We start from the raw sequence: 60,943 nt of genomic DNA on the forward strand, positions 1-60,943 counted from the left end.
GCAAATAGCATGCCCTCAGTGACTGTTGTTAATGCTTAATGTGCCATGCTGAATGACATCACCGGTGGCTGCTCCATGACATCACCAGGGGTCACCCCAAGACGTTGCTTTGGTGGTGGTGGTGGTGGGACAACCACATTGAGGTGTTTTTTTTTTAATTCTACAATCAAGTGGTTGATACATTTTATGAAATAAATATAATGACTGGGGTCAGCCCTCCATCTCAAGTCTGACCCCTGAAATCTCAGGCTCTGGGGTACGCCTTTCCTGGGAATCTTACACACAGGCAGTGGGTGGGTGGGCATAGTGGGCCAAATGTGGCCCTCCGTGCCTACCTGGCCATCAAGACCATCCCAGGACATGTCCGTTGCTACCCCTGCTCTGTGCCCCCCGCACCGTGATTTTACATGGCTGCCTCAATGGGAAGCAAACAAAACCTGATTGCAGGCATCGCTCTCCCCACTTACGGCTCCCAGCAACAGGCATTCAGAGGCATACTGCCTTCAACACTGGAGGCAGAGCATAGCCATTATGGCTAGCAGCAACCGATAGCTTTATTCTCCATGAATTTGTCTAATCCTGGTACACTGATGTGGCACATTTTCCTCCAAGCAGCAAATGGCAGTTGCTGGGGGGGGGGGGTTGTTTTAATAAGGAAAGTAGCATGAAAGGGAAAGGGTAGACATCCCCACTCATACTGCTTTGATTATAATCTAGCTTGTGGTTACTTTTGGGACCACTATTCTTTCCCCCCCTGAAAGAGTCTTAATCACAACCATCCCACATCACATTTACTTTCACCATCACGTGTAACATTCAAATACATCTCATACTATTAATAGACTCACTCACTTAAGGCGCAGGCTCTCCATCTCCTCTAATGAATTATTTTTATGTGTGTGAAGGTCATGGGGGAAGAAGTGAATGACCAGCACTTCAAGTATACTGCCTACTTTCTTCTCCACTGAACCCCTTCCCACTAATATTGTATGGCCCCATCTTCCCTTGGGCCTCATTTGCTGATGACATTTTTTTTTCATTTCTCAACAGTTGAGATTTCATTTAACATTTTGTAACACCTCAGCGACTCAGCCAGGTAGATAGTGCTGGGAAAGAACTCTGCTTTAAACCTTGGAAAGCTGATGCCAGTCAGAGTAGACAACACTGGACTAGATGGAGAGAAAAGTGTGACATGATGCTAGGCAGCTTCATGAGAGACTGCTCTTAAAAATTGTATTTTACCTCTGTCTGTTTCCTCATATGTCATAATTTGGTGGGTTAACAAAAATAAATATTTTCCTGCACACTGTATATGTGTCCTGCGCTTTAATCCAGTCCTTTATCCACCTGTGGCTTGTGCTAACACTGGAAGCAGTGTCCCCGTTTGACAAGTGTAACAAGTCTGTCCTGTTAACACTCCCTGTCACTTGTAATCCCATTACAAATGTGTCCCAGGTCAAGTTTCTTACACTGAGGAGTGTCACTTAAAGGTTAGAGCACAGCACAGGGGGAAATAACCTTTTGTGGCCTGGGGCCACACTCCCTTCTGAGCAACCTCCCTGGGGCCACATGACAGTGGTGGGTGGGGCCAGATGCAAGAGTAGGTGGAACAACAAATGTAAATTTAAACTTTGCAGAGATTAGTTTCCACACACATCCACCTACCTATCCCTAGTCTCCATCCAGGCAAGCAAAACAGAAACTCGCTTCCACAGGAAGCAGCGATGGCTGCTAACTTAAAGGTAAAGATGAAGGGACCCCTGATCATTAGGTCCAGTTGCGGACGACTCTGGGGTTGCGGCGCTCATCTCGTGTTACTGGCCGAGGAAGCCGGCATACAGCTTCCGGGTCATTCCGAACCAGAGCAGCACACGGAAACACTGTTTACCTTCCCACCAGAGCGATACCTGCCGGTATTTATCTACTTACACTTTGACATGCTTTCGAACTGGTAGGTTGGCAGGAGCAGGGACTGAGCAACAGGAGCTCACACTGACCTTCTGATCAGCAAGCCCTAGGCTCTGTGGTTTAACCTACAGTGCCACCCGCGTCCCTCTTAGACTGATGCTAGCTAGGTTGGGCTGCTAACTTAGATGGCTTTAAAAGATTAGACAAATTCATGGAGCAAAGGGCTATTGATGGCTACTGGCCAAGGTGGCTCTTCTCTCCTTCCACAGTTGGAGGCAGCAATGGTTCTGAATATTGGTTGCTGGAGACCACATGAAGAGAGAGTGTTCTTGTGTTCGGGTCCTGCTTGTGGGTTTGCCATGGGCATCTAGTTGGCCACTGTGGGAACAGGATGCTGGCTGTTGATCTGATCCAGCAAGCTCTTCTTATGAACAGCTGTGCCTGCCCAGCTATTCAAAAGGAGAGCATGGGGCGTAGGTCAATTGCTGAATCAATTGTTGGACAACATCATGGTGATGGTGACAGGTAAGGCTGTTTGTCACTGAGCTCTGTAGTCTGTTCTAGTTTTACTTTGTTTTTATTTTGAATACCAGTAGTTTTAAAGTTTTAAAGACAGTTGGCTCAGTAGTTAATTGCTACATACAGGCAATGAGCATATCTGCCTATATCACAGAGCTGTGCCATGCCTTATAAATTGAAACTTGTATGCCTATGCTGGGGTGCTGTGCTGATTTCTTAAAGGAAACCTTTAAACCTACCAGTTGTTGAAATATTCTAGAAGAAAATGGTCTTGAACATGTTGCCAGGCAATTACACACACACACACACACACACACACACACACGAGACCAGTGTAAAGTTTTGTAAATAATAAAGACTCTGAGAAACAGAACCAAATGGTGTTTATTCCTGCAATGGGAATTTCACTAAGATATAGCTGGAATGCTGCTGTTGCTGCTGCTGCTGTAAAGAAGTAAAAGATGCAGGAAAACTTTTCTGTAAAAGGAACTCTGCTGCAGAAAGAAATGAAAACCCAAGAGTAGATACACACACACCAACAGTTATGAGTTAGAATGGGAGAGCTATGACAAGGATTCTCCCAAAGACACACACCCTCAACCAGGCCCAGCTTTGCACTCTCATTCAGTGTTTCTGCCTGTCTGGAATATCTGTTTGAACTCTGATGCTTCTAGCTTACCTGTATGGAGAAGAGAGAGGGTTGTGTGAGCATGTGTGGAAGCAAGCCTACTGTACAAGGGTAACTTTGGCAACAATTGCTGGGCAGATTTGAAACAGGGTCCACCAGTTGCTGACCTCTCCTTTTGGGCATTAACTATTTTCTCTCAGCCAAATTCTTATTTGTCTGTAAAAAGCAGGTGAAATCCTCAGAAGCCATTTGGCTGGGTCACAGGGGAAGGGGAAGGAGTAGGGTATTTTATCTTCCTTCTCCTTGCCTGGTGCATGAATGTGAAGCTGGGGGTGGTTGGTGGGAATTGGGATGAAATAAATTTGGGCCACACTTTCAGAAATAATGGCTAGCAACCAGTAAAGTAACAAACTCTAGTTCTTCTTTCTCTAGGGAAGAGAAGGCAGAGCCAGTGTGGTATAGTGATTAGAGTGTTGAACTGTGATCTGGGAGACCTGGGTTCAAATCCCACACCCAACCATGAAGCTCACTGGATCACCTTGGGCCAGTAACTGCATCTCAGCCTAACCTACCTCACAAGGTGATTGTGAGGATGGAATGGGGAGGGGGAGAAATGTGTACACCATATTGAGCTCCTTGGAGGAAATAAGGCACAAATACAGGATGGGTGACACCTGGCTTGAGAGCAGTACATGTCAAAAGGATCTAGGAGTCTTGGTAGACCACAAACTTGACATGAGTCAACAGTGTGATGCAGCAGCTAAAAAAGCCAATGCAATTCTGGGCTGCAGCAATAGGAGTATAGATCAAGGGAAGTAATAGTACCACTATATTCTGCTCTGGTCAGACCTCACCTGGAATACTGTGTCCAGTTCAAGAAGGATACTGACAAGCTGGAACGTGTCCAGAAGAGGGCAACCAAAATGGTCCAAGGCCTGGAAACGATGCCTTATGAGGAACGGCTTAGGGAGCTGGGTATGTTTAGCCTGGAGAAGAGAAGGTTAAGGGGTGATATGATAGCCATGTTCAAATATATAAAAGGATGTCATCTAGAGGAGGGAGAAAGGTTGTTTTCTGCTGCTCCAGAGAAGCGGACATGGGGCAATGGATTCAAACTACAAGAAAGAAGATTCTACCTAAACATTAGGAAGAACTTCCTGACAGTGAGAGCTGTTCGGCAGTGGAATTTGCTGCCAAGGAGTGTGGTGGAGTCTCCTTCTTTGGAGGTCTTTAAGCAGAGGCTTGACAGCCATCTGTCAGGAATGCTTTGATGGTGTTTCCTGCTTGGCAGGGGGTTGGACTGGATGGCCCTTGTGGTCTCTTCCAACTCTAGGATTCTAGGATTCTACTATTACTATTACTACTACTACTACTACTAATAATAATAATAATACATCTGGAATGTTGTCTTCATTTGCAAACAGTTTGCTGCTTGGCTCAAAACCTCTGCCACAATATCCTTGTGAGAAGCTGGTGATGAGGGATCCCTGTAGCTTGTGAGCTGTGGTGCTGGAGTGTGGTGTAATCAACACTGGTTGCTCCAGTTGAGAAATACTGACGGCTTTCCCTCCACCTCTTATGACGTCACATCAGGAAGCTGTTGTCGGAGCTGTTGCCATGGGGACACTAGCAATGCTCCTGTGCTTGCTGGCATCTGTCATGCACCTCTCCGTCTTTTGTGTGACTCAGGGAATGCATGCTGCTAGACAGCCCCCCCCCACCCTCCCTTGCCCCGTAACACACATCACTGGGGAGCTTGGCAGAAGGACACCAGTGATTCAGAAGGACACTTGGATCATGCAATTCCAAAGCTTGCACAGGAGAGGCCCAGGGAAAGAATGTAATACATGGGGTAGGGAGGGCATTCAGTAGAACATAGATGAACCTTGCTGGGTCAAACCAAAGTGCCAGCACCCTGTTCTCACAGTAACAACCAGGTGTGCCAATGGGAAGCCCGCAAGCAAGATCTGAGTGCAACAGATCTAAGGCCCCTCTAAAGCTCTGTTAATCTATAATTCTGCAGAGCCACCAGTGTGCAACATCATGTACAGGATGCACCCCTGACCAATGACCTTGAACAAAGCAGAGTACACCAGACATTCAGGATGACATTCAGGACAAAACACATTTCATACTGTCTTGAGTGCAATGATGTGGCAAGTTCTTAGCACCTGGATAGCAGACAGAGCAAGCTCACAGGTCACCTGGGTGCAGATTTTCTCACCATGTGTATTTCTCACTCAGAGCTATTACTTCTGAATTTGCATCTGCACATATAAATTAGCAAATGCAAATTGGTGTCCTCTTTTGGGGTATTGCATTTTTTCTTTTCTTTTGTTTTTTGGCAATGCATAAGTGGCCATTGAGCTGCAAGTTGGCTAGGGCGGGGGAGACTCAGTGTGCAGTAAGTATGGTCTCATGAAATGTGAGCTACAAATTTCACACACCTGTAGATTTAGGAACCTTCCAGACTGCTGTTTTTTTTGTTTCCTTTTTAAACAGGTGTATTCCGCAGCATGATATGGATGGTGCATTAATGGTGGAATTACACTGAACTGTCTGTACATCATACTGTTTTATTAGCTGTCCTGTAATGCACTCCCAATGTTACTGCATTACTGTACTGTTGTCTGGACCTTTATGCTAAAGCACAACAAAAGCACCCCTGCCCCAACACATTTATGATATAAACAGTTACATGATTTCAGCAGGAGGTTACAGTGTGTAGAGCGACCAGAAATGAAGCTGTATGTCAGCGCCAAAACGTTTGCAGGCACAAGCAGTATTGAAAGCTGCCCAATTACCATCTTAAGTATATATTGTCGTGAATGCACCATAAAAAGCACATCTCGAGGGGCCCTTTAAAAAAAAATCAAATTCCCCCCTTATTTGTTTGCTTTGCATAGAGAGGTGGAATCAAAAGCTAAAATCTACAAATGTTTATTTTAATTGCAGCTTAAATTGTGCAATGGCTCCCCCCCCCCTTTCCTCTCAAGGGACTGTTCACCATACCTAGAGTAAACCCACTGAAATTAATGGACACGACTAACCACAAGACCTGTTGAATTCAAAGGGACTTGCTTCCAGGTAAGTAAGGTTGGGAATGCAGCCTAACATAGGTCCATTAAACTCAGTGGGTCTTGTCCAGTGCTTTTTTTCTGGGGGGACGCAGGGGTATGCACACCCCTAAACATTTTGTGAATCTAAGTTTGGCCTCATTGAGGGGCAGTATTTTAATATGAGTAGGAAAATGAGAGTACTGGTCCAACTCATAGTCTGGTCCAACTCATAGCCGAGGACATGCCTTAGACCTGGTATTCACCTCTATGGATGTTGGTGATCTGACATTAAAAAAAAGTGAAACTAAAGAAGTGCCATGGTCAGATCACTTCCTGGTACAACTGGACTTCTCCGCAACCCTTCCCCTCTGCAGGGAGGTGGGACCAATTCGGATGGTCCGCCCCCGCCACTTAATGGATCCAAATGGTTTCCAGAGAGTGGTAGGGGATACTTTATCCCATGTTGATGGCCTTTCAGCCGATTCCCTGGTGGCCCGCTGGAATGTGGAGCTAACCAGGGCTATTGACTGTTTGGCTCCGAAGCACCCTCTCCGGTTGCATGGAGCCCGGACAGCCCCGTGGTTTTCCCCGGAGCTGAGGGCGATGAAACAATCGTTGAGACGGCTAGAGCGCCGGTGGCAGAAAACCCATTCTGAATCCGACCGAACACAGGTTAGAGCTCAACGTCGAGCCTACCAAGTGGCGATAGCGATGAAGACTTTCTTCACCGCCTCTATTGCATCTGCGGAAAATAGCAGCAGGAGACTCTTTCAGGTGGTTCGGAATCTATCGGAGCCACCTTCGTCATCGGGGCCTGGTAGGGACCCCAAGATCTCCTGCAATGCGTTTGCAAAGTTTTTTGCAGATAAAATCGCTCAGATTCGGAAAGAGATAGACTCCACCGTGGGAGCAGGGCCAGGGCGGGAGAGTGCCAGAGTCCTGTCTAGTCCAGTTGTGTGGGATCAATTTCAGTCTGTTACCTCCGAGGATGTGGACAGGCTGCTTGGACGAGTGAAACCAACCACCTGTCTCCTTGATCCTTGCCCATCCTGGCTTATAAAAGCTAGCCGGGAGGGGCTGGGCGATGGGCTGCGCGGGGTGGTGAATGCTTCCCTCTGTGAGGGAGCCTTCCCAGCCCCGCTGAAAGAGGCGGTCATTAAACCGCTTCTTAAAAAAACATCTTTAGACCCGGCCAATATGGCCAACTATCGCCCAGTCTCAAATCTACCATTCTTGGGCAAGGTGATTGAGAGGGTGGTTGCTGAACAACTCCAGGCACGCCTGGAAGAAGCGGACCATTTGGATCCCTTCCAATCGGGATTCAGGCCTCACCATGGGACTGAAACCGCCTTGGTCGCGCTGGTCGATGATCTCCGGCGGGCTAGGGACAAAGGTGAGAGCTGTTTCCTAGTTCTGCTGGATCTCTCAGCGGCCTTTGACACCATCGACCATAACATCCTTCTAGACCGGCTAGAGGGGTTGGGAGCTGGAGGCACTGTTATACAGTGGTTCCGCTCCTTCCTCCTGGGCCGTGTTCAGAAAGTGGTGGTGGGGGATGAGTGTTCAGACCCCTGGGCTCTCACTTGTGGGGTGCCTCAGGGTTCTGTCCTCTCCCCCATGCTTTTTAATATCTATATGAAGCCGCTGGGAGAGATCATCAGGGGGTTTGGGCTGGGTGTTCATCAGTATGCGGATGATACCCAGCTCTACCTCTCTTTCAAATCAGAACCAGTGAAGGCCGTGAAGGTCCTGTGTGAGTGCCTGGAGGCGGTTGGAGGATGGATGGCGGCTAACAGATTGAGGTTGAATCCTGACAAGACAGAAGTACTGTTCTTGGGGGACAGGAGGAGGGCAGGTGTGGAGGATTCCCTGGTCCTGAATGGGGTAACTGTGCCCCTGAAGGACCAGGTGCGCAGCCTGGGAGTCATTTTGGACTCACAGCTGTCCATGGAAGCGCAGGTTAATTCTGTATCCAGGGCAGCTGTCTACCAGCTCCACCTGGTACGCAGGCTGAGACCCTACCTGCCCGCGGACTGTCTCACCAAAGTGGTGCATGCTCTGGTTATCTCCCGCTTGGACTACTGCAATGCGCTCTATGTGGGGCTGCCTTTGAAGGTGACCCGGAAACTGCAATTAATCCAAAATGCGGCAGCTAGACTGGTGACTGGGAGTGGCCGCCGAGACCACATAACACCGGTCCTGAGAGATCTGCATTGGCTCCCAGTACGTTTCCGAGCACAATTCAAAGTGTTGGTGCTGACCTTTAAAGCCCTAAACGGCCTCGGTCCTGTATACCTGAAGGAGCGTCTCCACCCCCATCATTCAGCCCGGACACTGAGATCCAGCGCCGAGGGCCTTCTGTCTGTTCCCTCACTGCGAGAAGCAAAACTACAGGGAATCAGGCAGAGGGCCTTCTCGGTAGTGGCGCCCGCCCTGTGGAACGCCCTCCCATCACAGGTCAGGGAAATAAACAACTACCTGACATTCAGAAAAAACCTGAAGGCAGCCCTTTTTAGGGAAGTTTTTAATGTTTGATATTGTTGTATTTGGTTTCTGTTGGAAGCCGCCCAGAGTGGCTGGGGAAATCCAGCCAGATGGGCGGGGTACAAATAATAAATATTATTATTATTATTACCTCTTAACATTTTTTTAATTAGAAAAAAGCACTGGTCTTTCTTGTCTGAGTAGAACTTAGTTGGGTACAGTTACAGGTAGGTAGCTGTGTTGGTCTGCTGTAGTTGAAACAAAATAAAAAAATTCCTTCCAGTAGCACCTTAAAGACCAACTAAGTTTGTTATTGGTATGAGCTTTTGTGTGCATGCACACGAAAGCTCAAACCGATAACAAACTTAGTTGGTCTCTTAAGTTGCTACTGGAAGGAATTTATTTTGTTTAGTTGGGTATAGTTCATGTTTTCTTATTCTCTCTTTGCCAAATTTAAATAAAATACTGTGTGGGTGGAACCATGACATATATATGATATACAAAGGAAATTTTTTAATTCAGTTGTTACCTTGGTAACATATTTTTAACATATGGATGTGTGTGCATGTATACACTCCGCTCCCCCACAAATATAATGGTTGTGCCCGGTTCATTTTGCAATCTGCCCTTCAGGAAGAAAGATCACATTAACATCCCAAGGAATACAACAGTCATTATAACTCAATTATCAGACGGAACCAGGAATGGCTCTGGCAATATAACACAGTTATCCATAATTGCTTCATTCATAGAGACTGCCTCCTTCCATATGCCCTATTATGATACCTGAGAATGCCTTCATTTTGATACAATTTATGCATACAACCCTCATATCTTTAAAAGAAAAACCAATGGCTATTTTCATTTTTAAAATGAAAATACAAAAATGCATACAATTGCAATTACAATAATTATTTTTACTTGCAAGGAGGGATTGCAGTTGAAAGAAATTTAACTGCGCAATCCTATACCTGTCTCCTCAGAAGTAAGTCCACTGAAATTCAGTAGAGACTGCCCTGCTCCTAAGTAAGGGGGTTTAGGTCTGCAGCCTGAATATTTAGTCTTGCCTTACATATTTCTTTGCATGTTTTAATTTCATTTCAGTATAACATGAAAGAGTCCCAATTATTCGTAGGCTTGGAATATCTATTGTCCTAACAGTCTTAGAGAGGGAGTAATTTTCATCATTCTCTAAGTATGTCAAGCGTTTTGAAACCAGTCATCCATTGCAGGGTTTCTCCTAATGCTCTGCAATGAATATCCGAGCCACAATAAGCATGTTGTTCATCAAACACTGACACTATTTTTAAATATGCTCTTCTCAGCTAGAAAACTTCACTAGGAGACCATTTCTGTTGTTCTCTCTTGAAAATTCTAACAAAAATCTTGCTGAAACATACTGCAGGGTGCTTGCCTACTCTTTGAGAATGGGTTCAAAGGCTTTGCCCTGGAAGCCAGCATATTTGTGATATGAACTAGGGCCTTTATGCTGGTGGCATCCTAGGCATGGGCATAACCAGGATTCTTGATGGGGGGGGAGAACATCAGATTTTTATTGATTTTTATTGATTGTGGAGGCAGCGGCCCCCCCCCTACACCCATCCATGATCCTGGGCGCATGGTTTGCGGCATTCAACGGAGGGCCTCCTCTCAATGCTGCAAAGCTACCCAAGACTGTTTGCGTGCACGCATGTGCTCTCAGGCTCTCCAGCTGAGGTATGCAACACCAGCAGCCTGCATGGGCGTCCTGACTTCGCTTGAGCCTGAGCTTCTTTGGCTGTGTTTTCTGCTCAGTCTTTACCACACAGGCTTCTGACACCCTTGACCTCAGTGACAGCTCTGGATAGTTGCATGCTACAGTCCACTATCCCCCTCATCATCATCAGCCTACCTTGCAGCTCGCAACCCAACCCAGGAGGCGGGTGACCCTGATTTATTAGCTTTCTCCTCCTCCTCCTCCTCCTCCTGACTACAGGTAAGCTAACCCTTAGTTGCAGAGCACCCCAACCCTCTCTCTGCCAGCTAATCAACCCTTAGCTGTAGAGACAACCCCCCCCCCATCCCGAGCGCGTACACCGACTCACTCTCACTCTCCCCCCACCCTCCCCTTCCGGGCGCGCGCGCGCGCATTAAAGATACCCAAGCGCGGCTCGCGGATAAAACGTAGCGGGAGTCAGGAGTGGCGGCGGGGAGAGAAAGGAGCTCCGCGGCACACACACACACGCACGCACGCGCACTCCCTCCCTCCCTCCCTCCTTCTCCTCTCTCTCTCTCTCACACACTCACCCCACACCTACTTCACCTGGCGAGCGGGCGCATGCGCCTCCTTCATTCTTCTCCTCCGTTTTTATCGAGGCGCGCGAGCTTCGCGGGTGCGCGTCTCCTCCACCGCCCCCCCCTCAACTCCTCCGGTCTCGTCCCCCCCCCCCCGCCTCCAGTCTCCCCCGCCCCCCTCAGCCGAGCCAGGCTGAGCTGAGGCGACAGAGGCAGCCCTCCCGCTCGCCCTCCCGCCTGCCCACCAGACCAGCCCTGCCTTGCCCTGCCCAGCGGGGGTAGGTGGGTGCGGGGGTTACCCCTTGCCGCCGCCGCCACCGCCGCCGGGCGAGGCCTTGGGCCCTGGGTGCGGCCGACGTGGTGGTGGTGGTGGGGGCTCCCGACGACGCGGGAGTGGTGAGGAGGAGGCGGCGGCGGCGGTTGGGGAGGTCGGTCCGGCGTTGGCGGCGTCGTTGGCATGAGGTAGCTGCGGCTCGGAAGGAGAAAAAAAGGTGAGGGGGGGCGCACGGCAGCTGATGGCGGGGAGCCGCGGGGGGGGGGCGGCGGCATGATTTGGGTCTGTCAGAACTGAGAGGGACGAGGAGGAGGAGGAGGAGGGAGCGCAGTGGCGGCGGCTTGTATGAGGGACACACGGCGTGTGGGCGGGGGGAGTGGAGAGCTGACATCTTGGACTGAAGGGCTCTCTGCGGGGAGGTGGGCCTGGCTGTTTTTGAGCGGGGTGTGTTATTCTGTTATAACCTGTGTTATCATCGTGAGTGAGCGACTGAGGATGAGCAGGGATTGGGGCGTGTTAAGTGTGTGGGGTGGGCGGGCCAGGATTTTTAAAAAATATATTTTTGGGGGGTTAGTGTGGGGGTTGGGCGGGAGGAGGAGGAGGGGAGAAATCTGCGTTACGTTGCTTGTGGTTATTAAGAATTGTTGTGGGGTACCTGGCTGGGAGCGGGCGGCAGAGGAGCTTGTGGGTAAAGTCTGGGCCTGGGGGTTTGCCCGGATGTTGTGCGCATGGGGGAAGAGCCATGGGTCTTATTGCCGTGTTGTGACGGGTGGGAGTTTGGGGGAGAGGAGCTGGGGTGGTGTGGTGGGGTCTGGTTATTTGTGCGTGGAAGTAACAGCTCATGGGGGAAATCGTAGAAACGTATAGGTTGGGGGAATCAGGATTGGGTGTCTGTGTGGCTGTTTTATCAATAATAATAATAACAAATCTACAGTATGATAAGAGTAGGAGGCGTTTAGGGGCAGTGGCTTGGACAGCAGGAGGCTGTTTGAGGGAATTGGTGGGCCAATGGGGGGTTGATTATTGTGTGTGGGTGTGGTAGACTAATAGGAGCTACAGGGGGAGAGGCAGTGTGGGAAGTTTGGGCAAGGACTGGGTGTGTTGAGGGGCAGAAACTGGAGGATCAGGAGAGATGTGCTGTGAAGAGGATAAGGAAAAGGTTGGGGCCAGTATTGCAGTACATGGTGGAAGGCAGTAATCTTAATGTAGGAAAGGATAGTATATTAAACAGTAGTGTTGCTGTCTTAATCACCATTAATGTCATATTGTGCTGTGTTTATTGTCCATGCTATTTATTACAAAAATGAATTGACTGATGGGTGTCAGGTTCATGGATTTGGGCAAGACAGTGTCTGCTGTGAAAAGAGACTGGGCTGTTAAGGATCTTTGTGTGTCTTTTGTGGGGGGAGGTGAAAGTGACATCATGGGGTGAGAACTGGAGCAGAAGTAGGGGGAACAGAAGTTTATGGGCTACTAAGGGAGATGTGGAAATGCATTGGGGAGAGGTTAATGCAATCTGCAGGTGTGTATAGGCAGCACTGGCTTTAATACTCCTACACACACATATAGTTACTGGGTAGAGTGGGATAAGAACTGAAGGCAACTGAAAAAAGCTAGGGAGATATTTGGAAAAGGGAGAGGCGGGTGAGACAGCAAAAAGGATGTGACAGATGAGGAAGAAGGTGCTGAAGGGATGTCCTTTGTTGTCTTTGTTGGGGAGCAGCACTCTGTCTGGAAAAGGTAGGCTGAGGCACCTTTTGTTTGCTACCTTGGCCCTGGCATGTGCCAGACTGTGCTGGTGAAGAAGGGTAAGGAAGATGTTAGTGGAAGGGCTTCTCTCTTCTGCCCTCTCCCTTTATCCTCTTGCCTCCAGGGTGTCTGGTGCTTCTGTTCATATCAGCTAACCGATCATCCTTCTTAGGAGTGGGATGAAGAAAAGAGATGAGGGTATGACAAGAATGGGAAACCCTAGGCCTTCTGCCTTCTGTTGCCTTCATTCCCTGCTGTGCGTCCTTCACCTCCTTTCAATTGTTAGAGAAATCATATGAGAATAGGTTTTTCTTCCAGCAATTTGCCTGGTACCTGTCTGTATTGTTAGGCTGTTAACACTCTGGAGAGGTGTCTGGAGCAAGACTATGACTACAAGTGTGATTTGTATGTTCCCTTTCATATTGTAGGGCTGAAATAGTAGCTTTAGCATGTTCTCTCTCATATATATATAAAATGGAGCATCAAATGAATATTAGAAGGGGAAAAGAATTCAGACTGAGATTTACTGTAATTGCAGAGCAAACCATAGCAATAAAAAAACCTCCAGTGCTTCTGGGACTACAGAATTTGTACTTGCTACTGAACATATGAGCCTATTATGTGTATGAGTGCTAGACTGGGTTTCTTTTATTTTTGTTTCAGATGGCGGATGTTGATGCTTGTGCTGGTGGGGATAGTACCAGAAGAAAAATGGATGCTCTAGCAGATAGTGCAGCTGAGATCGTTCCGTTGGAGCTCTATGATTCAGCTCGAGCAAAAATAGCTGCTAATCTACAGTGGATCTGTGCTAAAGCCTATGGAATAGGTAAAAATCCCCATTGAGTGATTATTCTTTTATCTCTCTCCCCTTTTGCTTTCCCCCTGTCTTGCTCTCTCAGCTGTTAAATGGATTTGGAATGATCTGTGTTTTACATATCAATCATGTGCCAAACCGATTTGCCTGCTTGTCCTATTCCCATGTTTTTAGATACCAGGATATTAATAAGTGCTTGCTAGGAACCTTGTCAATGTGCATCCCTTTTCCTCATTGTGAATGGTTTGTAGAAGTGCATATAACTGTGCTTTTGTTTTTGTTTCATGAAATAGTGCTCTCTCACACAGAACCTAGACCTACAAAGGCTGACCTCTTGAAGGCCCTTAAATCCTTATTATTGTGTGATTCATTCTGGCAATCCTGTAGATCCTTGCTGCTACCATTTTATGCAGCATAGCTGATAGAGAATAAGAATCTTGTGGCTTCTGTATCATACAGTATTGTAGATACTGTATTTCACTCATCTATTTTTTAACCAAGGCTCCTGTATTCTAGAACATAGCAGTGAGGCAGCATTCATTTTTTTGCATAACATTATGGGTAATGAATATGAATAGATGAGATAGAAATCTTGTTTGAAACTTTAGTTTTATTTCTATGGTCTTCTGAAGCACCATTGCCATCCAGTGTGTTGTATTAAAGTAGACTCTGCTTCATTTACTTAGAGTTCTTGGTTTTTGTCTTTTGTTCCAAGATTTTGGCTGCATATCAGTATTATACTTTTAACTGAAACAAAATGTAACATGTAGAAAATTAGATAGCCCTGTTAATCTGACTAATTTGCCAAACTCTAATATGCTTAATGGATTAACATTAGCTTGTGTTGTGTTAGTGCTAAGTAATAAACTGTATTCCTGCAATCACATGGCTTTGGTTTGTTTTCAGCTTTTAGAATGGGGATGATTGTTCATGTGGCACAGCAAAATTAGGAGCTTTGAGCAAGTTTTTTGGTTCACTTCTTCTCTTGATGAAAGTATACTATAATTTCAATAAGCAGCAAAGTCAAATACTGTAATATTTTATCATAACACAAGCTGTGACTGCAGTTTAAAAATTATAACTGGACACTAATGTAAATATCTACAATTTCATTTTTGTGGGTTTTTGAAATAGCTTGTTTTGTTAAAAAAAATCATATAAAATACTGTAATAACTTAGTATAATGTGCAGCCACTAACTGGTCTACTTTGTGCAGAGTAAATTTGTTGCCTGGTCTGTGTTTGTTTAAAACCTCCATGGAAACTAGACTTGGGCAGTCATGTGTGATGGCAAGTTCTAGACATATCCATACTTGGCTTCAATATTAATGTCAAGTTTACTAATTCTGTAAACAGGTATAGAGGTTAGGCTAATTTTCCTGTGTTTTGCATATGAAACCAGCCATAAGCAGGTTAATATCTTCAAATTTCAGTGTTATCCTCTAATACAAATGAGAAGCCTTCCAGTCCTTCTAGTCCTTAAATGACTTTGATTGCTTCTCAGAATAAGGTAAAGGTAAAGGGACCCCTGACCATTAGGTCTAGTCGCGGACGACTGGGGTTGTGGCGCTCATCTCGCTTTATTGGCCGAGGGAGCTGGCGTATGGCTTCCGGGTCATGTGGCCAGCATGACTAAGCTGCTTCTGGTGAACCAGAGCAGCGCACGGAAACACCGTTTACCTTCCCACCAGAGCGGTACCTAATTATCTACTTGCACTTTGACATGCTTTCGAACTGCTAGGTTGGCAGGAGCAAGGACCAAGCAACAGGAGCTCACCCCGTCGCGGGGATTCGAACCACCGACCTTCTGGTTGGCAAGCCCTAGGCTCTGTGGTTTAGACCACAGTGCCATCCGCATCCCTGCTTCTCAGAATACCTGGTAGTAATACGGTATTGCCTCAAAATGAGCATACCTGTCAAAAATGTAAATTGTATACAAGGCATATTCATCTGATTTCATATAAGCTTGCCTGTCAAGAATGTCAATTGTATACAAGGCATATTCATCTAATTTCTTATATGCTTCATCTCATCTAACCTATTTGTAAGGCATGGGTTCTGTTTATGCTGGAGAGCACAGTTGTTCAGTGTCGCAAAGGGCATCAGCACTTGGTGGGGGTGAAAGGAAGGAGATGGAAATATGTAAAACTTGACCAGTGCTAAAGGTCTTGGTAAGTGCCTCATTCTGTACAAACTTCATTTGTATGTAATGTCATCTTCAGGTGAGGCCTTACTTCAGTTTCCTTAAGTATTTGAAGCCAGATTTATCATTTCCCTTGAAGCTGAACCTTCTCTTTGGTGGTGCCTTTCCTGTGGAGCACCTCAAGAGAGGCCCATTCTGCTGAAGCTTTTAGTAAATCTGACAAAATGAAAACATTTCTTCTGTCTTTTGGGAGATAAAATTGACCTGTGTCTTTATAATGGTGGTGTTTCTATTTTAATACAGTGTTACCTCTGGTTACGTACTTAATTCGTTCCGGAGGTCCGTTCTTAACCTGAAACTGTTCTTAACCTGAAGCACCACTTTAGCTAATGGGACCTCCCGCTGCCACTGCACCGCTAGAGCACGATTTCTGTCCTTATCCTGAAGCAAAGTTCTTAACCTGAAGCGTTATTTCTGGGTTAATGGAGTATGTAACTGTAACCTGAAGCGTATGTAACCCGAGGTACCACTGTAGTTACTTTTATGGAGTTTGAAGTTGCTTTGAGTGGTTCTCCCTTATTGTAGCTTAAACTGCTTTGCATTACTAATATTTAAATTTGTAAGGCATTTTAGAAGAACCTTTTCACTGCAATAGGTGGTATATAACAGCCCCACCCCCCAAAATCAGTACAGTGGTACCTCGGTTTTTGAATGTAATCCATTCTGGAAAACTGTTCAAGTTCTGAAATGTTCGAAAACCGAAAACTCAGTAGCCAACAGCTAGGCCTCAGGATCTTGCACTCAGCAGAAGCCACATGGCATGTTCAACTTCTGAGGCGTGTTCAAAAACTGAAGCATTTACTTCTGGGTTTATGGCATTTGAAAACTGAAATGTTTGTCAACGGAGAATCACTGTACTATATTGTACTCTTTGAAAGCACCTGAAACACTTTAGTTCTAAATCTCAACTAAAATGTGAGGCTTTAGTTTAGTTTAGTTTAGGATGATCTCTTCTAATAAATTATAGCATTGTAGAGTTGGAAGAGACCCCAAAGTTCAGCCCCTTACAATGCAGAAATCTCAACTAAAGCACCCATGATAGATGATCATCCAACCTCTGCTTAAAAACCTCCAAAGAAGGAGAGTTCACCACCTCCCAAGGGTGTTTGTTTCACTGATAAACAGCTCTTGCAGTCAGAATGTTCTTCCTGATGTTTAGTCAGAATCTTTTTTCTTGTGACTTGAAGCCCTTGATTTGGGTCCTGTCCTCTAGAGCAGAAGAATAATTATGAAATTAATTAGTTAATTAATTAGTTTAATAAGTTAACTTTATGTTTGGACAACTTTTCTGCTGTACTTTATTGGAAGGAGAAAAATAATCATTTCCTTAACAACAGTTTAAACAATTTATTTTACTAAAACAATAACACTATAGCATATGTATCCATGTTTGTTAACTGATGTGGTTAAACAATTTTTTTAAAAAAATTATTTTAGCACACATGAAAAACTGAAAACAAATCCTTATTTCTTGATGAATAGCCTTTGGACTATAATGTAACTTACAGAAAACTATCTTTAGAAATATTTTTCCTCCAAAAGCATTTTATTTTAAAAATCCAATTAATTTTTTTAAAAAAACCTTTTAAAAACCCATTGATTTTTATCCACCCTGAGTTTGCTCCATGTTGCGTATGACAGCCCTTGAGATATTTGAAGATGGCTATCATATCTCCTCTCAGTCCCTTCTTCTCCAGGCTGAATATAGTCAATTCCAACAACCATTCCTCATAAGCCCTGTTTAGGGAAGTTTTTAATTTGTGACTCTGTATTGTATTTTGGTATTTGTTGGAGGCCGCCCAGAGTGGCTGGGGAGACCCGGCCAGATGGGCGGGTTATAAATAATAAATTATTATTATTATTATTTCCAGACCTTTGATCATCTTGCTTGGCCACCTCTGCATACGATCCAGCTTGTCAACATACTTCTTAAATTGTTGTGCCCAGAATTGGACACAGTACTCCATGTGTGGTCTTACCAAGGCAGAATAGTGGTACTATTACTCCCCTTGATCTGGACTTCTGTTGATGTAGCCTAGAATAGCATTAATTTATTTTTGCTGCTGCATCACACTGTTGAACTATGTGACGAAGGCAGAAATGATGCTTGGCCTTTGGCTGCTTTTATGAGAACTACTTACTTGATCTGAATGACGTCATGCTGGCCAGTATTTTTTAAAAAATTATGATGCGCTTGCATGTTTAGGAATGTTATACTGTGCTTTCTAGTGCAGGAAATGTAGATTTCCTGCAGAAGGAAAGCAAAGCCGGGGAAAAGACAGAAAGTTGGAGAAGCAAACCAGGGATCCCCTGAAATTGTTGTTGTTATTTATTAAGTTTGTATACCACCCTATACTCACAGGTGTCAGGGCGGTTCACAGGATAAAATCATAATATAAAACCACAAAATACATAATCAAAATAAAAACAAGAACAACCCAATAAACCTCCCCACCCTCAATTGCAACAGCGAACTATGCTGTAGTGTCTCTTGTGCAAATGCAGTGAGAACAATTTCACTTCGAAATAGAGCTGTTGGATAAGGTACAAATTTTAAAATGCATAATAGAATGAGGCTAATACCACATGTTGCAGTGTATCCTTGTAGTGTATAACCTGAGGTTGCAAAAAATAATAAATGCAAAATCTATGTTTATCCAACTTAAAGTACTTCATTTATTGCTCTTAAGTGCTATGTTGCTTCCTCTTTCTTACTACATTTTTGCTTAAAGCCTCATGGCAAAACCCTAATAATTGTTACAATCTAAGTATCTTTTAGTGCAGTAAGTACAGGCAACTCCCATTTTTGTGGGGGTTATGTTCCAAGACACCGTGCATTTAAGTGAAATTATGTATATTTGAAACACCTTGTAAACACCCCACTCTGCCACTGTCCTGTTCTGCCCCTTTTTGTGACTTTCTCACCTCAATTCCGGTTTTGGTGCAATGCACATGTTTATGGTCGCACACATATCAGACATGTCTAAAACGGTTGCTGCCTATATCTCTCTGTGCCAACATGTTAACTATCTAGATCAGCCTTTCTCAGCCTTTGGTCCCCAGGTATTATTGAACTACAACTCCCATCATCCACTACCACTGGCCATGCTAGCTAGGAGTTGTAGTCTGACAACATCTAGGGACCCAAGGGTGAGAAAGGCTGCTCTAGATGTTAATAGACTCCAGGTCCCACTAGCTGCCGTCTGATGTGATTTTTTTAGTCCCAACAGCTTCTGGAAAGCCTCACACTGGCTGCATCTTATTTCAGCTAGTGATATTGCTCGCATGATCACAAGTATTTATTTTTAAACAAGCTATGCATGTTTGCTTAGAGCATTATTGAGGAAATAGACTTAACTCACATATAAGTGTATAGGCTTGCAGTTTTTGGCTCCGTTATCCTGGTTGGCTACTTCAGAAAATGAGAGTAGAAGTGTTTGTGGAAATCTGAGTTAGTGAATTAAAAGCTTCAGGTTGGGACTTTATTTAAACCATATCTTCTGAGTCTCAGCTCTTTGGTTTTCACACGGTCTAGTTTAAAGTGTGCATGGGGTATATGGGATGTTAGGGGAAGGGATATCTATGGTGGGAGACATGTCATGTTCTTTCTGGGGTAGTTTGTTCGCCTTTGGTCCCCACCCTGTACTCAGCTCTCACCTGTGGCTCCTAGAAGCTGTCAGCATTGACAGCGGACATACTCCGGGAATCACTTCAACTGGCTAGCTAAACCAGGTGAGAGTAGCCAATGAGTGAATCCAAAGGCTCCAGTGGATTGAGCAGATGAGAGCAATAGAGCAGAAACCTTAACAAGGCTGTTTCTGCATGTGCTGTAGAGGGAAGTGAGGGGCAGATGGGGCTCTTCAACCTGGGAAGATAGCCCATCTAGGAGAAGGAAAACTCAGATCCTAAACCTCTGCTGTCTTGCGGGAAATCTTCAAGAGAAGAAATGGTAAGAAGTAAAACCTACACAAATCTGAAGTGCAGTCCATAAGAAGGTTGGATCGCACCTTGTATGCCTCCTTCCAGCAACTCCTGAAGCTAGGCTGGTGCCAAAGGTACTGTTCTCTCTTTTGTTTTGGATCACATCAGTGAAGCTGAGGGCTGGGCAGCTCAGGACTTCCATAGACAATGTCCAGGTTTGTGCACCCTGGAGAGGTCACTTAGGTGCTGCTAACACAGAGGTTTGGGTGCACTCCATTGTTTCAACACAGATGTGTGCAAACAACAAGAAGTTTAAAGTAAGAATTAGATTTTAGGGCACATGGACTACAGTGCTTATTGGAAGGCTTTTCTAATCACAGATGTACTCTTTGCAACACTTGTCTGCACAATCTATTGTTTTGGATTCTTGGTGGGAGATGACGTTTTGTTTTATGAAAAAAATGGAAATATAAAAAAGAGCTGCCCCCATGTGGTAGCTACTCTGTAGACTGCTTTTCTTCTACTTATTAATATATTATATCTAGGTTCTGACTTCATTAGGACTTTGATAATATAAAAAAGGCTAACAGTATATAGAAGGCTAGAAAAGGAGGCTTGCAGTATGGTGAATGCTGCCATATAAACAAAGATACAATAAATATATGTTTTGGTAGAGCAGGAGGAGTGTTTGTTTTCAGAAACTGTGATATGTAGGCCTTTTGATCCTTATTTTATACCAGTTGGATTATCATTCTACTTAAAAGGGGAAAGAGAATTTAATCCTGGATACAAATGAAGTTCCTTTGTTGTCTTTCTAAACGAGGAAGATGCAGTTTGCTTTACTTGGTTCTGCTCAAACAATGAATTGGATCTGATAACATTTCACTCTTCAAATGTTTATTAGGCTTTTAACATTGTCAGTAGCAATAAAGAATTAGCATGAAGACAAAATGTGCTCTACAGATGTCTGAAAACTGTAGAATATATACTTGGCTGAAAATTGATTGGTTTTAAAAGGCGATCTTGTGGGCTTCATCTACTGTCTTTTAGTTATGGGTCCTGTATCATGATTTAGCAAAGCTGTCTGACTTGGGACTGATGCAGATGCATACCATCGTATAACCCAGCATTTTACATGCATTTGATTTATTGAGCTTTGATTGGGGTGGGATTGTGAAGATTTTCTTTGTGCTCAAAGTGCTTTATGTACACAACTCTGTAATTTTACTGTGATAGTCTGAGGTAAGCCAGCATTATTCTTAGTATAAAAGGTGATAGCTGAGATTTGCCTAAGATTTGCCTAAGAGGTAACATTGGAACTTGAGACTGGTAGCTTAAAATAAAATAAAATCAAGTAACTTACTGAGGCTCATTTCCTTTACTAATGTGGTAAAATGAGGTAGTATCCTGACCACGTGAATAATGCATAATATGGACAATATGGACTAGATAAATTAATCTGCTATATCAGGGCTTCATAAAGCTCAAGTGACTTTCTATACCACTGCTTAACTTTATATTTCCAATCACTCGCTGCCCCCCTCAAGCCCTGTGTAGAGTTGTGCTTCGTTCATTATCACATGGCTTCTTTTCAATTCTGTGTGAAACCTAATCTAAACTATTAGTACATTTGGATTGTTACATCTGTTGTATGGAGAACTGTTTTTAAAGCTGCAATCCTAACTCCACTTATCTAGGAGAAAGCCCCGGTGAATAACTTCTGAGTAGATAAGGTTACAACTACACAGTTAGCGCTTATTTAAAACATTTATGTGCCATCATTCTACCTGATAGCAAACATTCTAGGCAAAACACAATGAAACATAGCATTATATTATATCACAATTTAAAACATACAATTGCAACACAACGTGTTATTACCAATCTGACAATATATTAAAATAATAGCTATTGAGCTGAGTGGTAGGTAATAATAGGAAGTATTGTAGGTTGCTGATTTTGCACAGACATAGGAAAACTTGTGGTAATATTGATTAGGTACTTCCCATCTCTTTCAAGCTATACACTATCATTTTATTTTCCTTGTTTATAACACAACTGAATAGATTTGAAAACTTTACAAATCTTTGTTAATGCTGAAAACTGCTTTTGAAATCTGTTGGTAGGAGTAACAAAAAATATATATAACTTGAAATAAAGTTTTAGTACCATAACTAGAATTCCTAAAACTCAAAACTGCAACTTCCTTGGGATTTTGGAATAGTATGGATATTGTCCTGCATAGTTGTTGTGGTACTTTCATGAGAATTGGGTGAAACTAAGAAGCTAATAGTTTTATGTACACAGCAGTTTCTGAAAACAAATGTAACTCACTGGTGGTTTTGCATTGTACTTATTCCTGGGAAGCTTATAGCAATTGAACACTAATAAAAATAATCTGAGAAGGATGAAAAAATGTATAAAAGGTCCTCAAGCAGCAGCTTCCTATTCTTGAATGAGCCCTGCATTGGTAGACTTGGAGTGGTGAGTCTCTCATAAAGAAATTTTCAGCAATACAGCTTGTGGATTATGCCAGCAGCATAAGAAGATCCTGCTGGATCAGGCCAGTGACCCATTTAGTTCAGTATCCTGCTCTCACAATGACTGAACAGATGCCTGAGGGAAACCAGCAAGCAGGATTTGAGCACAAAAACACACTCCCCTCCTGTGGTTTCCATAACAGGTATCAATCTTGTTAGAGCTGACTGACATTTCAATCAGCAGTAGTCATTCCCTCCATGATTTTCCCTCCATCTAGAAGGACTTGTAGTCTTTGCCTGCATTCTCTCCTACTTTGGACTTTATGGAAGCATATAGTAATTATTTCCTGCTCCACTACAGCTCTCTAGGGCATAATCTGTCTCTTTGGTAATGGTGCGTCATTTCCCTTCAGGGTAATGATAATATATATTATGTCTGTATATGTAAAATACAGTGTCCTGGGGAAAACCCTAGGATATTCAGCTGGGCTTGTGACCCTCAAGGGGTCATTGGGTGTGCATGCATGTACCTTCAGAAGGTCATGAATGAGTGTTGGGATTCTTGGAATGTCAATGGCTATTGAAAGACATGAAACATGTTCTGGAATGTATGCTCTGAAACTGCAAATAGTAGCTCTAGAATAAGTAATAACAGAAAGCTGCTGAATTCTGATCAAAACCCAGATCAGTCAGATGGGCTTTATCATTTTCTGGACCAGTGGAATGATAAACTACTTTATGCAATAAAGTGCTGTGCTCAGTGGGTGAAAGCATGATTGGACTAGAGGTATCTTTGGCAAGAGGAAGATGAGCAGTTCTCCTGAAATCTCTGCTTTATTCTGAAGATCGAGCTTTTACAGCCTGATAATTTGGACAGGACACTTGGTAGGGGTTAGGCTTACCACATGTCATTTGGCTCTTTTTATCATGGTTTGTAAGAGCTAATTAAGAGGGATTGACTGGGTGCTCATTGTGGGAGGGAGCAATGCCTACCATTTTGAAAGAGGTAGTGCTGTGGTCCCTTCTTAAGAGGCTTAACCTGAGGTGGGTTTAAAAAAAGATTAAAAAAAGATTAGAAACTATTTTATTAGCTCATTTGACACACACTCCCTAGCTCTTAATAAAAGTTTAGATCTGCTGATTGATGAAGCAGAGCTCCTCCTCCTCTGCAAAAGAAAAGGCCCCCAAGAAGTTTCAGTCCTAGCCTAGGAAAGGGCAGGATCTTTGAAGCTGCATCGTCCTCATCAGATAGCATGGTGGTCTCTGCTGGCAAAAGGAGGGGTGTGTGTGTGTGTGTGAAAAACCACACACAGGCTCACTGGTGCCTTTGGTTTGATCCAGGCCTCAGGGATGGGCAGTTTGGGCATCCTCTGCCTTAATAAGCACAATCAGGTCTTGGCTGATGAGGAAGACAAAGTGCAAGCTAGCAATCTTCACCATGAAGTTATTTCTGAGTTTCCATTTGCTGCCACAAAACGCAGGGTGTCCATCCACATAAATGGGTAGCTGGTCTTCATTTGCCAAGAAAAAGTCACCATTGTTTTTCAGCTTGATGACGCCTTGCTTGTGGGATATTTTTCAGGCTGGCCCCTGCAGTGCTAGATCCACAGCAATTTGATTGTCTTTGGTGGCTCTGCCAACAGTGATCTCCCAGGAGTGCCTAAGACAACGCACCATCCTTTCACACAACACAGCCCATGTCTGGTTATCAAAATCAGGGGAACTCATTCTTGTTATACTGTCCACCAGCACCTGCCACTTACATAGCTCTTGCTCCAGCTGCTGGATTTCATGCTTCTGTCTCCAGTCTGCCTCCGTCAGCTCATGCTCCAACACCTCATCTCAGATATCATTTAGTTTGCTGTCATCTGTCATGTATTTGGCATCAGAAAGTTGAGCACCTGGTCCCCTTTGGGCAGTGGCTGCACTGTTCCCAAGAGCTAGTACTGCTTCATGAGTTGCCAGTGTGTCAGTAGGACCTTGGCAGTGCAGGAGGGGTAGAAAACCTCTGGGTATCCATGGTGGGTTGCGTCCACTGCTTTGCTGAAGAGCACTTTACTCTGCATAGAGACTATGGCTTCTGGATGCAGCTGCTGCATGGCCTGTCAAGACAGCTTTGAAATCACAGGGTCATAGAGCAGAGCATACACCTCTTCTGGATCTCCTGCAGATTAAAACAGCTGTTGAACTCCCATGTGCAAAGAGGTCAAGTCATGGTCTGAAACACAATGTTGATCAACAGCAAAACATCAATGGGTTTCCAGTGGCCCAAATCCTTGGTGACCTTCAAAGGCTGCTTGCACTTCTTCATCATCTGCTTGGTAATGCTGGAGTTTGGAGATGGGCTTGGAGTGACTTGTGCAGATTTGGACACCTTCTTCTTGTCACTGGAAGAAGGCTCATTGCCAGAGTAGTGCCCTGGCTCCACCCCACTGGAGTTCTTGGCCTGGCTGGATGATTTGGCAAGGCTGCACTCTACAAGTTCATCATCAAACTTCATCATCATGGCACGCAACACCTGTGAGGAGCTCATTTTTTTGCCCTGCCAGAGACTCGTCTTCAGAGTGACTCGTTGTGCCTGACACCATCAGTCTGGAATCCAGCATGTCATTCCCAAGTGTTATAGGAATGACGTGCTGGATTCTCCTGCCTCTTTCTGACCTCCATCTCGGAGACGTGAACCTGAGGTGTTTTGAGAAGTACTGCCCAGTTGTGAATATCCCTTTTGAGGCGCAAGGTAATTGAGATGGTGGTGGCTGGTTAATTGCAGGTGTTCATGGATGAAATAGATTACCTGAAACAATTTTAGTCTGGGCCTGGTTATGGCCTCAGCAAAGCCTTGGTCGCGCTGATGGATTACCAGTGGAGAGTGGGGGAATGCTAGAATAAGAGCTGCAGTTAGTGCAGAACATGGCTACAAGGTTGCTGAGCAGTGTAGCTAAGTGGAATCGTATAGCACCAATCCTTAGAATAATGTGCTAGTTGCTGTGGCTGTTTTGTGTTGCTTTTACATTTTTTTTTATGTACACTGCCTTGATATTTTGCAAGAGCGTAGTATATAAAAACTCTTCCTGAGGCCTCGAATGATCATATTCTATTGGTCTGATCTAGTGAGGCAGAAATATATAGCATAGTGATAGTCTAATAAACATGCAAAAAATGCAAATGGTGTGTTGCTCTTGGTGGCTTGAAGATTAGTGTATGATAGAAATAAAACATTTTGAAGACATTGTAAAGTGGTTGAGGTCTGCTAGTTCACATCAAGCCTTTACTTAGAAATAAGTTCTGCTGAGTTCAATGGGACCTGCTTCCAGTTAAGTGTGTTTAGAGAGCTTCCTGGTGCGTATTTATTATTTGGATTGGTGCTCCTCATGGATGCAGGTTTCTTCTAACTTCCCCATCAAAATACCAGTACACACTCTCATCACACCTCCATTAATCCGGATTTACCCTTTCCAGGGGAAATCCAGTAAGTGGAAAAACCATTGTTGCCAATGTCTGAAAGCATTCTCTGTTACATCAAATTAAAAAGGTTGCGTGCATGTCAAAGCTATTGATAAGCTACTGCAAACTTTAAGTGAGTGTATCTGGTGTCATTAGCAGTATGTAATTTAAAAGGTGTTAGTGTTTTAGGACTTCCGGCGGCGACGCCATCGCGGAGCGGTCGTGGGTTGCCTCGGCTGCGAGGCGACCCAGTCCGTCCCAGGGGTTGGAGCCCCGCTACCGCAAAGCGGGGCTCCGGTGGGGTGCGGGAAGTGCGTCCCGCACCCCGGGCTCCCCGGCTGTGCCCACTATGGCTCTGAACCCTTCCCTCGCTCCCCCTGTAAAGGGGGAGTGGGGGTGAAGGGGCAACGGAGCCGGGCTATAGGGGACATGCCCCAACCGGGACGCGGAGCGGCGGTCACCCCCGCGACGAGCGTCAATGTTCTACCTGTCAAGTTTGGAATTAAAGAAACCCGGTGGCCTTGAGTAGTGGATTGGACTCACTTTTGTACTTTTTTAACGACCCGGGTGACATTTGGAAAGGAAGCCTGCCTCCCTCCCTTCGGGGGATAGAAAGTAACCAGTTTAAGAGACTGCTGTTACAGTGATGGCTACAAAGTATTTGAATTTTGACAAGTGAGACTTCTTTGATCTCCCTCTGGGGAACAAGTCTGTGGATAATATCTCTTTTTAAAACCTGTGGTTCTTGCACCCTGGATACAGGGAAAATGGCTGCGAAAGATTGTGATTGAGTGGAAAGTTACTGGCATTAAGATGGAGAAGTTTGAAAATCGAAACTGTAATTTGACACCTATGCCCGCTTCTGCCATGCTGGGTTTTGTTTTCGATCTGGTGATGAACTGTGAGATGAGTGATGAACAAAGGATTATTATACTGAGACTGGAACTGCTCAACCGAAAATTGGAGATTTTGAACCGGGACATGTCAGAAAAGATATATCCCACAGAGGAGACTTTACAAGAAATGGCTGCATTGGAAGGGAGCCTTGGCATGGAACTGAAGGGGATGATTGAAGAACAGGATGGAATGGTCTGGCGACTCTGGAAAAATGAAACGTCCTTCGGGGGTGGCAGACCCAGGACGAGGAGAATTGTTATATCTAACTCTCGAGGTGAGAGCCCGGGAGCGTCGGTGAAAAAATTGTGTCTACAAATAAAAGAGGAATGGTATGGTGAACCGGAGAAGCTGGAAGAAGAGGATTTGCGTACCCTGAAGCTCTATGCAAGGACTGTTTTGGTTTTTGTCTGGATCTGTGGACTTGTAAGGAAAAATGACACTTCGAGGAGCGGCTCTGGAGTAAGACGATTAAAGAAAATGGACAGAAGGGGGATAGGGTGAACTGTATTAACGGTAAAAAGAAAAAATGATAAACTATGGTAACCTGAAACCGGTGTGTCAAGATTTTAAGTTTTTGGACTAAGAAAAGAGATATTTAAATTTTTGTTATTAACAGCAGTTATAGAGAAAGAGGATATTTGTTGTGATTTATATTGAGAATAATGTGTTAAGAATTAGAATTTTGTGTGGAATTAATATGAAGTCATAATATGATTAAATTTTTGTTAAGTTAGTTTTGTTAAATTTTTGCATGTTATAAAACAAGATTAGGTGTTAATTCTTTATATGATGTTATTAAAGTAATATTTGGTATTAGAAACGAAGGTGAAAGGCAGGGGAAGTCTGTGCCAAGATTCGATCAAGATCTTTTTTTGATGATATAAGAAGAAGAATTATTGGTGTATATGTATTTGTCTATTTTCAGTTAGGTGTTGGGTTAATGTGGGTGTTTTATTTGTTTATTGTAAAAATCAATAAATTCTTATAAAAATAAAATAAAAGGTGTTAGTGTTTTAAATGTACATTTTAGATATCAAGTTATCATAGTGCAATAAAGTTTATTATTTGAATTTGTCAAACTGTAAAGCATTTAAACTGTTTTAAAAAGAACAAAATCAATATACTATTGGCTACGGTTTCAGGTTAGGTTGCTTCTAGATACACAAATGGTCCAGGCACACAAAGTGCTGCCCAGCACTGCTGCCATGTTGTGTGTGTGTTTAGATGGCCGAAAGCAACCTAAAAGCTTAGCACAGACTATTAGTCCTATCATAAGTCTGTTTGGGTTGCCCTTTCTCCTTTTCCAACCTCTTTCAGGCAACCATTGTGGTCTCACAAGGTACCTTAGCAAATGCACCTACTCTTTCTTGATGAGGTGTTCTGTGGTTATGAGAGGTTCAAGATGACCAGAAATAATCTGATGTATGTTCTGTTAACCATTATAGATTATTATTTATATAGTGCTGGCTACACACATAGTGCTTTACAAAGAACAGTTGCAACAAGGCATTGCCTCAGTGGGCTTACAATCTGAAATTGACACAGGGAAAGCAGAGGAAGGGGAGAAATGGAGGCAATAATATGTGATTACTTCAATTTCATGTACTTTTGCTTGGTTACAAAAAGGACTTCCTAGAAAAAGAAAAGACTTTTGTGGAGGAAGTTAAAGGAAATGGGGAGGTGGTCACATTGAGGTATTGGATGACTGAGGGTAGTAGAGCTGGTTCACCCAAGGTCACAGAAAGGGACGTGTTGGGAAAGAATTTTTTTTTTTGCAGCTACTAAAGTAAGTTGCTCATCTATGTTCTCTATTATACTTAAATGCCAGAAAGTAGTTTGTTTCTGACTGTGTGTGTGTGTGTTTTGCCTCTGTCCTCAATGAGCTTTTGTATTGCTTATAATGAATCCCCTTGTTAGACCTCATTCTTCTTTTCTTTCAGATAACATTCCAGATGAACTGAAGGACCCTTTTTATATAGATCAGTATGAGGAAGAACATATTAAACCACCTGTCATCAAGCTGTTGCTGTCCAGCGAGCTCTACTGCCGTGTCTGTAGCCTCATTCTGAAAGGGGATCAGGTGGCTGCTCTGCAGGGACACCAGTCGGTCATCCAGGCTCTGTCTCGGAAAGGGATTTACGTCATGGAGAGCGATGATACACCTGTGTCTGAATTGGATCTCAGCTGTGCGCCAATCAAAATGGTTAGCTTAAGAAAAGAAAGCTTAACTTTTCTTTGCCGCAGTACCCATTCTGTCCTTCAGAGTTTTTCATCTTAGCTTCCTCAATTGTAGCCTGTTTTAATTAGCCAACTAAAAATAAATAAATAAATATCCCCTGCTTTCTTCAAAGATATTTTAATGAAACATGTTCTTATTTGTTCCTTAGAGTCCTCACATGGCAATGATTGATGCCCTCATGATGGCCTACACTGTTGAAATGATCAGCATTGAGAAAGTGGTTGAAAGTGTCAAATGTTTTTCTACATTTAGTGCCTCAAAGGAATTGCCCTATGATCTGGAGGATGCAATGATATTCTGGATTAATAAGGTAAAAACCAATGGTGTAAAACAGCATCTTTAGATGTGAGGAGATTTGAACTCTATTGAAAACATTTCCTGTAGGGAAATGGTATTCAGTAGTCATTGCACTATTAATAAAAGTTATCCCCCCTCATCAAACAATGAGTAATCAACATCAACATATTTTATATTAAATAGTCTATATTAATAAAACAGTGCTTTTTCTTCATTTGACCATAATGACATAAGAGCAGCCCTACTGGATAAGACCAAAGGTATCCTTAGTTAGTCCAGTTTCTTGTTTCCCACAATGGCCAACCAGAGGTCACCAAGAAACCTACACGGAGGGCATGAAGACAATAGTCTTCTCCCACTGTTGTTCCCTTACAACTGATTTACAGGATATCTTGGTGGTAGCACATAGCCACCATGACTAGTAGTCCATGATAAACAAATTCATGGAGGAAAAGGCTTCTCTTGTTTGAAAGCTTTCTAAATTGGTGTCTGTCGTCACATCTTGTGGCAGAAAATTCAGCAGCTTAGATATGTACTGAGTGAAATATTTCCTTCTGTTGTTCTTGACTTTCCCATGTTCTAGTATTATGAGAGAGGGGGAAAGCACCTCTACCCACTCATATCCACTCAATCTTTATTGTTTAGTATAGTGAAAAGATTCTGCTTGCTACCAAACATGATTTTGGGGAACTTTAATAAAATTATCCAATGTAGGAGGCTTTATTTATAAGGACTCCAATAAAAGTTACTCATTGTTCAGATATGGGTTAGCTCACACAGCTACTCTGCTTTATTGTGACAACCACCCAGTATGAAAATCCACTTCTCAAAATTAATTTTAAAACTAAATAAAAAAATTCCTTCCAGTAGCACCTTACAGACCAACTAAGTTTGTTATTGGTATGAGCTTTCGTGTGCATGCACATTTCTTTAGATATTCTTCAGTAATTTTAAAACTGTTATTATTGAAAATGATTATATATGAAACCACAGATCAGCCTTAATTTTTAAAATAGGGTAGACGTCATCCATGTGAAGTAAATCAATTGGGGTCTTTATTTAAGCCTAAACATAGCATTTGTGTAGAGGACTTTTTTCACACTAAATGTGCCTCACTTCAGCTGGATTGTGCCCATTTTGCACTGATAGTGTAGAAATCAAGATGTGGAGGATGTGTGCATTGAGGTTGAGAACTTTAAAAGAATATTAACCTTATCCTTCATGATAGCCATATGCTACCTCCAGTGTCAGGCAGTATGCTTCTGCATGCCAGTTGCTGGGAATTGCTGTTGTGCTCAGGTCCTTGCAGCTGCCAGTAGGCATCTTCTTGGCCCCTGTGAGAACTGGAATAGATGGACCTTTGATCTAAACTAGTGCAGGGTTCTTAAATTCTTAGACTGTTGGGTGTGAGTCATTTGCAGTGCCGTGTCTTTGGAGAATAGTTGGTTGGGAGAGGGGAGAGTAGGAAAAAGATAGGAAGACATTGGAAAATGAAACAAGCACAGTGTGGGAGAGAACTGACTGGACAAATCCCTGAAGCTGGAATTCCTGATAACTGCCTTAACTTGGGTGTCTGTAATATGTACTAGAAAGCAGAAATGTTTTCTACTGTTTGTTAGCACCTAGAGCCTTAAGATAATGTGAGGAAAAACTGAGTGCAGTACCACTTTGATCATCAGCATGTGAAATGCTTTATGGGTGGCTTCTGTTGCACCTCTGGTTTGAGTTCAGAAGCATAGAAGACTGATAAAGCAAATGGCAGTTGAACTGAAGCAGTACAAATATTTTTTGGGAAAGGTATGTAATTGTCATTATCTTTCCCCCTATTTTTAGGTGAACCTGAAAATGAGAGAGATAACAGAAAAAGAGGTCAAACTAAAACAGCATTTACTGGAAAGCCCAGGTCACCAAAAGGTAAAAGACACTTTAGATGAATCATGGATTTTTGTTTATTCACATGTATATTACTTGGAAGTAGATTGCATTACTTTTCAGCTGAGTTTGCTGCCAAGTAAGCGGTTGTAGGATCACAATGCTGTATTGCACTTCATTTACATAGAATTTTGTACTGTGTGTAATGCTTCTGGTTTCCTTTCCCTGCATTCTTTGTAATAACTGCAGGTCAATGTGTGCATTGAGCTTCCAAATGCTTGTGCTTTTCCCATGTGCGCCCAGATGTTCCTTGATTTCAAAGTCAATGAGGAAGCCTGTGCATTTGGAGGCTGCTCTGGTATTTTGGATTAGAGTAGTAGTCTGTACCCTGCATTTTACTCCTCTCTTAAAATGTCAATGCTATATTTTGATAATATTTATAATGTAATATATTTCAGCATTTATTGTGAAGTTATTCAGGATCATATTTGCTGTACACATTGATTTGAAGAAATTCAGGAACCCTTTCAAGTACTAATAAAGCATGTGCTAAATATTCAAAAGAATTATCAGTGTTACATGTGCAACTCTTCCCCTCTTTTCTCCCTTTAATTATTTCAATGCACTAAAAATTGTTAATAAATGCTACACTTTCATTACTGGGGAATGGAAGTTTTTCCTCAAATATAAATGACTTCAGAGTTGGTCTGATTTGTTGTGAATGTTTTGGCCAAACTGCACTGAGCTAAGTAGCACTAAATACTGCTGTAATTATGTTAACTGGTGCGGAGCAAAAAAACTCTTTCAGTATCCTTTATTGCAGAAGGAAGCATTTAAATAACTGCCTATGAGACTTCTTAATTCGATGCTAGCATTTCCTTCTGAGGATACTGTTGGCTCAAGTATTTGCCTACTACTATTTCAAGAACCTACCATGATATGAAAGTGTCTGTAGATTGGGTGCATTTAAGTATTGCTTATAACTTGCTCTGCTGATGTTCCTCTCCTGTTCCCACATTCCGTTCCCTGCTTCCTGAGCAGTCTCCTTCCAAATGGTATTGGAAATTAGTACCTGTAAGTGAATTAATTATATGTGACAGTTGTCATCTGCAAAACCATGGCTTTTAGTAATTCTTTTATTGGTGTTCGCTTCCATTTAAAATGCTGCTTTCACAACTTACAATATACTTTCTGCTTAAGGATTTTTTTTATATTAAAAAATGTAGATTCCATTACATGAGTCCACATACTGTATGTACAGCATACTCATCACTATACAGCATTTAAGAATTTTGGGGATTCAAAATCTTAATTTGGAGAAGCAAGGAAATCAGTCAAACATTAGGAACAATCTATTGATTGTGTGTTACTATTCTCCTGTTCAGAAAACTCCTTTTATGCAGTGCTAAGGTGAAGCTGGTCAGTTTAAAGTAATTTGGTGCTTGTATGTCTTAGAAAATGGGTTGTGAGCAGTGCTTTTTTTCTAAAAAAATGTTTAGGGGTACTCTCATTTTCCTACTCATACTGAATAATAATAATAATAACAACAACAATAATAACAATAACAATAATAATAATAATAATATATTTATACCCCAGCCACTCTAGGTGGCTTCCAACAGAACATTAAATGCAATAATTATTAAACATTAAAAGCCTCCCTAAACAGGGCTGCCTTCAGATGTCTTCTAAAAGTCTGGTAGTTGTTTTTCTCTTTGACATCTGGTGGGAGGGCATTCAACAGGGTGGGTGCCACTACCAAGAAGGCTTCTCGTAGTGAGGGAATCGCCAGAAGGCCCTCGGTACTGGACCTCAGTGTCCAAGCAGAACGATGGGGGTGGAGATGCTCCTTCAGGTACTGAAATACTGCCCCTCAATGAGGCCAAACTTAGATTCACAAAATGTTTAGGGGTATGCGTCCCCCCCCCCCCCGAAAAAGGCACTGGTTGTGAGGATTGACTTCCACATTTAAGCTTTAGGCAGGGTGCTGTTAAAATGTTTCCTATACAATGCAAATTTTATTTCTTGTGCTCATGCACATCATAGCCACTTGATTCCATTACTGTTAATATTTTGTCTCAAAGGTATAGATGCTTAATACTTTAACAAAACAAAAATCTTCGGTATTTTCTGTTCTGCATTCCTGTGGATATGATGGATTCTTATTTTGGTTCTAGAGGCATGAAACTTGATTCATTTGTTCTGATGATGTAATTAATCAGCTAAGGGAAGGCTCTGGATTTACACCTGCAGCTGGCTTTAAATGCTCAGGAGAGTCTGGTTGTGGGCAATTGTTGGTGATGGAATATTAAGCTATATCAAGTAATTGCTTTGTCCATTTCTGACAGTGATTATTGAAATAGTAATTAAGAAAAAATAGCTGTTAAATGGGTCTTACATTCTGTAAATTCTTTTTGTGAACCACATTGAGGGTTTTTTTGTTTTAAGCTGTGTAATTTTTTTAATGAAATAAATGAATAACTATTGCTACAGTCCTGAAACCATATGGGTATTATTGATTTTATGCTAACCAGTTCAAACCTGGCTGCCAAATGCCCTTGATCGTATTCAAGTTGCACTGGCATGCTCTTGCAATACTAGCATAACATTCCTCGCTGTCATCATTGTGCCAGAGCTCCTGGTGCATGGACAGCAGATGCCATCCTAAGCATTTATTGGATGCCACAGAAAGTCTTTAAGCGAGAGCAAATGTCTATAGCTTGTAATAGTTTCTAAAATTGCGTAGGATATAGCTTCCAGAATGAAGGCAATGCTAGATATCTCTCAAAACCAAGGTTTTCATTTTAGTAACTTTTAGTTTGCTTTGAAGTCATCCTTCTTCTTGTGTTGCTTAGGCAGTGGGGAGGTGAAGGTGGGGAGTATGCTTTAAACTAACCAGATCACCTTACTATGTAAAATAATCTGCTTGATTTGAATAATCATATTCACTACTTAATGGGTGTCAACTTGCTTGAATTTATTATATGATTCTGATTACCATCTTGTATCTTGCTATTTTTTGCGTAAGCCTGATCTGATGCATGCCCTATCGCACTGCATGCTGGAACCAGTGGAATATGCTCGTGTGGTACAGTATGATTCACATTGCATTACATATTTATGGAGAGCTTCAGGCTGGGGAAAAAGCAACTTGCATCTTGTATTTATAAATCTCTTTTAATTCAACACATCTTATATGGCCCTTGTTCATTTAGTATGATATACCTTTCTTTCTTTTGTATCTTTTTTGTATAATAATATTAATATTGATATTTGACAAAGCTTTGATTATCCTGCTGGGAAAACTTTAAATTAATCTGAACTGAATAATTCAAAACTAATTTTGTTGCATTGCTTTTTCCCTGTCTTTGGAACTTGTAACCAAGTAATACTTGTTTGCAGAAATAATTTCTCAGCCTATGCTTTCCTCAAATATATACACGTTTCATACATAAATATGGCCTTAAGTAGCTAGCAAGCAATATTGTGTATTGTGTAATATAGTTTAGATAAAAATGAAATATTTTACTATACTGTAGTGGTATAGAACTGATAGGTATTTAGTCAAATACTATTTATTGTGTGATTTATTAGCTTAACACAGTCTCCATGCAATCTATTGAATATTAGGATTATAGCACAATAAGTGAAAATGCTTTCTGTTAAACTGGTAACAACTTCAGTTGCATCTGTTTTATGCTATATTATGTTGTAGCCTTAGGCTTTTGTTAATATATTGAAATCCCTCCTACTGAAGTGGGAACTTACTGAGGTGCTGCTTTGCTTATTAAACTTGCAAGTAATTTTACTCGCTAGCAGAGTACTCTTGATACACTGTCAAAGACTATTGTGTGCTAAAGCAATTATTGATATGGAGCACAGAAGAACCAAAGAACAGATGATATCTGTTTATGCCAACAACTCATTACATAAAATTAGTGCATGCCGGTAGTGGAAGGGAGACTGACAAGAAGAGCCTTGTAATACAAGTACCAATTGTTTTTCAGGTTGCCTGTTGGATTTATTTGTAATTCAGCTTACAAAATTTTGGGTCTACCAGACTTAATATTTGCTTCATTGTTTCTCTAGGATTGGTGGGTTGGTATCACTATTTCAAATGAGGTATATTCTAATGATTTGAAGGTACAGTTTAACCAACTGAAAATGCCTCAAGGAATTGAGTTTGTAGTTTTGTAGACTATTTATTATGGTCAGCCGACCAATGCAATAGAATATCAGATCACAAGATCAGTGATGAGTTATGAGAAGTATCAAGCTGAGGAATGGCAGTCGTAACACCACTGCTTCATACTGTAATTTTGACAAGACAAGTAGCTTTGCTACAGTGACAAATTCTGCCTTCCTCTATCAGGTACGTTATCGCCGAGATCACCTTTCAAATAGGCAGTTACCATTTTTCCCATTGCTTGAAGATTTGATGAAGGACTGCAGTGATGGGGCTGCTTTATTGGCTGTGATACATTATTATTGTCCTGAACATATGAAGCTAGATGGTATGTGGATAAGAAATTCTAAGTGACCTAGTTTTAAATAATGTCTGAGTAGAATGTTACGGATTTACCAAAATAGCTTTACACAAATCTAATTGCGGCATTCGTTATAATCTAATTTAAATGATCCAGTAACTTTTAGTCCTACTGTGTGCAGTGGAATATACTTAAGCACATTTTGAAAAACATATCTGAAACTAACTGGACAAAGGTCCTTCACTTTGGTTGGCTCAAACCCCTGGTCAACTGTCCTTTTTGCTTATTATGTGTATCTATGATGGCAAGTAAACAAGGGTGGCAGTGTTGCTGCTGCTTCTCAAACAAGGTTGTTGCTTCCAAGTTACCACCTTTGGGGAGTTGTGATTGTGTATTCTAGGCTTGTTCTCCATGCAATACTGATCCATATCAACCCAAGAGATTGATGCAAAGGGATTAGAGTAGAGGCATTCACTAGGAAGCGTCCAGGTTGAATATATACAGTCATACCTCTTCTTGCGAACGCTTCATGTTTCATTTTTTTCGGGTTAAGAACGCAGCAAACCCAGAAGTGTTTACTTCTGGGTTTCGCTGCACACGCAGAAGCATTCTGCGCAGTTCACACATGGGCAGAAGCGCTCTATCGCGCTTCGCACATGCACAGAAGCGCCGCTCTGGTTACGGACTTTTTGGGTTGCAAACGGCACCCCAGAACAGACCGTGTCTGCAACCAGAGGTACCACTGTATAGTGAATCACATTTCTTACATCTAAGTATGGGCACATTGTATCCAGAAACTACCACCCTTATACATGTTCTAACTTATCACTCTCCCCTCTCTCATGCCCATGATACTCATTTTATCTTTCCTGTCTGAGAATATCTCCACTGCTGATACAAATTGGCTTCAGTATCCCTAGTGCAGCCTTTGCTAACCCAGTGTCCTCCATGCTGGCTAGGGCTTATGGAAGTTTTAGTCCAGAACATCTGCAGGGCACCAGGTTGGCAAAGGCTGCCCCTAGTGTGCTGTTGGGACTTTGAGCTGCACAGTTCCTTTGTTGTCTTTGAATACCACTCCTGTAGTTTGACTTACAGGCTGCAGCAAAGCACTGTTGGGAAAAGTGTTGACTGTTTTTTCCTACATGGTAACTGCATGAGCTGAGGGTTAATCCTTTGGGCTTCCTTGTGACACTGATCCTTGATGCTTTTATCATTGGTTAGAGATCTGCCTAAAAGAGGTAACATCGATTGCTGACAGCATCTATAACATCCAGCTGCTTCGGGAATTCTCAAATGAATATCTTAGCAAATGTTTTTACCTCACACTGGAGGACATGCTTTATGCACCTTTGGTCCTAAAGGTAAGGCATGGAGGGATTCACCCAAATTTTAAAAGACATGTAGATAGCTTATTAATGTTAAAATCCTTTTTCTAGCCCAACATGATGGTCTTCATTGCTGAATTATTCTGGTGGTTTGAGAATGTTAAGCCAGATTTCGTGCAGCCCAGGGACCTCCAAGAAGTAAAAGATGGTGAGATATTTTGAACTTCTGTAGCATTAATAATAATAATAATAATAATAATAATAATAATAATAATAATAATATTTGTATCCCACCCTCCCTGGCCAAAGCCGGGCTCAGAGCGGCTAACAACAGGTAAAAATAGAACTGTGTACATAAAATCGCACAGTCAATTAATTAAAATACATTCTAGAATCAATTCAGAATCAAATTAATGGCAACCATCGGGTTAGAGTTCTATGAAGATTACAGAAGGCAATTTCACTGATGTGGCTAGAACGTTTTATATCAAAGCACATTTTTGTTAGCCTGTGTGGCATTCCAATGCGTCTCCAGGCTTGATTATCAGAAGCTTAGGTCTGCCAGTGGATGCACAGACAGTTGCTAGATTGAGTGTCTTTCTTATCCCTCCAAAATACCAGCTTACCCTACCTAGTATGCAGCAAGTCCAGCTTGTTAAGTGTCCCCCCCCAATTTGGTCCAGTACTTGGTGGCAGTGGGTGTCTGGAAACACTTGGCACCTGGTTAAAATATATTGAGGTTTGATGCAGGAAATCGAAGTGGCATTGTCCTGCCCATAGGGCACCATTCATTAAGAGACAGCCCTATGCAGGTCCTGCTGAAATGGATGGAAATTGCACAAGAACATTTTATTTCGTTATGACTGGCATTGTGCTCCATGGGCTGGATGTGTGTCACTTTCTGCACTCCTTAATCGTTCTATTCTGTAGTCTTCAATAGCACCCAAAATTGGCTCCTTATCCTTGTCTCATGGAAGCACTCTATTTTTATGGTCCTTTCCCATCCTTCATTTGTTATACCGTATATACGCGAGTATAAGCCGACGCAAATATAAGCCGAGGCACCTAATTTGACCACAAAAAACTGGGAAAACTTATTGACTTGAGCATAAGCCGAGGGTGGGAAATGCAGCAACTACTGGTAAATTTCAAAAATAAAAATAAATAAAATTACATTAATTGAGACATCAGTAGATTAAATGTTTTTGAATATTTATTTCAAAGAAAAACAGGGGCAAGGAGTTCCATAGGCTTGACTCTGCACCACAGGAATAAGCGCTTTCTTTTATTTGCCCCCTCCCCTCTTCCAACAGTTAGGCTTTCCTTTTTATTTCTTTGGTGTATTTTATGTCCAATATTTCCATCCCCCTACAACCTCTATCAATAAATGGGACTGATTCCTGTGTCTGGGGGGGTTTATTTTCAGGCCCTTTTCTTCCCTCCCCAAAGACCCCCTCCCTTCCCAAACAGCCAAGCTGTGAATGGATCCAAAGGAAGATAAGAGTTGCAGAGCTCCTGTGACCTTGCCTCCTCCTGGGCTTTGCAGAGAGGAGGGGGGCAAGAGGCTCTGTTCCTTGACTTGGGGGTCCTCCCTGCACCCTCCCCTTCATCCCAGGGACCCCCTCTTCTCCCCAATGGACCCTTTGCAAGATGAGCAGAGACTCACTGGATTCAGGAGGTGCCAGGGATGCAGCACATGCAGAAGAGAGAGACAAAGGCCCCCTCCTCCTTTTGTAGGTGGGCTTGGTATTTCCTGACCTCTCTAGGAATCCCACTCAATCCTTTTTAATCCTTGGCAAGCCAGTGCCCCCAGCTTCTCTGATCCTGTCCTGTGCCTTTTGCAGGAAAGAGCTTCTCTCCACTTCTCTCCCCCCCCCCCCAACTGACAGAGGGGGAAGCATTGTGCAGTGCTTCTCCGATCCTCCATTCTGTGCCTTTCTGCTGGTGAGTGGAGGCAGAGGCGTCTTTACCCTTCCAGCTTGTGTCTGGAGGCGCTAGGACCTCGCAGACAGCTGCAAACGCACGGGATGGGATCGTGCGGGGATCGGAGAAGACGGAGAAGAGCGTCTCAGATCTCCATCCTGCGCATTTCCTGGTGGGGTGGGGGGGGGAGGGAAGCGGAGAGAAACTCTTTCTCTCCGCTTTTCCTACCCAACCACCTCGCAGACGCGTCTCAGATCTCCATCCTGCGCATTTCCTGGTGGGGTGGGGTGGGGAAGCGGAGAGAAACTCTTTCTCTCCGCTTTTCCTTCCCAACCACCTCGCAGACAGCTGCAAACGCACAGGACGGGATCGGAGAAGATGCCCCCGTCCTGCACATTTCCCGGTGGGGTGGGGGGAGGGATAGGAAAGCGGAGAGAAGCTCTTTCTCTCTGCTTTTCCTTCCCCACCGCCCGCCTCACTTGCGCATAAGCCGAGGGCGACTTTTTCAGCCCAAAAAATGGGCTGAAAAAGTCGGCTTATGCGCAAGTATATACGGTATCCCTCACTCATCTCCTGTCCTTTTGCAATCACTTCTGGACTGCCACTATGCTTTGGGAATGTTAAAACAGTTGACTATAAAAAAGTGCAGGTAAATTTGTTAAAAAGTTTCAGAATCATTATTAATGGACAGTCTGCCAATTTGCTCTTCAAAACATATCTGATTACTGTGAATTATATACATGCTTATCTGAGTTTATGTGATTATGATGCTGATGATTTGCAATGGCAAGAAATTTCATAAAATCTTACTTTGAGAATGCCTGTTAGGGCTCTTGATTGGTGGTAACTCATTTTTAAGGCAACACTAACACTGTAAATGAATGTGCAGCAAAAACAATGTTGCAGCAGAAGAGTAGCCGGCTGCCTCTTCCTATTTCCAACGCAACGAAACGCAGTTTCATGGTGAATCCAGCTGCTTCCAGTTCAGCTGATGTACAGCTCCCAGTTCAGCTCCCTTTGGAGTCTTGCAACAGGTATTCCCTGCATCCTGAAGAATTTGAGTATCTGTAAGTCTGTCTTTCTATCTCTACATTCAGTCTTGCTTTTCTTACCAGTTTGGGAGCTACAGCCTGTTACTAGTGTTACCTTTAATTGTGTCCAGCAGACTAATTCCCTCCTTCTTCCAACAATTCAAATTAGGCAGCTGTGTGGACTTTGCTCCACAGGTTATATTATTTGGTTTGGGCGAGGTACACAGGCTTACTGAAGGATCCTTACATTTTGGAAATGAAAACATACTATGAGGCCTCCATTGTCTTTCAGTTTGGTCTGTAGACTTGTGGGATACTGAAGGCAGCAACATTTTCTGTGTTCTGCATTAGGTTCCTCCCACTTGAGTGAATAAACTTGGTGACATAGTGCTTGAAAGCCACTGATACATGATACATTGCTTGTGATGGAAAATGTAACTCAGTTCTGGTTGGATGGCCGAATCTTGATTGTGCTGCTTATATACCCAAGTCTCTTCTGTGGCTGAGAGTCTCATGGCTCTTTTAGTCCCCTGCTGTGAGAAGCTATGGTGGTCAGAGTCAATCTCTTTCCCTCTCCTGTGCATTGGTGCTTCAGCCCCCTTCTCTCCTTCCCCTCCAAAGCTCTATATAAGATTAAAGAGGGGCAACTGTTGCAACCTCCCAGTGCAGCATCTTTAATTTGGTTCTTAAGAGCAAGTGTGTCTGAAGAAGCAACTCTAGTTGAGTTTTAGGCAGAATCTTAAGACATACACATTTGGTAAAAAAAGAAAGAAAGGAATGTATTCAAGAGTAAGAAATGTAAGAAATAAGGAAGTACAATTCTCAATCTGTTCAGGCACTGGTTGTGGTGGGAACCTTTTGCAAAAATCTGTAAACTAATCCCACATCCAGTATGAAAAAGATACCATTTTCTGTGACTGAGTCTGTTCTGTAATTTATAGGCTTTCTAGCTTTCATGGGGTCCTTTTAACCATCCATGTAAACTGAAAGCTTCTTAATGTAAATTTCAAATGTCTCCTACATTAACTATTAGTTATTCAGTAAAACATTGTGTACAGTTAAGACAGCTTTAAAGTTTCAGTAACTTGAATCTTCCTAGTCGGGATGTAATTACATTCTATAAAAGGCTCTTGAGACTTAAGTCTCATTATTCACCCGTTTCTTTACTCCTTCCTTCCTTCTTTCCTTCTGGTTTTTCCCCCTTTTAAATAGGGTTTCCTTTTAAGAATGTAGTTCATTGGCTTAAGCATAGCCTCTTAATTTCAGATAGCTGGTACAATTTTGTGTTGTGAGTCACTCTTGTTGACTGGCTTAATTTTTTTGCTTTGTTTTGGCATTTGTGGGTGGGGGGATGATGGGTGTTGTGTAGTAATGTGTGTTTTCCTATTGTTTTGTTTTTTCTCTTGCAAAAAAACCTCATTAATTGTGTGTGTGTGTGTGTGTATGTGTTTTAACAATAGCGGAAAAGGAAACCCTGCCTTCAGCCCATCCCATCCATTGCTGCCTTTGAGACAAAAACAACAGAAGTCCCTGCAGGGGGAGGACAGTTCAGGTAGGCACCTATTTCTCTTGTGAACATAGGAGCCAACTCCTAGGGGCTGAGGGGGCTTTGCCCCCCCAAAGTTGATGGGCATTTCTATTCAAATGGTGTACTTGCACCACATCATGTGATCAATTATGAAGGGTGGGGCTTACCTGGACCCCCCCCCATAATTTATTCAAGTTGGCATCCCTGCTTGTAAACAACTTGATGCAAAAGTAATAGCCACAGCACAGAACACAGTTTTGGGTGTTTGGTTCCTCTGAAGTCGACAATAGAAAGCTCCTATTACTGAAAGATCAGGGTTAGGATTAAGAACTGAGTTTGCCCCACTCTGAGTCTCTGGAACTGTAGCTGGGTCAAGCAACAATATGGCTAGTTTAATCTCATTTGTAAGAAAGGAAAGAGATGGGGATAGTATTGGGTCCTGGCTTACGTTTCCTTCCCTTCCCCTCCCACCCGTGTGATTCAGTCATTGAGAACTCTATCCCTTCTCCCAAGCCAGACAGGGTACCTTGTGATTACAACAAACTTTTGAAGCTGTTGCTCTAGATTGTTGGATGTTGCTGTGAGTATTTTGGTAGGGGAAGGATGAGCGGTTTTGGTTAATCTGAGCACCATTTGCAGAGAGAATAACTTTGATAGTGAATGCCTTTTTGTGGTGTTGCTTGGGCTGATGTGGAATAATCTTCTGACCTTCACAGTTCTACTCATACTATGCATATGTATAAGGTAGAGAAACTCTGGCTGCAGCTGTACTTGGCTATTTTATATCAAGAATTCCCCCTACCAACTACTACTGAGGCTTCAGTCCTAAGCATGGTTATTTGGAATTGAGTTCCACTTAGATTAATGAGTTTTCAGTGCCAATTAGCAACTCACGATACCTAGGCTTAAAAACATGTGTACTTGTCATTATAGCGCAGCAATTTTGAGCTATGCTATTTATGACAGCAGTTTTATACTGCCCTCTAATGGTGAAATCTTGTTAAGGGGACATTTTGTAATAATAGTGTAAAAGAGTAAAAGAATTAAAATCAAGAGTGTTTGAAAAGTTGTCCAACATCCTTTATATATATATCTATATATATATTTGTAGATCAACGGCATCGTTCTAATTCATTGACAAGAGTAGATGGGCAGCCACGGGAGTCAATCCTTGCATGGCCAGAGAAGAAGCAAAGGTAATATATACTGGATGATATTGTATGGGAAAGGCACCTTAATATCTTTGCATGCTGTTGACATGTGGTATGATTTTATTGGTAAAAATGTTGATAATGGTGTTCATGCAGATAGCGTAGTAGTTTTATGGACTGATAAAAATGCAGCAAGCTACCGTTGATCCAGTGGTGAAGTGTTGAACCTGGTCATGAAAGAGTTTTGTGCCTTGTTTTCTGTGATGGGGAAGTGCATAGCATCCTCTTTCCAGTCTGTAAAATGGAAATAATAATGTCCTGTCTCAAATAATGGTTGGATTCTATCCGTGGAGTGAAAGTGATAGCGTCCTATCTCAAATAATTTTTGAATACCAATGTGTAAATAAGTTCTTGGGACATTAGCATATTATGATAATTAATGTCTTTAGAATTAGTCAGCTCTGATTCTTTTCCTTGAATTTCTGCTTCCTATGAAGGCCAAAATTCAATGAATTACACAAATTCATGTGAATTCCATAGATAGATGGGCAATTTCTGCTAATGCACCCGTATCAGTTCTAATGGACATTTTGTTACTTCTAGACCTGTTTCTCAGCCAGCACCATTTGCGCTTCATTATGCTGCAAGCAGTGATGCAGACCCTAGTTCTGGTGACAGCATTAGCTTGGCTCGGTCAATCAGCAAGGACAGCCTAGCATCAAACATTGTCAACATCACTCCAAAACAGCAGCCTCAGTTTGTACCAGTGAAAAGCGATGGGAAAAGTTTGCTGAACAATGTAGAAATAGAGGATGAGGATGAGGATGAGGATGAGGAATTGATTGCAGTAATCTGCCCAGATGCTACACTGAACCATGGCAACCTGGAACTTCAGAGTGTGCCAGCGAGATCACCTAGTCAAGTTGCAACCGCATGGGCTCAGAAATCACAAAGCGAAGCCTCCAAAAGCAAGACAGATAGCTTTTTCCTTGAGCCTTTAATGCCTGCAGTTCTACGACCAGCAAAGGAAAAACAATCAATCAATAAGGAGGATGAATGTGGGGAAGGAAAGAAGAGAGGCTTTGTATCAAAGAGAGTGAGTGAAGGGCCCATGGCTTTAATCCGTAAGAAAGCCAATAATAATCATGCAGATCACACCCTTGGCAGAACTTCTAGTTCAGAATTATCAGCAGTTGCTGGTTCCAGCATGGCAGATCCGTCAGTGCACTCAGAAGTCAGAGGAGAGCCCTTCCATCCCCAGGCAATTAGTAGCTTAGATACTTCATCTCTAGAACATTCCTCCACCAAAGCACACGAGGATTTGGCTTGCAGTACAAATGTTGGCTACATGAAAAGTCCAAATTCTCGCATTTCAGACACCTCATGGACAATGATCAGGCAAGATTCTGATTCAGACATTCTGGATATGGAGGAAGTCGAACAAGATTTAGTGTCAGACGACCATCCAATAATTGCCAAGTATATAGGAGAAGAGGAATCAGCAAAGCTGCAAGAAGACATGAAGGTTAAGGAACATGAAGATAAAGATGATGCCAGTGGACGTTCAAGTCCATGCCTAAGTACTATTTCTCAGATAAGCAGCTCGTCTGTGACCAGTGGGAGTGCCAGAATGACTAACTTTGCTGAACGGAAGCTTCAGAGATTGAACAACTATGAAACAAAATCCAGCACAAGCAGCTCACAGAAGACTACACCAGATGGATCAGAGTGTTGTCCTGCCCTGTTAACCACATGGAAGCAGAAGAGGGAGCAAAGCCCCAACAGGCAGAGCAAAGATAATGTTAACCTGCTGGCTTCTGAACTGGTGCAGCTTCATATGCAGCTGGAGGAGAAGCGGAGAGTAATAGAGGCTCAGAAGAAGAAGAAGGAGGTGTTGTCGGCCAGGCAACGGTTAAAACTTGGCAAGGCAGCATTCTTGGGTGTGGTGAAGAAAGGGAAAGGGACTGAAGTTGCTCAGCCACTTAAGCCAGAGCACTTCACAAAGGAGTATTCAAGACACAATGGGGAAGGCTTGGATGCTACTTTGAACTCTGAATCTGAGGAATGGGATGAAGACACCCTTGATGCTCTTGAAGTGCCCAAAGTAAAGGCCCAAGAAACTGTTGCTTTTGTTGAGCAAAACAATCCAAAAGAACCCACTATAGAGAAAAGCAAAATGATTTCTGCTGCACTTCTAGAAGAGAACATCGAATCTGCTGAATGTGATCTCCCCATTGAGAAACTAAATGAAGTGATCATTGCCCTCCGGCAAGATGTCCTGAAGATTTCTCGGCAACAAGAGCGTCTCATGAAACAGCCAATGGCATCATCACTGAGAGGCGTCTCTCAGGACCAAAAGATAAAAGCACCAGTTCATTTTGTCGAATCTCTGTCTCCTACTGACATGAGTAGTCTCCCTAAGCCACCATGTCTCGGTCAAGGACGGAGTCCTCACTCAGGGAGACCATCTGAACTGAAAGAGGGTAAGGAGCGTCAGCAAGCCTTGATGCGCATCAAAACCCTGACTCCTAGCACTGACACCTTGCCACACTTAAGGCAGTTTCCATCAAACAATTCATCCAAGACCCTGACTGAAGCTACTGTTGAAAATAATTTTGACCTGGACTGCACTAGAGAGAAACAGCGAGCAGGATTTACCCTGTCCACTTCCAAAGACACAAATATCCTCTCTGAGGCTCTCAAAGATGTGAATAGCAACATAGAAGACATTAGCTGTGCTTCTTGTGATAGCTCAGGGAAAGAGAACATCCCAACAGAGGAGTCCACGAGAAGCAAAGGTAGTCTTATTGAAGTAGACCTGTCTAATTTAAAAGCCCCAGATGAAGGAGGAGAAGCTGAAAGCCAAGGAGACTCCACATACCTGACTGGTGAAATTGATCAGAAGTCAGGAGTTAGTTTTTTCTTTAAGGTAAGAACAAAACAAGATAGTGTTGTTGAATACCTGATTATTTGGCACAACAGTAATCTCACCTTAACACCTACTTTTAACTGGGGTGGGCTGAATAGTTCATTTTGTACATCCCTATCCTACATGTGCTGGGTTTGGTGATGTGAGTGAGTGGGAGCATCATGCATAGTTAGATTTATTTATTATTTAAAAATAGCATGCTAATTTAATGCTTAGTGTGTTGGCATCCCTTAATATCTCTCTCCCTCTGTGTGTAGATGTTCTGGCAAATGTGATTGAAGCAAAGGTGCAACAGTCTATTTGGCAGCTCAGAAATACAGTGGTGCCCCGTTAGACGAATGCCTCGCTAGACGAAAAACTCGCTAGACGAACGGCATTCGTCTAGCGGAAGCTGCTCCGCAAGACGAAAAAGTCTATGGGGCTGCTTCACAAGACGAAAAATTTTCGTCTTTTTTTGTTTTGTTTAGCGGAGCGCAGCTGTCATTGCTGCTTCGCTAGACGAAAAACCGCTAGACGAAAAAATTCGTAGAACGAATTATTTTCGTCTAGCGGGGCACCACTGTAAGTTGCCACAAGGGTGGTCAGCTGTACCCTGTGTTGTCAATGGGATACTTATGTGCATGAGAGGAAAGACCATTATATATCGCTTTTTGCTAACAGGCACTATCTGATGACATATTATCATTATCGTCATTTATATACCAATCTTTATCTGAAGATCTCAGGTGGTTTATAGTGACAGGTATTGCTGAACAATCCTACATGGGTTCAGAGGGGAATGCAGCAGTGGATTCATCACCCATCCCAACTCCTGCTGGGCTGTGCTCGCCATGGCATTAGGCAGTTGCGTGATTTTTCCTTTTCATTGTACCAGCTCCAACTGACTGGCAACAGTTTTGCAACCTCATTCTCCCTGTGGTGGTATTTTCTGCATAGTTGTGGCGTCTGTATGCTATATCCTGCCTTATGATGGTTTGTAATTCCCTTAGTGTTCTTTCATTACATATGTTTGATAATGAAAAGGTCACTCAGTGCAGTATATGCAAACACCTGTCTCATTTAAGATTACATAGAACTTCTATTATAGGGTGAGCTCCCATTGCTCGGTCCCTGCTCCTGCCAACCTAGCAGTTTGAAAGCACATCAAGTGCAAGTAGATAAATTGGTACCACTCTGGTGGGAAGGTAAACGGCGTTTCTGTGTACTGCTCTGGTTCTCCAGAAGCGGCTTAGTCATGCTAGCCACATGACCCGGAAAAACTGTCTGCGGACAAATGTCGGCTCCCTCAGCCAATAAAGCAAGATGAGCACCGCAACCCCAGAGTCGTTCGCGACTGGACTTAACTGTCAGGGCTCCTTTTTTTAAGAACTTCTATTCTCAATAATGATAGAACTCACAGGTGGAGAATACTTTTATTTTTATATATGTTTGTGTGAGTTAATACTTAATACTTTATTATCCCTTTGGCACTGCATCTTTGTACTTTTTTTTTTGTCCTTCCAGTCTGTGACTCTTTATAGTTTACATTTTTTATTCTTTGTTTTCTTGCTTTTTGTTAGCACTTTTCTTATTTTTGTAACAAATCAATTAAAAACATTTAACAAAAATGCAATGCAATGAAAAGACAGTAGAGAGTACCTGGATGTTTGCTTCACAATGTCTATGAGATTCAGTGGGATTATTTTATTTTCTGTGTTTTCAGGGCCCATCTATTCCCATGATTGTAATCTGTTTTAGCTGTTTTAAATTATCAGTTATTATAACCTGCTCAGGAACTTGCTGTTGAAGGGCAGATGATGATGATGATGATGATATGTGTGTGTATCTCATTCCTTAATGGGACTCCAAATGGAGGGTTCCAAGCTGCTTTCTTACCCAAGCACTGACCAGATTCCAGACCGGCTTAGCTACGGAGAGGTTGCTGAAATCACCACCTTCAATTAACTGTCCTGGGGTCATACACTGCAGAGTTTGTGAGCTTAGCAAGAGGGCTGACATTTGTTGCAAATAGGGAAAATGGCAGCTCCATAGTTAAAGCAGCCAAAAAAATATTTTTCTCGGCTCAAAGAGATGGAAGTCATGAGATTTTCTTCATAGCCTCATACAGCATTTGATATTTCTACACCCCACAATGCAAAAACACTACTTCTCACTTGAATTTTAATTTGACAGGATGGGCAGAAAGCAGAAGACGAGCTTGCAAAGAAACGTGCTGCTTTCCTCTTAAAGCAGCAGCGCAAAGCTGAAGAGACACGCCTTAGAAAACTGCAGTTTGAGGCAGAGGCTGAACAAAAGAGAGATGAAGCCCGGTAAATTAAATTTCTTGCCACACAGTATACAGATGAGTACTTCATGCTTTTATGTTCTCACTTGAGAAATTGGTAATGATGGGATTTGAAAGCTGCCCTTTGCCTTTTCAGTCGTAAAGCTGAAGAAGACCGCATACGGAAGGAAGAAGAGAAAGCCCGGAGAGAGCTCATCAAGCAAGAACACCTGAGAAGAAAGCACCAGCAAAACTTGGAAGAACAAGGCCGTGGGAAGCCCAAACCCAAGCCCAAGCAGCCAAGGCCAATATCTGTTCATCAGGAAGAATCCTATAGCAACTTGGAAAGAAAGTGTTCTTCTATCCGTAAGTAGCAGCACTCATTTTGGTTCCTATAACAGTATAATAAAGTAACTTTTTTCATTGTGTAACACCCTTTTTCTTTTGCCAGCTGATAATCTAAGTAGTGCTCAGTCGGGTTCTAGCCTGTCTTTGGCATCTGCAACGACAACTGAACCTGAAAGTGTTAATTCTGGTGGCGCACCTTCCAAACGGTAAGAGAAAGCATAAAGATTTAGGGATTCTGATGTTGAAACATACTTTGGGGTGGGGAACTTTGCCCAGATGCCCCATCCAGCCTGCAGTAGTAGCCATGAGCTCTCTGCAAAATAGAGATAATTGCAACTTCTAGGTAACAATAGTGTAGTAGCGACTGTCAAGAAATTGTAATGGTGCACTACTTTTAAAGTCCTCTCTATTAGTGAATGTGAAATAGTCATTGGGGCAATATAAATAAATTGTCAGTGTCATGAGTACTGTAAACAAGATTAACAAGCAATTTATTCATGAGCTCTCCCCATAAAAATGTGACACACACATAAGCACTCCCTTGTTTTTTTGTGGGTGTGTAGGTGCTCCATTCTGTATATGTGTGTGTGTCTGTCTTTGTCTTTCTACACACACACACACACACACACACACACACACACACACACCAATTTAAGAGACTATTTCATGCTTCTGACAAAGCATGCTCTAGCCCACAAGAAATATTCTAAAATAATTTGTTAGTTGCAAATACTATGGATTTTTTTTAAAAAAATAAAGCAACTTAGCATGTCTACCCCTCTGAAGCACATCTCTTTTCTGAGATAGAGGGAGAGAGAGAGAGAGCAAAATGTGGGGAGATGGAAAGTTGGACACACTTGCTTTCCCCCCAAATAATATGGTAGCTATGAACACACTGCTCATGTTCTTCTGATTCTTCTGACAGAGTGAAATCAATGGAAACCTTGCCCATATTGAGCAGGAACCCAAGTCGAAACATGGAGAGAGACTGGGAAAACACCTCAGCAGCCTCTTCAGTTGCATCAGTAGCAGAATATACTGGTAAACCTAATACATTTTATCTGTACCTGTGTAATTAATGATCAGGATTATATAAATCTGGTTGCCAGTATGTTTAACAGTACAGTGCAGTCTTCATTCTGTGGTCTCATGCTGAGGCCCTATGAACAAAAAGTAAGAAGCTGCTTTGAAACAGTCAGGCCATTGGTCCATCTAGTTCTTCTCAGAGTAGACTCATTGTAATTAATGAACCTTATTGATGTCCATCAATTTTAATGGGTCTACTCTTGAGTAGGACTAACACTGGATACAACCCTGTTTAATGGGACTTTTATCATGGGATTTAGAAGCTTTGCAAACTTGCAAATTTGCCTATTTAAATATTCCTAGTGAAATAAGGAAGAAATTTAAGTGTGTGTGTGTTTTTTAAAAAAATCTGCCTTTTCATAGTTGCGCAATGTAGTTTGTAACACTGATAAAGGCACATGAGGCTTTCATTTTAGCTGAGTTATCAAGTCACTTGTTTAAAATTTATCTGTTATTAGGTCCAAAGATGTTTAAAGAGCCCTGTGGCAAGTCAAACAAATCAATTATCCACAATGCTATTTCCCACTGCTGTCTTGCTGGAAAAGTGAATGAGCCTCACAAGAATTCTATACTGGAGGCAAGTATTTCTGAAAACAAGAGTTTTGGAATTGGTCAGTTGATTTCCATGCCCATTGTTTGATGTCTTCCAAGCATATCAGTACACACTAATAATATATTACATATAATTTTAAGTATAAATGCAACTCTTTGTAACATGCACAGTTAGCATTGGTTTTAAAAATTTTGCTTGTTTTTTACTTTGTTACTGTCCCCATATTGAATAACCCTGATCCCTGGGACACAGTGCATTTGCAGTGTGGATACTTCATATGGAAAGCTCTTGAGTGGCCAGCTTGCTGGTGTGTAATGCAGGTCAAGCTTAAATCATAATCGACTGGTTTATGCATAATGCTAAACTGTGGTTTATTAAACTGTGGCTTATATGGTTTCTTAAATAATGGCTTAGTGTTTTATGTGTAAGGTTTGACCAGCAACTTATAGATTATTTACTGCAAGGATGGGGAATCTGTGGCCTTCCAAATAGATGCTTCTCAAACTGAAAACTCAAACTCATCAGTGGCAGATCTTGGTATCTCAAATTTAAGTGATGCCAAAATCTGGCACGCATCCCCGCCACCTCTTGCTTTCCATTGGATGTCTTAGTTGTGGTGCCTACTGCAACACCCCAGAAGCTCCATGCCCAGTGTGACCAAACCAGTCATGCCCTCTTAGATCTGCCTTTGCTCTCTTCAGTCCCAACTTGCATGACCAATGATCAGAGAAGATGGGAAGTTCCCCACTGCTGGCTTACTACCAACAACCCACTGAAGTCATGTTTGTTGTTGGTTTTCGGACTTTAATTTAACTATGGCTTGGTGTTACATTGAATCCAGTACTCGGTTTGTTTGGCCACTCCACTCCAGAAACTCATCAAACTACAAAAGCATGAGGAAAGAAAATACAACAGACTTGGGAGGAAAAAGCCAGTGTTTGTTTTATCAATTGTGGCACAACTTGTGGTTAACTCATGGCTTGTTTAAAAGAATCATTGCTTAGTGTTATGCAAACCAGGTCATTGTGGCACTGCAATTTAGAAGTACCATATGTATTTCCTGACCTTCATCTTGGGTATGTTAGACATTGCCAGCAGTGTGCTGGGCTCATTTAGCAGTCTGATTTCCTGTGGTCATTGCTCTCAGAATTTTTCTCTTTTACCTCTAGGAGCTCAAGAAGTGTGATGCCAAGCACTACATTATTTTGTTCCGTGATGCTGGCTGCCAGTTCAGAGCACTTTATTGTTTCTATCCTGAAACAGAAGAAATTCACAAACTGACAGGAACAGGGCCAAAGAGCATCACTAAGAAAATGATTGACAAGCTATATAAATATAGCTCGGACAGGAAGCAATTTAATATCATTCCAGCCAAAACCATGTCTGCCTGTGTTGATGCTCTGACGATTCACAACCATCTGTGGCAGCCCAAACAACCTGTAGTGCCAAAGAAGACTCAAACTCACAAATGACATTACAATTCAGTGGGAGACTATTGTAGATTTCATCGTTGGGGAGAAATGAGTTTCCTCACCCTCTCTCTGGTTTGGGTATGAAATGAGCAGAACCATAATCCCTTTTTTTAAAAAAAGAAAAGAAAGAGGCTTATTAAACATAGATGCAAGGAAAGAATGAAGGAGCAGCTTCAGTGTTCTTTTTGGTTTTTTTGATATGAATGATAAAATGGCTGTTACACCCATTGATAACCAGAGAGGCTTTTCACATGAGGGAAGGTGCATGTAGCAAGAGTGGATTTCTTTTACAGTACTTGAAGTTCTTCATTGGTACAAATTGGGGCATTTTTCTTGTTCCTCCCCTTCCCGCAATCACTCTTGGAGTTAGCATTTGCTGCCCCTCAGGAGAACAAGAAACTGGGCACTGTGGCAGGCTTTCAAGGAATATCTTTTAGACTCTGGAGACTTGAAAACATACAAACAATTGGTACTTGTCACTACTGCCAACACTAAACCAAGCTCTGACTTGTGAAAGGAAAAGGAAAATACTCCAACCCCAGCCCCTTGCTGCTCAGAACCAAGTTTACCTAAAGCAGTGTTTTTCAACCTTTTTTGGGCAAAGGCACACTTGTTTCATGAAAAAAATCATGAGGCACACCACCATTAGAAAATGTTACAAAATTTAACTCTGTGCCTATATTGACTATATATAAAGTAATTCTCTTGAATTTTTCAATTTTTCCCACGGCACACCAGGCAACATCTCGCGGCACACTAGTGTGCCGCGGAACAGTGGTTGAAAAACACTGACCTAAAGTATCAAATCATTTTTAACAGAGGAAGAAGAGAAGAAGAGTGTAAAATTCACCTTTTTTAAAAAATAAAGAAAGAAAATGGAGGACTTATGCAAATTATCATGGCTGAACATTTCTGCAACACAATCATGAAGAGGCAAACAGGTGCTACTTGTTGGAATATTCCCAATTTGAAACTTGAGGCAAGCTGAACGGAGTACAGTCAACATTGCTTTTCTGTTTCGAGTAGTATCCTAACAGGATTTTTTTTTGTCTTTTTAATAAAGACAGATTATTGAAATAGTAGAACATCTTCACTCAGAGCATGTTACTCCTGTATAATGGTGCACTTAATGATCACAAGTTTCAATGCTTTTAAATTATGTCCTGAAATGTAACTTTAATTTGTTTAACCTTTTCTTTTTGCTTTGAATGAGTACCATGCTCTAAAATGGAGTGTGTTTTTTGTTGTTGTTTTTTGTTGTTTCAACTTTTTTCTTTTGTGGCAAGAGTACCGGTATATACTAATAAAGGAGAAAATAAACCAGTTTCAATATACTAACAATTTTCAAACAAACCTGCATTTTGTTTTTTTGAAGGCTCAGTCTGATGGTTTCAGTTTTCCTTTTCCATCTTGAAATATTAAATCTTGAGAATAATAATAATAATAATAATAATAATAATAATAATAATAATAATTTATACCCAGCCCATCTGACTGGATTTCCCCAGCCGCTGTGGGTGGCTTCCAACAAAATATTAAAATACAGTAGTCCATCAAACATTAAAAGCTTCCCTAAACTGCCTTCAGTTGTCTTCTAAAAGTCTGGTAGTTCTCTTTGACATCTGGTGGGAGGGTGTTCCACAGGGTGGGTGCCACTACTGAGAAGGCCCTGTGCCTGGTTCCTTGCAACCTCGCTTCTCGCAGTGAGGGAACCACCAATAGGCCCTCGGTGCTGGACCTCAGTGTCTGGGCAGAACGATGGGGGTGGAGACACTCCTTCAGGTATACAGGGCCAAAGCCATTTAGGGCTTTAAAGGTCAGCACCAACACTTTGAATTGTGCTCAGAAACATACTGGGAGCCAATGTAGGTCTTTCAGGACCAGTGTTATATTGTCTCAGCGGTCACTCCCAGTCACTGCATTCTTGATTAATTATAGCAGGCATGTCCAACAGGTAGATCATGGTCTACCAGTAGATCACTGGACGTCTGCAGTAGATCACTGGTAGATCATTGGCTCCTCCCAAAGAAACTGAACAACTGTTGCTCTCCTTAAAAAAAGCTCAACATTTTACCTCCCTGAAAAAAACTCAACAACTTTGACCTGAACCCCCAAAAAGGGGGTAGATCACTGCCAGTTTTTAACTCTGTGAGTAGATCACAGTCTCTTGGGAGCTGGCCACCCCTGAATTATAGTTTCCGCGTCACCTTCAAAGGTAGCCCCACATAGAGCGCATTGCAGTAGTCCAAGCGGGGGATAACCAGAGCATGCACCACTCTGGTGAGATAGTCTGTGGGCAGATAGGGTCTCAGCCTGCGTACCAGATGGAGCTGGTAAACAGCTGCCCTGGACACAGAATTGACTGTGCCTCCATGGACAGCTGCAAGTCCAAAATGACTCCCAGGTTGCGCACCTGGTCTTCAGGGGCACAGTTACCCCATTCAGGACCAGGGAGTCCTCCACACCTGCCTGCCTCCTGTCACCCCAAAACAGTAGAGAGTCTTGTCAGGATTCAACCTCAATCTCTTGGCCGCCATTCATCCTCCAACCGCCTCCAGACACTCACACAGGACCTTCACCACCTTCACTGGTTCTGATTTGAAAGAGAGGTAGAGCTGGGTATCATCCACATATTGATGAACACCCAGCCCACACCCCTGGATGATCTCTCCCAGCGGCTGCATGTAGATGTTGAAAAGCACGGGGGAGAGGACAGAACCCTGAGGCACCCCACAAGTCAGAGCCCAGGGGTCTGAACACTCATCCCCCACCAACACTTTCAGAACACGGCCCAGAAGGAAGGAGCGGAACCACTGTATAACAGTGCCCCCTGCTCCCAACCCCTCTAGATGGTCCAGAAGGATGTTATGGTCGATGGTGTCAAAAGCCGCTGTGAGATCCGACAGAACTAGGAAACAGCTCTCACCTTTGTCCCTAGCCTGCTAGAGATCATCGACCAGTGCGACCAAGGCAGTTTCAGTCCCATGATGAGGCCTGAATCCCGACTGGAAGGGATCCAAATGGTCCACTTCTTCCAGGCGTGCCTGGAGTTGTTCAGCAACCACTCAATCACCTTGCCCAAGAATGGAAGATTTGAGACTGGGCAATAGTTGGCCATATTGGCCGCGACTAAAGATGGTTTTTTAAGAAGCGGTTTGATAACCGCCTCTTTCAGTGCATCTGGGAAGGCTCCCTCACAGAAGCATTCACTACCCAGCGAAGCCCAACGCCCAGCCTTTCCCAGCTAGCTTTTATAAGCCAGGATGGGCAAGGCTCAAGGAGAAAGGTGGTTGGTTTCACTTGTCCAAGCAGCCTGTCCACATCCTCGGAGGTAACAGATTGGAATTGATCCCACACAACTTAACTAGACAGGACTCTAGCTCTCTACCACCCTGGCCCTGCTCCCACGGTGGAGTCTACCTGTTCCTGAATCTGAGCGGCTTTATCTGCATTTTTTTTTTTTTTTTTTGCAAAATCATTGCAGGAGATCACTTATGACCTTACGGCTGTTTGTTTTCCTCACTACAAAAAAATAACCTGTTTGTGTCTATGTCTAATGAGGGCCGTTTTGATTACTGATAATTATAAAACATGTCTGTTCGCTCCCCATGCCCAAGCACTTCTGACTCAGCTGCCCAGGAATTTATTTTTAGGTTATCACTTTGGTTTGCACATATTTTACTTCTACTTGAAGTGTTACTTGAATATGTTTAGTGTACGGCATCCCAGCCTGATGGGCTTGGTATAAGTAATTAATTAATTAATAATTATTATTCTTAGTGCAAAGGATACTATGCCAACATTAGAGATTGCAGCAATATCAAAAGCAACACAATGGCCAGAAACAAATACAATATGAAAAACTTTATGGAATGATTCAAAACATCAAAACTTACTTATAATCAGCAAATGTCCAATTCAACAGTTTATAATTTCTACTCTATTTGAAGTTGTTGTTATGCATGCGCAGGTCATCGTTTGAAAATTTTATTTTCAGTTAACGAAGAAATTACGTATCTTTATACTAATGAGTGTTGAACTACCGGTAATTCGCTGAGGAAGAATTAAACGAAACAGTAGTTGTTATCCGGAAACACTGTTCAGAGTTGGACATTTGCTGATTATACAAAGCTTCACAGCTTGTTCTCCGCCGGGTAAAGTCTGGCACTGTGATTCATTTAAGGACTTTCAGAGACTTCAGTTTGTTAGTTCTGGTGTTTTGAATCATTCCATAAAGTTTTTCATAATTGTATTTGTTTCTGGTCATCGTGTTGCTTTTGATATTGCTGACTCACATTTTGCAACACAGGTTTGTTTAAACATTAGAGATTGAACAGTTGAAACTCCAAAACACAATCCAGTGTAATTTTATAATGAATCTAGACATAATAATAATTGGAATTAAAGTGAGTTTTGTACAGAAGTGGTGTGAGAGAGAGGGTAGTGAATACCAACTAGAGAAATAAGAATGAAGGTCTTCTATTGCAGTCTTATTGGTTCCATCCCCTTGCATTACATTTAGGTCAGCTGTACATTTTATTTAATAGTTGGCTACCCTGTAAGAAAGGAGATGCTTTTTTATTTCTAAAAGTATTCAGCACTGTCATGAGTGTAACTTTTTTCTGTTACATACTTTATTTCTGACTGTTTGATATTATACAACATATTTATTTTATGGAAGCACTGAATCTTAATAAAAACCATCACCTAATTTTTGTTATTCCATGCATCATCTTTTTTGTTTCTGTTGGACGCCTCCCTTATGCTGAGACACCTTTATTGATGTGCTTTGCATTTTGTTCGAAGTGTTTCTTAAACCACGGATTGGGAACCTGAGGCCCTCCAGATGCTATTGGACTCCAACTCCCACCCACCCCAGCCAGCATGGGTAGCAGTCAGAGTCAGGGATGATGAGAGTTGTAACTGAGCAATATCTGAAGGACCACAAAGTTCCCAACCCTGTATTAAAGTTGTCATGACCTATGGGGAGCAAGTAGCATGGTATTCATCCCAGCTGGTGGAGCTTAAATAATGAGCTGAAAACCAAGGCTGACACTTTGTTTTCTGTCCTTCATCTGGAAGGACCCTGATGGGTTCCTGTAAAGGAGGTTTCCTGAGTCTGCAAGCAAATAATCTAGAAGGAACTCCAGAGTTTGCTCCCTGAGTAAAAGCTTTGTTTGTTAGAACTTGTGCCTTTGGGAGATGTCCAGTATGCATGCCTCATAGTGTTCCCCTTATCATGAAACAAGTCTTTGTGACATGTCCACGATTTTTACATACCATTGTAGCTTAAACTCTGGATTCACCTATCAGCTTTATTCCTGAGCTATAATGGGCAGCTGCCCCACTTTCCCCCCCTTTTGGTGTTTGAATTATTGGGGAAAAGTCACAAGGCATGAGTATATATTTGCAACCTTCATATTGCTTTCACATCCAAGTAAGGATTAACAGCTTATTTACAAAAAATAAACCTTTTTCGTATTTGCCTTTACAGTTCAGGTGGAATTATTGCATGCAAAACAAAGATGGAGCTCATTTTGTGTAGTTGTTAGGCATTGTTAGATTCTAACAATGTGAAATTATTGGGTGGTCTTCGATAAATAGTCATCTTTTAGCCTCAGTCCTTCTACCATCTGCACCAGGGGTCAGCAGACTTTCAGTGGGGGGGTGTAGTGGTCCACTGCCCCTTAGACCCTGTGGGGGGGGCCAGACTACCGTATTTTTCGCTCCATAGGACGCACCGGACCATAGGGCGCACCTCATTTTTAGAGGAAGAAACAAGAAAAAAAATATTTTTCTGGTTTTCTTCCTCTAAAAGCCCTGGTTTTGATGTTGTTGTTTTTTTGAGGATCAGCTAAAAGTTTTGCAGCTGTTTTTGCAAAGGCAAAAGGCCTTTTTTTAAAGGATCAACTAAAGGTTTTGCAGCTTTTTTGCCAAGGGGAAAGCCCTGGGTTTTTTTTTTAGGATCAGCTAAAGGTTTTGCAGCTGTTTTTGCAAAGGCAAAAGGCCTTTTTTTAAGGATCAGCTAAAGGTTTTGCAGCTTTTTTGCAAAAGGGAAAGCCCTGTTTTGTTTTGTTTTTGGTTTTTTTTGAGGATCAGCTAAAGGTTTTGCAGCTTTTTTTGCAAAGGGAAAAGCCCTGGGGGTTTTTTTAGGATCAGATAAAGGTTTTGCAGCTTTTTTGCAAAAGGGAAAGCCCTGTTTTGTTTTGTTTTTGGTTTTTTTTTTTAGGATCAGCTAAAGGTTTTGCAGCTTTTTTTGCAAAGGGAAAAGCCCTGGGTGTTTTTTTTTAGGATCAGCTAAAGGTTTTGCAGCTTTTTTTGCAAAGGGGGGAAAGCAAAGCTCCTTTTGCAAAGGGGGAAAAGCAAAGAGGAAAAGCCCCATTTTTATGGGGTTTAACTCACATTTCTGAAAAAATCTTAAGGAAAGGGAGCCATTTCTGTTTGTAGACAGATAATCTAATCAGCCAGTCACACGTCCTGGGGAAACAAACAACCTCCCTCTGCAGCACATTCAACAAAGGAGGGCGGGGCTGAAAGGGAGCCGGGACTCTTATCTCTCTCCCGATCTCTTGCTGATCAGCTGCTGAGCGGGGTCCTTTCAACACTCCCTTTTCTCTTTGTAAAATAAAAAGCACAATCTGCTTTTGGCCCCTGGGCAATTCAGCTCCAGGGACCACCATTCGCTCCATAAGATGCACAGGTATTTCCCCTTACTTTTTAGGAGGAAAAAAGTGCGTCTTATGGAGCGAAAAATACGGTATATTTTTTTTTGGGGGGGGGGACGAATTCCTATGCCCCACAAATAACCCAGAGATGCATTTTAAATAAAAGGACACATTCTACTCATGTAAAAACACGCTGGTCCCCGGACCGTCCATGGGCCGGATTTAGAAGGCGATTGGGCCTTAGTTTGGGGACCCCTGGTCTGCACTATGAGGAAATCTGGCCTACTTTACAAAGGAGAACGGGAGAAGGCAAGCATATTATAACTTCAGCAAGAAACTTCAGAAACTTCTAAGATGGCCAACCACCTCAAAGCTAGCCCTAAGCATGTTTACTCAAAAGTCCCTAAGTTCATTGGAAGGTATGACTTCATAAGTTCATTTAGGATTACTGTTTCTGAGTACTTTATGAACCTTGAGAAGAAAAGTGAAGCTGAGTTAGAGTATGCTCAATTTTGTGTGTGAAGGCTATGTTTTTAAACACTTGTGATATTAGTCATAGAATCAGAGTTGGAAGAGACCACGAGGGCCATCCAGTCCAACCCCCTACCAAGCAGGAAACACCATCAAAGCATTCCTGACAGATGGCTGTCAAGCCTCCGCTTAAAGACCTCCAAAGAAGGAGACTCCACCACACTCCCTGGCAGCAAATTCCACTGTCTAACAGCTCTTATTGTCAGGAAGTTCTTCCCAGGGGCGTCGCTGGGGAGGGGCAGTAGGGGCGGTACGCCCCCAGTGACAGGGTGACAAGCGGCGGGTGGGGGTGACAAGCGGCGGCCCCTCCTGCCACTCCCATGCGCCGCCGCTCCCTCCGTCACCCGGGAGCAGCAGCGCACGGCCCGCCTCCAGCCAGTGGCGAAAAAAAGCCGCTGAAAGAGGGCTACAGGCTAGCTACGCCCCTGGTTCTTCCTAATGTTTAGGTGAAATCTTCTTTCTTGTAGTTTGAATCCATTGCTCCGTGTCCGCTTCTCTGGAGCAGCAGAAAACAACCTTTCACACTCCTCTATATGACATCCTTTTATATATTTGAACATGGCTATCATATCACCCCTTAACCTTCTCTTCTCCAGGCTAAACATACCCAGCTCCCTAATCCGTTCCTCATAAGGCATCGTTTCCAGGCCTTTGACCATTTTGGTTGCCCTCCTCTGGACACATTCCAGCTTGTCAGTATCCTTCTTGAACTGTGGTGCCCAGAACTGGACACAGTATTCCAGCTGAGGTCTGACCAAAGCAGAATACAGTGGTACTATTACTTCCCTTGATCTAGATGCTATACTCCTATTGATGCAGCCCAGAATTGGATTGGCTTTTTTAGCTGCTGCATCACACTGTTGACTCATGTCAAGTTTATGGTCTACCAAGACTCCTAGATCCTTTTCACATGTACTGCTCTCAAGCCAGGTGTCACCCATCCTGTATTTGTGCCTTTCATTTTTTTTTTGCCCAAGTGTAGTACTTTACATTTATCCCTGTTAAAATTCATCTTGTTTGCTTTGGCCCAGTTCTCTAGTCTGTTAAGGTCATTTTTCAGTGTGATCCTGTCCTCTGGGGTATTAGCCACCCCTCCCAATTTGGTGTCATCTGCAAACTTTATCAGGATGCCCTCAAGCCCACCATCCAAGTCATTGATGAAGATGTTGAATAAGACTGGGCCCAAGACAGAACCCTGGGGCACCCCACTAGTCACTTCTCTCAACTCTTTGGACAGTCTGATTTCTCCCTACTAAATGTCACACACCACTACTTGGTCATAGCTCAGTAGTGCAGAAGGTCCCAGGCACAATCCATGGCATCTCCAAGTAGGGCTGGGAAATTCTGAAACCCAGGGGAGCCAGTCATTGTGGATTGTACTGAACTAGATAGACCAGTGGTCTGATTCAGTATAAGCCTAAGGCCACTTCCTATGTACTTGTTTTAAAACTAAGTCTGTGATATATCATTTTATAGCAACTTCTCCAACCCCCTTACCCCTCTTTTTTGGCTACGTACATAGGGGAACTTTCTCTTGGCTTCATGGGAAGACTTCTTTCCTTTGCAGCTGCTTAACTTCAGACTTACTGGCATTATTGAGAATAATGGCAAATGATTTGGGCAGCATCAGGAGTGAATAGACTGCATGATGACTCAGGTTTGACACCCCAGAGTGGCTGGGGGAAATTATTATGATCTACTGTACATGTGTGCAGCACAAGTGGACAAGGGTCGCCTATAAGCCTGTTGCCATTTTCATTCATGGCCCTCTAAAAAGTTGGGTTTCTGGTGGACAAAGGAATCCAACTCCCAGTGACTTAGCAATGACTGAAGGACCCCAAAGGCCAGACATATTCCTATTTGATCTATAATTCTCTACATCCCCACCAGACTGTGTTGGGAAGGGGGAGTCTAGGAAAATGCAGCAGGGCTCTTGGTTTATCCCTTAAAATGGTTAACGTATTTACTGGTAATGGGAAGACTCCATGGTGATGCTATGGAGATGATGTTATACTAACCATGCATGAGGCCTCACTGGGGAATGAAAAGCCCCCCACAGAAGGGAAGAGTTCAGCACATAACAGGTTTCGACTTGCCTGTGTCCACCAAATGGAGGCTGCGAGCACCAGCCCTGCACTTTTATAGCTCCCACCTCCCAGGCAAAGGTGCTAGTGTGCTCAGGGAGAAGCCCAAGCTGACTGCTTCTCTCGCCGAAAGGAAAAGCCTGTCCAACATGAAACGTAAGTAGGGGACTCTTGAGAGTACCATGTGGGTGAATAACAAACTTTTAGTTGCAGGTGCTGTAATTATTGTTTTGTTTTGATTTATTACCCACCCATCACCCTTAAGGTCCCACAGCTGGTCGGAGCAATGTAAAAATACACCATTACAAATGCCTTAAAGCAAATGGCAAAATAGTATCTGGACCAATACAGCAGCATTCAGGTTGCCCAAAATATCCAGTGCAAGGAGGAAGGGATCAGGAAGGTTGTTTTTTTTTTTTTGTCGGGTGGGGGGCGGAGGGTTAGGTATTTGGGACTGAGAGGGTTGCACTCAATGTGGTATAGTGGTTAGAGGATTGGGATAGGAT

General features: G+C 42.7%; 1 protein-coding gene, 1 long non-coding RNA gene and 1 pseudogene across 7 annotated transcripts; 1 reads left to right on the top strand and 2 right to left on the bottom strand.

Annotated features, from left to right (window-relative positions):
* The first annotated feature begins 11,314 nt into the window (after positions 1 to 11,314).
* On the top strand, positions 11,315 to 51,268 carry CAMSAP1 (calmodulin regulated spectrin associated protein 1). Of its 6 annotated transcripts, none has more exons than XM_033138332.1 (19): positions 11,315 to 11,363; positions 13,559 to 13,721; positions 28,594 to 28,856; positions 29,041 to 29,202; positions 31,023 to 31,103; positions 32,103 to 32,135; positions 35,434 to 35,575; positions 36,770 to 36,909; positions 36,985 to 37,081; positions 39,686 to 39,863; positions 41,288 to 41,379; positions 42,467 to 42,551; positions 43,110 to 45,435; positions 47,608 to 47,744; positions 47,856 to 48,064; positions 48,150 to 48,252; positions 48,972 to 49,087; positions 49,591 to 49,709; positions 50,855 to 51,268. In XM_033138332.1, the coding sequence occupies exons 2-19, from the start codon at positions 13,559 to 13,561 to the stop codon at positions 51,155 to 51,157; spliced, it is 4,749 nt and encodes a 1,582-aa protein (XP_032994223.1). In that variant the 5' UTR covers positions 11,315 to 11,363; the 3' UTR covers positions 51,158 to 51,268. The 6 variants fall into 6 exon arrangements, with proteins under 6 accessions (XP_032994223.1, XP_032994225.1, XP_032994227.1 ...); XM_033138334.1 differs by having other exon boundaries at positions 39,686 to 39,830; positions 41,273 to 41,379; XM_033138336.1 differs by having other exon boundaries at positions 39,686 to 39,830.
* On the bottom strand, positions 23,657 to 24,918 carry LOC117040495 (annotated as a pseudogene).
* A 182-nt stretch (positions 51,269 to 51,450) lies between the features above and the next one.
* Positions 51,451 to 52,311, bottom strand: LOC117040496. The gene is made up of 2 exons (XR_004425847.1): positions 51,951 to 52,311; positions 51,451 to 51,726 (listed from the first exon to the last, which is right to left on the bottom strand). It is a non-coding gene; the product is annotated as an uncharacterized LOC117040496 (long non-coding RNA).
* Positions 52,312 to 60,943: the final 8,632 nt, after the last annotated feature.

This window comes from Lacerta agilis, chromosome Z (assembly GCF_009819535.1).
Source record: "Lacerta agilis isolate rLacAgi1 chromosome Z, rLacAgi1.pri, whole genome shotgun sequence".
NCBI classification, from domain to species: Eukaryota; Metazoa; Chordata; class Lepidosauria; order Squamata; family Lacertidae; genus Lacerta; species Lacerta agilis.

Bases quoted from the DNA above. Each gene is read 5' to 3' on its own strand.
- CAMSAP1 (XM_033138332.1), top strand. From the start codon at position 13,559: ATGGCGGATGTTGATGCTTGTGCTGGTGGGGATAGTACCAGAAGAAAA. The intron at 29,203-31,022 runs GTAAAAACCAAT...CCCTATTTTTAG, and splicing joins TGATATTCTGGATTAATAAG to GTGAACCTGAAAATGAGAGA. The intron at 47,745-47,855 runs GTAAATTAAATT...TTGCCTTTTCAG, and splicing joins CAAAAGAGAGATGAAGCCCG to TCGTAAAGCTGAAGAAGACC.